At 43.0% G+C, this 71,874-nt stretch overlaps 1 protein-coding gene and 2 pseudogenes across 2 annotated transcripts; all 3 read left to right on the top strand.

Annotated features, from left to right (window-relative positions):
* Positions 1–4,303: 4,303 nt before the first annotated feature.
* Positions 4,304–5,023, top strand: LOC123462972 (annotated as a pseudogene).
* Positions 5,024–12,962: 7,939 nt separating this feature from the next.
* Positions 12,963–13,959, top strand: LOC123462828 (annotated as a pseudogene).
* A 45,086-nt stretch (positions 13,960–59,045) lies between these two features.
* Positions 59,046–66,718, top strand: Ptp4a1 (protein tyrosine phosphatase 4A1). Of its 2 annotated transcripts, none has more exons than XM_045156335.1 (6): positions 59,046–59,188; positions 62,766–63,375; positions 64,932–65,024; positions 65,295–65,425; positions 66,017–66,091; positions 66,465–66,718. In XM_045156335.1, the coding sequence occupies exons 2-6, from the start codon at positions 63,271–63,273 to the stop codon at positions 66,580–66,582; spliced, it is 522 nt and encodes a 173-aa protein (XP_045012270.1). In that variant the 5' UTR covers positions 59,046–59,188; positions 62,766–63,270; the 3' UTR covers positions 66,583–66,718. The 2 variants fall into 2 exon arrangements, with proteins under 2 accessions (XP_045012270.1, XP_045012272.1); XM_045156337.1 differs by having other exon boundaries at positions 59,056–59,188; positions 62,769–63,375.
* The last annotated feature ends 5,156 nt before the right edge of the window (positions 66,719–71,874 follow it).

The raw sequence follows: 71,874 nt of genomic DNA, 5'->3' as shown, positions 1-71,874 counted from the left end.
TTCTTTCTCTCTCCCTCTATCTGTCTTTCTCTCTGTCTCTGTTGCTCTCAAATAAATAAATAAAATATTTTTAAAAAAAGAGCTTCCTTAGCCAGGCATGGTGGTACATGCCTTTAATCCCAGCACTTGGGAGGCAGAGGTTGTAGGATTGCCGGGTGTTTAAGGCCACCCTGAACTCCAGGTTAGCCTGGGCTAGAGCAAGACCCTACCTCAAAAAACAACAACAACAAAGGAGGAGGAGGAGAAGGAGACAGAGAGAAGAGAGAGCAGAGCAGAGCAGAGCAGAGCTTCCTTTAGTCCCAGCACTCACTCTGGAAGCAAAGCTAAGAGGATAACTGTGAGTTCCAGATTAGTCTGGGCTTCAGTAGAGCCTACCTCAAAAACAAACAAACAAAATAGCCAGCATGCTGACAATGAAAAGAAAGAGGAGCAATTCCAGGTAACACTACAGGGGCTGGATTACATCTCTAAGTATCTATGTGATAATATTAATGCCCCTATTGTTTAAGACACTGTGTCCTGGTACTCCTTGCTGAAAAACACTCCTGATACAGATAGATTACAACCCTACTGCTCAGCAATGTCACCTTAGTTCTAAAAATAATGTCCTAACCTGTAATAAGCAGTCAAAGTATATTTACTGAAAGAAAACAGTGAGTGGTTTTTAAGGCAAATACTAAATATCATACCTGGATTTGTAGGTAATAAACATTGTTTTGTATTTAATGTTTGTTCAGAATATAATTTCTCTGGGGTAAAATTATAAAATTAAAGCTTTATAAAAACAAAATAGGGCTTGGCGTAGTGGCACACACCTTTAATCCCAGCACGCAGGAGGCAGAAGTAGGAGGATTGCCATGAGTTCAAGGCCACCCTAAAACTGCATAGTGAATTCCAGGTCAGCCCAAGCTACAGTGAGACCCTACCTTGAAAAACCAAAAAGCATGTACCTTAAACTGTTTTTTCCTTGATTAAAAAAAAATTTAGAGTTATTATTTAAGGGAAAATAGAAACTCCCCAGTCCCCAAAATGTTCAGTCTGAATTGATATAAGCCAATAATTGTCATACAAATTCCTTTGCAAAATGATTTGTGTCAAGGCAAGAGAAGCAACTGTGGCCAGTGGAATGAATCTGATGGGGACCTTGGTACAGGTGTGATCAAGGAAGTGGTGCAGAGAAAAGCACAGTCTTCTCTCCAGTTCTTTCATGTGATATTGGGATACATAGCAGCTGATGCAGGTGAAAGATGAGGCCTGTGCATGGAGCCACTGCATTAAGCCTGGGACGTGAAAACCTTCCATTATGAATGAGCCAATCTCAGAACAGAGCCACCTACATCCTTCTGCCCACATGACAAAATAGGTCTATGTACTGAGTTACTTTTTTATTTTATTTTATTTTATTATTTTTTTTTTATGTAGGATCTCACTCTAGGTCAGGCTGACCTGGAACTCACTTTGAACTCTCAGCAATCTTCCTACATCTGGCTCCTGAATGCTGGGATTATAGGCATGCACCAGCAAGCCAGGCTGGTTTACCATATTTAATGGCGCTTTTTTAAAAATTATGCAGCCAAGAATATCCTAAGTCATAGGTGGGCTTAAGCTCTTTTTAAATGTGTACACACAAAAAGTAAAAAAATCCCAATGTAGCATTGTGCACACACTTTTAATCCCAGCACTCAGGAGGCAAAGATAGGATTGCCATGAGTTGGAAGCCACCCTGAGATTAACTGGTGAATTCCAGGTCAACCTGGGCAGGAGTGAGGCCTAACCTTGAAAAACCAAATGGAAAAAAAAGGTCCTGATGTGCTTATTCTTCCATCTGTAAGCACAGAAAATAATATCTGTTAAAAAGCATAAGAAAAATCATAACGAGGCCTGGTGGGAAAGCCTGTAATCCTGTCTAATCAGGTGGCAGGAGGATCCTAAATTCAAGGCCCACCTGCACAATAGAAAAAATGATATATTAAAATCAAAATATTTCCTGGGGCTTGAGAGATGGCTCAGCAGTTACGGTGCTTGCCTGCAAAGCCTAAGAACCTGGGTTTGATTCCCCAGTACCCACCTAATGCAGGTGCACAAAGTGGCTGTGCATGTGGGATTTGTTTACAGTAGCTAGAAGCCCTGGCATGTCCATTCTCTCTGTGTCTCTTTTCTCTCTTTCTCTCTCTTTCTTGGCTTGCAAATAAATTTTTTTTAAAAAATGTAGAGAGCTGGAGAGATGACTCAGTGGTTAAGGCACTTGCATGCAAAACCTAATGACCTGGGTTTGAGTCACCCAACACCCATGTCCTTTTTTTAAAAATGTGATTCAAGTGTCCCCCATAAATTTATGTGTTCTGAATGCTAGGTCCCCAGCTGGTGGCAATATGGAAATTGGAGCCTCCTGGAGGTGATGTATTGTTGGGGCAGGCTTATGGGTGTTATATCCAGCTTCCCCTTGCCAGTGGTTGGCACACTCTCCTGCTGTTGTTCACCTGATGTTGGCCAGTAGGTGATGTTCACTCTTCTCATGCCATCATTTTCCCCTGCTATCACGGAGCTTCCCCTGAAGCCTGGAAGCCAAATCAACCTTTTCATCCCACAAGCTGCTCTAGGTCAGGTGTTTTCGGCCAGCAACGTGAAGCTGACTGCAACACCACATAAGCCAGATACAAAAGTGGCACATGCATCTTAAGTTTGTTTGCACTGGGTAGAGGCTCTGGCATGCCTATACTGTATATCTCTCACTGTCTGCATCGCTCTGCTTGCAAAAAAAAATAAAAATACATTTTAAAATATTTTCAATTTTGTTTCTCAAGGATAAAATCAAAACCATGGGATAACTGTTTCAGACAAGTTCTGAAATACTATATTAAAGGTTTATAATCTGACATCTAAGTAGTAAGGTGAAAACTAGCAAAAAAAAAAAAACCCAGATAATGATTTAAAATTCTCAAAGATACTCTATGAGAATTTTAGAAACTAATCATTAGGGCTGGGGAAATGGATCAGTGGTTCAGGCATTTGCCTACAGGGCCTAATAACCCAGGGTTCAGTTCCCTGGTACCCACGTGAAGCCAGATGCACAAGTTGGCACATGCATTTGGAGTTTTTTTGCAGTAGCTAGAGGACCTGGTGTACCCATTCTCCGCCCCCCCCCACTCCTCTCTCTCTTTACCTCTCTCTCTATCCTTGCAAATTAATAAATAAAAAAGAAAGAAACTAATCATTAATATCTATTATGAACAGAGCATTGTGCTGAGAAAGAGGGAGAGAATGGGTATCCCAGGGCCTCCAGCCCCTACAAATGAACTCCAGATGCATGTGCCACTTTGTGCCATCTGGCTTAACATAGATACTGGGCATCATTCTCTGGTTCTTAGGCTTTGCATGCAAGTGCCTTAACTGCTAAGCCATCTCTCCAGCCCAAAACCTTTATATATTTTTTTTTAATGGGCAGGGTCTCACTCTAGCCCTGACTGACCTGGAACTCACAATGTAGCCCAGGCTGACCTGGAACTCATGACACTCCTCCTATGGCAGCCTTCTTCTTGCTGGGATTCCAGGTGTGAGTCACCACACCCAGCTAGCATTTACGCTCGCGTGTTACATCACATTTGCTTCCTCAGTGCTGGAAAGGTATGTGAAAGACACTCAAGAACAAAGAAACCTGACAACAGGGAAGTTGAGGAAAAGAATAACAAAAATAGGTGGGTCTGGCTGCTTGAGAAGAGGCAGGAGGACTGTAAATTCAAGATCTGCCTGAGCTACAAAGTTAGTTCAAACCCCTTAGTGAAGACTTATCTCAAACACGTGAAAAAGTGGCTGCGGATCTAGCTCAGTGGTAGAGAATGTGTGAAGCACTAGATTCACTCCCTAAAATTAAAATTAATAACAAGGGCAGGAGAGATGGCTTAGCAGATAAGGCACTTGCCTGCAAAGCCAATAGACCCAGGTTTGATTCCCAGGACCCACTTAAAGCCGGATGCAAAAGGTGGCACATGCACCTGGAGTTTGTTTACAGCTGCTAGAGGCCCTGGCATGCCCATTCTCACACCCTCTCTCTCTTTCAAATAAATAAATAATAAAATATTTTTAAAAAATAATAAAAACCCTGGTGTGGTGGTGCACACCTTTAATCCCAGCACTAGGGAGACAGAGGTAGGAGGATCATAGCCACCCTGAGACTACATGGTGAATTCCAGGTTGGCCTGGCTAAAGCAAGACCCTACCTCAAAAAAGTTAAAAATAAGCTTTGAGCCCCGTCCCGCTGCTTTTCGGGCCCGTGCCGCGCCGTTCCTCCCGCCCCTCCGCGACCATGTTCATCCCCTGCACCGACTCGGCCCCGACCTGACGGGCTTTACCCTCCTCATGCCAGCTGTATCCGTTGGAAATGTTGGCCAGTTTGCAATGGATCTAATCATTTCTACACTGAATATTAAGATTGGTTATTTCTATACTGACTGCCTTGTGCCAATGGTTGGAAATAATCCCTATGCAACTGCAGAAGAGAATTCAGCAGAACTCAGCACAAATACTGAAGTGCTCCTTTCCGGTACCTACTTACACCTTCCACGCAGAAGAGTGTTCAAAGCAAAATGAAGAACCTTAACTGGCAAGAAATGGAAAAAAGTCCCTGTATTCCTGAAATGAAAGATTCTGAACTTTGTATCCGTATTCCTGGAGGTGGTATCACAAAAACACTGTATGATGAAAGCTGTTCAAAAGGAATCCAGATGGCAGTCCTGCTGAAATTCGCTTCAGAAGGGGTCAATATTCCAGATCCAGTAGGTCTTGTCCAGTATCTGAATGAGTGGCTTCAGATAACCAAGCCCTGTAGTGACTCCAAACCCTCTACTCTGCCATGGAAGTTCCCAAGTTCTTGGAGGCTGCTCTTTGGTAGTGGGCTTCCCCCTGCACTGTTCTGATCTGCTTTCAGTCTTATGCCGCATATCCCAAGACAGTTATTACCAACACAGCTGGTAAATATGCTACCAAATGTGTGTTATTCCAGAAAACCTCAAAGCACCGGAGTTAACAAAAAAAAAAAAAAGTTGCTGTCTGTCATCCTGTATAATAAATATAAATTTTTTATAATAAAAAAAAATAAATAAGCTTTGAGGGAGGGAAGAAAAGAGGAAAAAGGAAGGAAGGGAAGGAGGAAGAGGGAGGGAAGGAGAGGAGGGAAGGAAAGTCTAGTTTATAATGTGTTACACAATTTGGACTTGAATCAAGAAAGATACCCCCTAGCATTGTGGCGCATGCCTTTAATTCCAGCACTGGGGAGGCAGAGGCAGGAGGATCACCATGAGTTTGAGGTCACCCTGAGACTACAAGTGGATTCCAGGTCAGCCTGAGCTAAAGTGAGACCCTACCACAAAAAAGAGAGAGAGTTTCCTTAGATTGTCTACAGCCATACCCAATCTCATCTGATTTTCTTTAGATAATTTTTTTCTACTTACTCTGGTTGGTACTAATGAAAACTTTGGTATGTTATGATCATATATAACATCTAAACCAGGGCTGAGGAAATGGCTTAGCAGTTAAGGTGTTTGCCTGTGAAGTCTAAGGATCCTGGTTCGATTCCCCAGGACCCATGTACGCCAGATGCACAAGGGGACACATACATCTGGAGTTCGTTTGCAGTGGCTAGAGGCCCTGGTGTGACCATTCTTTCTTTCTGCCTATTTATCTCTCCCTCCCTCCCTCCCTCTCTCTCTCTCTCTCTCTTTCTCTCTCTCTCTCTCTCAAAAATAAATAAATAAAATTAAAAAAAAAAAAAAACTAAACCACCCAGAGGCCAGCAGCACATATTTTAATGAAGTTTACACCTACTGCAACCCTGAACACATAGAAGACTGAAAACAAGGCTTTAATCTGTCTACCAGCCAGTTTCCTAAACCTGTCACTAAATTCTATGAACCCACTATCCAAAACGTTGGCAAAGTGAAGGCTTTGTTGCACAAGTGATACCCACACTGCATCCACTGCCATGACCACTGGGTAAAATAAAGAGTTCCATTGTTTCAGTTGGTTGACCTAGCAACTTAGTGAGAAAGGTTTTCTTTCTAATAATTTAGTAGATGAGATGAGAAGAAAATAAAATGAGGATGTTAAAGTAGAAGTACTTCAAAGTAGAGCTTAAGCACTCTGCAGTTTGGCTGGCCTGGCTTTGAACCCTGGCTCTGGGCACTTAGTAAATCAATTTAACCTCAAACAACTCAATTTCCCCACTTAGAAGAAAACGGTAATAATAGCATTCAAACTTCGCAAGCTGCTACTTGACCCTCAGTATACATTCTTCTCTAGGATGTGTTTTTTTTGTTGTTGTTTTTTTGTTTTTTTCCAAGATAGGGTCTCACTCTAGCCCAGGCTGACCTGGAATTCACTATGTAGTCTCAGGGTGGCCTTGGACTCACAGTGATGCTCCTACCTCTGCCTCCCGAGTGCTAGGATTAAAGGCGTGCACCACCATGCCCAGCTTCTCTAAGATTTTTAACTGGACACATGAATGACTGGTATAAAAAAAAATCCACAACTAGCCCATGCCATGTAAGTCTAGGCGAGGCATAAAAATGACACCACTGGGAAGTGGCTTCCTCCTTCTCCCTCCTTCCCCATCTAGAACATGTACATGATGGCAGGAGACCAACGGCTTTCTTTATGAGATAATCCTGGGGAAAAGACACTGAATCTGCTTTCCTTTCCTATCAACCCAGGCTGACTTCTGTACTGTGTAAAAAGGAAAAAAGAATAAATTATCTGAGTGAGGTGTGCTGCCCCACACCTTTAATCTCAACCCTGGGGACGCTGAAGGTTGCCATGAGTTCAAAGCCATCCTAGGCTACAGAGTGAGCTCAAGGTCAGCCTAGGTGAGAGTGAGATTCCTCTTCACAAAGGAAGAGGAGGGGGCTGGAGGGATGGCTTACTGGTTAAGGCATTTGCCTGCAAAGTCAAAGGACCCAGGTTCAATTCCCCAGTACCCACATTAGCCAGATGCATAAGGGGGCACACGTGACTGGAGTCCATTTGCAATGGCTGGTGGCCCTGGCACACCCATTCCCCCCCCCCCCGTCTTGCTCTGTCAAATAAATAAAAATAAATTTTTTAAAAAAAGGAAGAGGAGGGTTGGAGTGATGGCTCAGTGGTTAAAGTTGCTTGCTTGCAAAGCCTCATGGCCCAGGTTTGATTCCCCCGTACCCATGTAAAGCCAGAGTTTGCAGTGGCAAGCATCCCTGGCATGTTCCATTCATATTCTCTCTGTGTCTCTTTTGCTCTTTCTTTCTGCTTGTAAACAACTTTTTAAAAAAATTTTAAAAGAAGGGTTGTAGAGATTGCACAGTGGAGTGGTTAAGGTGCTTGCCTACAAAGCCTAATGACATGGGTTTGACTCCCCCAGTACCTACACATCCAGATACATAAAATGGCTCATGCATCTGGAGTTTGCAGCAGCTAGAGGCCCTGGAGTTTTCTCCCTCCACCCCTCTCTCCTTGCAAATCAATACATAAATTATGTTTTAAAAAGAAGCAGAAGCCAGGCGTGGTAGCACGTGCCTTTATCCCAGCACTTGTGAGGCAGAGGTAGGACTGCTGTGAGTTTGAGGCCACCCTGAAACTACATAGGGAATTCCAGGTCAGCCTGGGCTAGAGTGAGACCCTACCTCGAAAAACAAAAAGAGAGAGACACAGGGAGAGAGAAGGAGAGGAAGAGAAAGAAACAGATAACAAACCTAATCCTAATTGATTATACTATTATATATCATGCACCAACCCTAATTTCCATTGTTAGTTAAGAAAAATATTATAGGGTAAATATTCAGAAATATAAAATACATCTGGACTATCTGACGTTTCATGCCAGTGACATTAAATAATTTTAAAGATACCTACCATGGGACAGAATACATTATCTCCAGTAAAGAGGTCACATAGACCTGGAATAGTTCCTAATCCCCATGGTAACCACACACTTTCTTACACCAAGTGTTGTCTAGTGTTCTCAGTCTGAAGGACTCTGAATTTTAATGAGAAATTTAAAGTGGAAAATAAAGGTATGTATATGTGTGTGTGTGTGTGTGTGTGTGTGTGTGTGTGTGTGTGTGTATAATATCACATATATATGATAACTTGTAAATCAAAATCCTTTGATTTATGATAACCTCAATAAGAATAGTACTAGGGACAAATTAAACAGAAATAAACCCTAAAAGCTCTGAACAAAGACTATTATTTTATATGTGTGGTTGTGTGTGTGTTGGTGAATACGGATGCACATGTGCCACAGTGCGTGTGTGGAGACCTGAGGACAGTCTCAAAGGTTGGTCCTCACCTTGCGCCTCAGGCAGGGTCTCTCTGGCATTCATGGCTGCACATAGCAGGCTAGCTGGCTCACACTTCCAGATTCTCCTGACCCTCCCTTCCTTCTCTCCCCAGGTTTAAGGTGGCGAGACACTGGTGCTATGCGCACCCGGCTCTATGTGGACTCTGGAGATCCAAACTCGGGTCATTAGGCTTATACATCAATCACTTTGCCCACAGAGTCACCTCTCCAGCCCTGCACATGAGTTCTATCCTTGTGTAATTTTTCACCAGATGTTGACATCTCTTAAAAGTGATAATTCTGGGGACAACTCAGAAGGTATCATGGTGCTGGAAAGAAGTGACTGGAGTGCTCCATACTGTAATATCTCTATCACACCTTCCAAGGCTCGGGGTCTAATGCAGAAGAGGTGGCAGAAAGAAAGGAAGGGTAGGACTCCTTACAACATGCTCCCCCCCCCACACACACACACACAAAATGGCCTGGATATCCATGACCTCACAGTGCCTGACACTACCTACGCAAGACCATCATAAGAGGAGGAAAAGATCATAAGATCAAAATAAAAGAGAGACTGATTGAAATAGGGAGGGGATATGATGTAGAATGGAGTTTCAAATGGGAAAGTGAGGGGGGAGAGGGTATTACCATGGGATATTGTTTATAGTCATGGAAGTTGTTAATAAGAATTTGAAAAGAAAAAGTGATAATTCTGGCCAGGCGTGGTGGTGCATGTCTTTAATCCTAGCACTCAAGAGGCAAAGGTAGGAGGATCACCATGAGTTCAAGAATAGTCTGGGACTACATAGTGAATTCCAGGTCAGCCTAGGCTAGAGTGAGACCCTACCTCAAAAAAAAAAAAAAAATGATAATTGGGGTCTGGAGAGATGGCTCAGCAGTTAAAGTGCTTACCTGCAGAACCTAATGACTAGTGTTGGATTCCCCAGGATCCTCATAAAGCCAGATGCACAAGGTGGCACATGCATCTGGAGTTCATTTGCAGTGGCTACAGGCCCTGGCATGCCCATTCTCTCTCTCTCTCTTCTCTCTCTATCTTGCTCTCTCTGTCTCACTCTGCTTGCAAATAAATAAATAATATTTTTAATTTGCTAGCTCCATTATCAAACACCAGGGCTTCTATGGTGACCCTTGTGAATATTTACATCAAAAGAGATGAGTAGTGGCTAGAGAAGTGGTTCAGAGGTTAAGTGCTTGCCTGCAAAGCCTAGCAACTCTGGTTCTATTCCCTAGTACCCACATAAAGCCAGATGTACAAAGTGGCACATACATCTAGAGGTTTTTTTATTTTTTTTTAATTAATTATTTATTTATTTATTTATTTATTTATTTATTTGAGAGTGACAGACACAGAGAGAAAGACAGATAGAGGGAGAGAGAGAGAGAACGGGCGCGCCAGGGCTTCCAGCCTCTGCAAACGAACTCCAGACACGTGCATCTGGCTAGCGTGGGACCTGGGGAACCGAGCCTCGAACCGGGGTCCTTAGGCTTCATAGGCAAGCGCTTAACCACGAAGCCATCTCTCCAGCCCGAGGTTTTTTTATTTTTTGAAACCCTGGCAGGCCCATTCTCATTATCTAATCTCTCCTTATAAATAAATAAATAATAATATAAATAAATAAATAATTTTAAAAATTAACAGGGATAAATAGAGACGATAAAAGTCACATGTCAGTTGCCGGGTGTGGTGGCACACGCCGATAGCCCCAGCACTCGGGAGCCAGGGGAGGAGGATCATAGTGAGTTTGAGGCCACCCTGGGACTACACAGTGAGCTCCAAGTCAGCCTGGATGAGAGTGAAACCCTACCTCGAAAAACTAAAAAAAATAAATAAATAAAATAAAAAGTCACCTGTCAGTTCACTACAGTTTGCACTGCTAATAAGTGCATGTCAGGTTAGGTTTAGAATTTAGAAAATACTTCCTCTCTTCCCAGCTGAATTTCACAACAGCAGGTAAGGGCTGTCATTTCTCACCAGACGAGGGAAACGCTAATAGTAAGCTGACTGGCTGAATGGCTGACTTACTGGAACTCACTTTCTACTAACAGGGTAAAGGCGTTGGACATTCCAAGTGTGGCCCATACACTTGGCACAAGGTTGTTTCCTGCTACGTAGTTCAATTACAGTCCAATGTATGACTCAATTGAATTAAAAATTTAGGCCATGACAATGAAATACAGGTCAGTCTACTAAATTCTAAGTAAGCTATTAAATAATTCATGTTCTGAATCAATGCTGAAACCATAGTTAATGTACAACTGTTACACTTAATTTGGAAAACAATAAATGAGAAAATTAGAAAACTATAGATATAGTTCCTGAAATCAAACATTAATTTATCATTAAGGTACAACCTGTTTAGATTTAAGATTATTATCAATTGTTTTTGTTTTTATTTTTATTTTTTATTTTGTTTTGTTTTTGTTTTTGTTTTTTATTTTTGTTTTTCAAGGTAGGGTCTTGCTCTAGCCTAGGCTGACCTGGAATTCACTATATAGTCTCAGGCTGGCCTCGAACTCACAGCAATCCTCTTACCTCTGCCTCCCAAGTGCTGGGATTAAAGCTGTGTACTGCCATGCCTAACCCTTACATTAAGATATCTGTGAGCACATTTTGCTATGAGGACTTGAAATGGACTTGAAATAAGCACTCCACATACTGTAACTCAAGAGACCATCATTTCTACATTCCAGCTACATAAACCTGTGGAATGACATAATATGCCTTCCACCTGTAATCTATTGAGGGGGCCTCAACATCTGAATCCAACGAACCTTAAACCAACAGATAGTAGAGCTGGTAGCGCACATCTTTAATCCCAGCACTCGGGAGGCAGAGGTAGGAGGATAGCTGAGTGTTCAAGGTCACCCTGAGACTACATAGTAAATTCCAGATCAGCCTGAGCTAGAGTGAGACTCTACCGCAACAAAACAAAACAAGAAAAGAAATATAAATCCAGCTGGGCGTGGTGGTGCACACCTTTAATACCAGCACTCGGGAGGCAGAGGTAGGAGGATCGTCATGAACTTGAGGCCACCCTGAGACTTCATAGTGAATTCCAGGTCAACCTGGGCTAGAGTAAGACTCTACCTCAAAAAAAAAAAAAAAAAATACACACACACACACACACACACACACACACGTAGCTTTATAGTTGTTAAACAAAAACTAACCACAACCACAGGTCTCTCACTAGGATTTTGCACTCATACTTTTCTGTTTCCTTCTAGATGCATTCTCTCTCTCGTTCTCTCTCTTTTTAAATTTTGTTTTGTTTTGTTTTTACAGTAGTGTCTTGCTCTAACCCAGGCAGACCTGGAATTCACCATGTAGTTTCAGGGTGGCCTTGAACTCATGGCAATCCTACTACCTCTGCCTCCTAAAACCTGGGATTAAAGGCATGTGCCCTACCCTCCCCCGCCCACACACACATGTGCCTAGCACCCTCCAGATTTTTTGTTTTTGTTTTTTTTTAATTTGCAAGAAGAGAGATGCAGACAGAGAATGGGTTTGCCAGGGCCTCCAGCCACTACAAACAGACACCAAATGCATACACCTCTTTGTGCATCTGGCTTTATGTGGATACTGGGGAATTGAACTTGGGTTGTTAGGCTTTGCAGGCAAGGACTTTAACCACTAAGCCACTTCTCCAGTCCTGCATTCTTTTTTTTAATCTTTAGTTTTCCACAATCTTTTTATGTGAGAGTAAAACATCCCATTAATTTTTATTTGTCCATTCTCAGACATGTTGACCTCTGCTTTCAGAAGACTAATATTACTAATAACTAGGAAAAAATAGCAAAACTCTAAAAGTGAAAATAGACATCTGAAAAGTATCTTGGTACATTAATAAACCTGTGGCCCATGCTCGTTATATCATTGTCAATGGGGCCTGGGACAAGGTTACTGTTCTTTTTGAGTATATCCAGGGGGCAAAGAGACCATTTAATTTGATTATATGTCACAGAAGTGCACTACGTGGAACATTTTTTTTAACACACCAAGGATAATTCTAAGTATGATATGGATACATATGTGTGACCTGTCTCAAGAAAGAAATGGTGAGGCAACTCAAAATAAAAGTAGGGGCCTGGGCTGGAGAGATGGCTTAGCGGTTAAGTGCTTGCCTGTGAAGCCTAAGGACCCCGGTTCAAGGCTCGGTTCCCCAGGTCCCACGTTAGCCAGATGCACAAGGGGCGCACGCGTCTGGAGTTCTTTGCAGTGGCTGGAAGCCCTGGCGCGCCCATTCTATCTCTCTCCCTCTATCTGTCTTTCTCCCTGTGTCTGTCGCTCTCAAATAAATAAATAAATAATGAACAAAAAAAAAAAAGTAGAGGCCTGGAGAGATGGCTCAGTGGGTAAGATGCTTGCCTGCAAAGCCTAAGGACCCAAGTTTGTCTCCCTAATACCCAAGTAAAGCCAGATGCACAAGGTGCCACATGCATCTGGAGTTTGTTTGCAGTGGCTAGAGGTCCTGGCACACCTATTCTCTCTTTCTCTCTCTCTCAAATAAATAAAATATTTTTGAAAAAAGGAAAAGGTTCAAACTAAAGGCTTGAGCCGGGTGTGGTGGCGCATGCCTTTAATCCCAGCACTCAGGAGGCAGAGGTAAAAGCATCACCATGGGGGCGGGGCAGCTGTCGCCCGGGAGCCGAGGTTTGGTGCTGGGAGTCATGGCGGCGCGCCGAGCTCTGCACTTCGTGTTCAAAGTGGGAAACCGCTTCCAGACGGCGCATTTCTTCCGGGATGTCCTGGGGATGAAGGCCTTATGATGGGAAATGGAGTAAGACAATGGTGGGATTTGGGCCTGAGGACGATCATTTTGTTGCAGAGCTGACATATAATTATGGCATTGGAGACTATAAGCTTGGCAATGACTTTATGGGAATCACTCTCGCCTCCACCCAGGCTGTCAGCAATGCCCGGAAGCTGGAGTGGCCACTCCGCGAAGTTGCAGAAGGAGTTTTTGAAACTGAGGCCCCAGGAGGATATAAGTTCTATTTGCAGGATCGCAATCTGCCCCAGTCAGATCCGGTAGTAAAAGTAACTCTGGCAGTGTCTGACCTTCAGAAGTCCTTGAACTACTGGTCTAATCTACTGGGAATGAAAATTTATGAACAAGATGAGGAGAAGCAAACAGCTTTGCTGGGCTATGCAGATAACCAGTGTAAACTGGAGCTACACGGCATCAAGGGTGCAGTGGATCATGCAGCAGCTTTTGGAAGAATTGCCTTTTCATGTCCTCAGAAAGAGTTGCCACACTTAGAAGACTTGATGAAAAGGGAGAAACAGACCATCCTAACTCCCCTGGTGAGTCTGGATACTCCAGGGAAGGCCACAGTGCAAGTGGTCATCCTGGCTGACCCTGATGGACATGAAATTTGCTTTGTTGGGGAAGAAGCCTTCTGAGAACTTTCTAAGATGGACCCAAAAGGAAGCAAATTACTGGATGATGCAATGGCAGCAGATAAAAGTGATGAATGGTTTGCTACAAGAAATAAACCAAAAGCTTCAGGTTAATGGGAGATATCATGTAAACAAGCCTTGATGATTCCTGTCAAGCGTCTATGAGGCCTGATGTGGCTGTTGACAAAAAAAAAAAAAAAAAAAATGCTCGTACATGGGCCTGAGAAATGGCTTAGCAGTTAAGGCACTTGCCTTCAAAGCCAAAGGACCTTAGTTCAGTTCCCCAGGGCCCACATAAGCCAGATGCACAAGGTGGCACATTCATCTGAGGTTCGTTTGCAGTGGCTGGAGGCCCTGGTGCGCCCGTTCTCTCTCCCTCTCCCCATCGCTCACTCCCCTCTCTCTCTCCCTCTCATACACACACACACACACACACACACACACACACACACACACACACACTGCCTCTTTCTCTTTCTCAAATAAATAAAGAAAAAATTTTAAAATGCAAAAAAAAAAAAAAAGCATCACCATGATTTCAAGATCACCCTGAGATTACATAGTGAATTCCAGGTGTATGCCTTTAATTCCCAGCACTTGGAAGGCAGAGGTAGGAAGATTGTGAGTTTGAGGCAATCCTGAGACTACATATTGTATTCCAGATCAGCCTGTGCCTAGAGCAAGACCCTACCTCAAAACAAACAAACAAACAAGGAAAAAAAAAACAACTAAACATTTTCACTAAAATAAAAAATGAAATTTTGGGGGCTGGAGAGAGTACTCAGTGGTTAGGGTGTTTGCCTACAAAGCCTAATGACCTGAGTTTGATTTCCACAGTGCCCATGTAAACCAGATGCACAAGGTGGTGCATGTGTCTGGAGTTTGTTCTCAGCAGCTGAAGGCCCTGGTGTGCCTATTTCTCTATCTCTGTCTTTCCTCTCTCTCTCTCTCTCTCTCTCTCTCTCTCTCTCTCTGCTTACAAATAAATAAATAAAAACATTTTAATAACTGGCCAGGTGTGGTGGTGCAGTTTTAATCTCAGCATTGAGGAGGCAAAGGTAGGAGGATCACTCTGAGTTCAAAACCGGCCTGAGACTACATAGTGAATAACAGGTCAGCCTGAGCTAGGGTGAAACCCTATTTCAAAAGAAGAAAAATTTTTTAATTAAAATTGCAGGTTTTTTTTTTTTCTTATGTCAGTTGTTAGCATACAAAGTACAAGTCTCGCATGTCATCTGCTGAGGCTGTTCGGGCCCACAGACATGGAATCCTCCTCAGAGCTCTAGGGTCCAGCCACCCACGCTGCTCCTCGTGCTCCCCGTGGTAGTGGCAGCTGCCTGCAGCTCTCTGTTGGCTCCCTTTCCAGTCTCTGGTACCTATGTAACAATTCCCTACGAAAATCCTGTCTTGAAGGAATTGGTGTGGCTTCCCTGCCCAAATAAGACCCAATAGAGATTAACTAGCCTGTGTATGTTATGATCGCTTGGAGTTAAAGATTAAGGACAGAACATTTCGCTTACTTTGAGTTGTCAGTTGTTCGAACTCCTCTTCTGGTACCAGAAAATAAGACTGATTCTCTTTTTTTTAAGTTGGTTTTTTTTTTTTTTTTTTTGGTTCATTTTTGTTTATTTATTTGAGAGTGACAGAGAGAGAGAGGCAGATAGAGACAGAGAGAGAATGGGCACACCAGGGCTTCCAGTCACCGTAAACAAACTCCAGACTCATGCGCCCTTGTGCATCTGGCTAACGTGGGTCCTGGAGAATCGAGCCTTGAACTGGAGTCCTCAGGCTTCACAGGCAAGCGCTTAACTGCTAAGCCATCTCTCCAGCCCAAGACTGATATTCTTAACTTCAACTCCTAACTTTTATTGCCTGAGAAATTTCCAGAGGCTTTCTGTTACAAATTGCTAATTACAAAGTTAAAATTCATGAGGCTGGGGAGCTGGCTCAAAACTTAGAGGTGATTGCTTGCAAAGCCAGACAGCCTAGGTTTGATACCCCAGTACCCATGTAAAGCCAGATGCACAAGTTGGCCCATGCATCTGGAGTTTGTTTGCAATGGCAAGAGACCCTGGTGTACCCAGTGTCTCTCTCCCTTTCTTTCTTCCTCTCTCCCACTGCAAAAACTACTTAAAAATATATTTTAAAGATGGGTGTGGTGTCGCATGCCTTTAATCCCAGTACTCAGAAGGAAGAGGTGGGAGGATCACCGCAAGTTCAAGGCTACCCTGAGACTACAGAGTGAATTACAGGTCAGCCTGAGCTACAGTGACCAAATATATATATATATATATATATATATATATATATATATATATATATATATATATATATATATATATATATATATATATATAAAAGAAAAAGAAAAAAACAAAGTTGGGGCTGGAGAGATTGCTTAGTGGTTAAGGCACATGCCTGTAAAACCTAAGGACCTATGTTCAATTCTCCAGGTCCCACGTAAGCCAGATGCACATGGTGGCACAGGCATCTGGAGTTTGTTTGCAGTGGCTAGAGACCCTGGTGTGCCCATTCTCTCTCTCTCTCTCTCTCTCTCTCTCTCATAAATAAATAAATAGAATTAAAATCTTTTTTAAAAATTTATGGGCTGGAGAGATGGCTTAGCCATTAAGGCACTTGTCTTTAAAGCCTAAGGATCCAGGTTCAATTCCCCATATGCCATGTAAAGCCAGATGAACAAGTTGGCATGTGAGTCTGGAGTCCATTTGCAGTGGCTAGAGGCACTGACATGCCCATTCTCTTTCCCTCTCTCTCTCACCCTCTCTAAAAGAAATAAATAAACATATATATATATATATATATATATATATATTTTATTCTATATATATATATATATATATATATATAAATGTTCACATTCTTTTCTTGCCAGGCATCATGGTTCACATCTGTAATCCCAGCACTAGGAAGGCAGAGGTGGGAAGATCACTGGGAGACTACATAGTGATTTCCAGATCAGCCTGTGCTATAGTGAGACCCTGCCTCAAAAAAACAAAACACAAAAAATTCTTTTCTTGTTTTGTTTTGTTTTTCGAGGTAGGATCTCACTCTGGCCAAGGCTGACCTGGAATTCACTATGTCGTCTCAGGGTGGCCTTGAACTCACTGCCATCCTCCTACCTCTGCCTCCCAAATGCTGGGATTAAAGGCATACGCCACCACACCTGGCAAAATTCTTTTCTTAAAAATGAGTGAGCCACAGGGTCTATTGCAGAAGAGGTGGCAGAAAGATTGTAAGAGCCAAAGGAAGTGTTGGACTCCTTACAATGTGCTCTCCCCACACACAAAATGGCCTGGATATCCATGACCTCACAGTGCCTGACACATAAGAGGAGGAAAGATGATGACATCAAAATAAAAGAGGGTCTGATTGAGATGGGGAGGGGATATGATGGAGAATGGAGTTTCAAAAGGGGAAGAGAGGGAGGGAGGGTATTACCATGGGAATTTTTTTATAAATAAATATTTTATTTTTGTTTTTTTCTTTTCAAAATTTTTTTTCTCAATTTTTATTAACATTTTCCATGATTATAAAAAGTATCCCATGGTAATAACCTCCCTCCCTCCCTTGGGAATTTTTTATAATCATGGAAGTTGTTAATAAAAATTTGAAAAAAAAAAATGAGTGAGCCAGCCAGGCATGGTGGTGTACACTTTAATCCCAGCACTTGGGAGGCAGAGGTAGGAGGATCGCCATGAGTTGGAGGTCACCCTGAGACTACATAGTGAATTCCAGGTCATTCTGGGCTAGAGTGAGACCCTACCTCTGAGAAAAAAAAAAAAAGAGTTTGCCGGGCATGGTGGTGCACGCCTTTAATCCCAGCACTCAGGAGGCAAAAGTAGGATCACTGAGAGTTCAAGGCCACCCTGAGACTATACAGTGAATTCCAGGTCAGCCTGGGGTACAGCGATACCCTACCTCAAAAAAAAAAAAAAAAAAAGAATGAAAGAGAGCCAAAGGATGATGGTTGAGCAGTTAAAGGCACTTGTTTATAAAGCCTGACTGTGCCAGTTCAATTCCCAAATACCTTCATAAGGCCAGACACACACAGACACACGAAGTCGCACATATGCCTGGAGTTTTTGCTATGGCAGGAGGCCCTAGTGTACCCATTCTCTCTTTCTTCTTCTCTCTCTCTCTCTCTCTCTCTCTCTCTCTCTCTCTCTCTCTCTCTCTCTCTCTCCCTCTCCCTCTCTCTCTCTCCCCCCCACTCTCTCTTATAAATAAATAAATAATATACTTTAAAATGAATGAAATATTGAGGTCAGGGGAAGAGATTGAGTAAAGGAAAGGTGGAGGGAGGGCTAATCAAAATCTAAGAGGATATAAAGAAATCATATGGAAACCTGCTTCTTTGGACAATGGAACACTCAGGAGCCGTAGATTCTTGCTAGAAAATTTTCAGTACCAGGGATGGGATACCTTCCAGTAAGTTGTTGGCCACGGAGGTCCCTGATGCCCCCAAAACGTTATAGGCCATTGCCAAGGCACTTGGTTTCACACCAGGAAGAGATGGTAAGATCCTGTTGCTGAAGACTCCACATACTTGGGCTGCAAGGCCACTGAGAAATCCTGCTGGAACTGAGCTGATAACCTCCTCCATGTAGACCAGCTGATAGAAAGCTGGAAGAAGCCATTCTTCATGGCAGTTCAATGGGAAAAAGAGAAATAACCAGTGAAGATACTCAACAGCAGATACTACAAGCCTTAAATTTGGCCAGCCAGGCGATGAGCCAATGGGTACAATAGTGGCACATCTGTTATGGGGGAAACCAACCAACCACTCTCTAATTAGACTGGAGGCCCGCTCCATGGGAGGGAATACATCCCTAATACAACAAAGGTAGTCATGAGCCGTAGGGGTGTAACGTCTGCTGCTGCCTGGCTAAATGTATATACTATGTTCATCAAACTGCCCAGTAAGTACTTCTCTTATATTAATGCTACTCTCACTTTTGGTAGAGAATCTTCTCTTTTCAGATAGCAGTGACCTTGGGATGACACATAAAACACCATGGTGCTGAGAAGAAGTGACAGAGGAGTGCTCAGTACTGCAATAACTCTATCACACCTTCCAAGGCTCAAGGTCCATTGTGGAAGAGGTGGCAGAAAGAATGTAAGAGCCAAAGGAAGAGTAAGACTCTTTACAACGTGATTCCCCCAAACACAAAATGGCCTGGATATCCATGACCTCACAGTGTCTAACACTAACTATACAAGACCATCATAATATGAGGAAAAGATCATGACATCAAAATAAAAGAGAGGACTCAGGAAGTAGACATAGGAGAATCACCATGAGTTCAAGGCCATCCTGAGACTTCATAGCAAATTCCAGGTCAACCTGGACTAGAGTGAGACTCTATCTGGAAATAAAAAAGAAGAAGAAGAGGAGGAGAAAGAGGAGGAGGAGAAGAAGAAGGGAAGGATGGAATAAATGAAGGAAGGAAGGAAGGAATAAATTAAGCCACCAGTGGACTGAATGGGACAAGATGCCTCTAGTTCCTACTGCCCTGCCTTCTCCTGCCATCATGGACTGCAACCTGAAACTATAAAATGAAATAAGCAATTCATCCCTTAAACAGATTTTTGTAAGGTATTTTATCTCATCAACAAGTAGCTGTCTAATACAGAAAACTGATACCAAGAAATTGAGCTACTGCAGCAAAAATTCTGACTATATAGTACTTTTAAACTTGATGGGGAGGAATGTGTAAGGATTTGGCACTTTTGAGGTGAAAAGTCTTAAAATATTTATCAGCTCTAACAGTTTTCTGGTATAGTCTTTAAGGTCCTTTATAGATAGAATCATATCATCTGCAAATAATGAAAATTGATCTCTTCCTTTCCAATTTGTATCCCTTTTATGTGTGTCTCTTGCTTTATTACTATGGCTCAGAATTTCAATACTATAGAAAATTAAAGTGCGGACAGTGGACGCCCTTGTTTTGTTCCTGAAAAAAAAAAAGAGAGAGACTGATTGAGATGGGGAAGGGATATGATGGAGAGTGGAGTTTCAAAGGGGAAAGTGGAGAGGAGGGAGGGAATTACCATGTGATATTGTTTACAATTATGGAAGTTGTCAATAGAAAAATAATTAATTTTTAGAAATTGGGCTGGAGAAATGGCTTAGCTTTTAAGGTTCTTCAGCCTAAGGATCCAGATTCAATTCCCCAGAACCCATGTAAGCCAGATACAATGGAGCTGCGCATGTCTGGAGTTCATTTGCTGTGGCTGGAGGCCCTGGCATACCCATCCCCTCTCTCTCACCCTCCCCTTTCCCTCTCTCAAATAAATAAATAAAAATAAAATATATTTATTTTTTACTCTGACAGGTGCCACTCTCCAGGAAGCTAGTGATACTGACAATGATAAGCAGTGACAGACGGATTTTTCCTCTGCAGAGACTCACTTCCACTCCAGGAAGAACGTGAAGGAGGTGTCTCCCAGCTCCACAGCAGTGCCCGCCCCTGTGCTGAGACTCTGACACACCAGGTCACACCAGGGACTCAGGGTTCCTACCATATGGCTTGTTGATAGTGCTGTGCCTCTTGTGGGATTCCTCTCTAGCCTTTGTCCTCTGCTAGGAGCTAAACTATGAGAGGAGGAAGGAGGCAACCCAGAAGTAAGTGTTGCTTCCTCCCTTCCCCCTTCTTCCCATCAAAACAACACAAGGGAGGTTCTGGGTCTTGTACATTGGTTTACAAAGCCTAGCAAGCCAGTGAAATTTTGAATAGCCCACAAAATTTTAAACACAGAGGACCATAATGCAGACACAATGAGGATAATTAATGTATATCTTCTCCCACTGAACTGTTGAAAAAGGGGATTAATACATACTTTTGCCAGGCATGGTAATATATCTGTGTGTATATGTGCATATGGATGTGAGGATAATAAATGTATTTCTTGGGCTGAAGAGATGGCTTAGCGGTTAAGCGCTTGCCAGTGAAGCCTGTGGACCCCAGTTCTGGGCTCAATTCCCCAGGATCCACGTTAGCCAGATGCACAAGGGGGCACACGCGTCTGGAGTTCGTTTGTAGTGGCTGGAAGCCCTGGCGTGCCCATTCTCTCTCTCTCTCTGCCTGCCTGCCTTTCTCTCTCTCTCTCTCTCCCAAATAAATAAATAAAAATAAACAAAAAAAAATTTTTTTAATGTATTTCTTCTCCCACTGAACTGTTTGAAAAAGACGATTAATACATACTTTTGCTAGGCATGGTAAAATATGTCTGCGTGTATTTGTGTATAGGGATGTGCCAGGGTGTCTTGCTGCTGCAAATGAACATCAGATTCATGGGCTGCTTTGCAACCAGCTATACATGAGGTCTGGGGAATTGAACTCAAGTCAACAGGCTTTGCAAACAACCACCTTTAACCACTGAGCCCTCTCCCCAGATCCTGCATTCATATCCAGCTTCTCCAGAGTTTCAAAGCTGATGCTATCAAGCCAGGCCTAGTAGTGTAGGACTGTAATCCTAAATGCAGCAGGCTGAGGCAGAGAATCTCAAATTCAGGGCCAGCTTGGGCAACTTAGTGAGACCCTATCTTAAAAGTAAAAATGGGGCGGGGGGTCTAGAGAGATGGTTTAGTGGTTCAAGGCCCTTGCTTGCAAAGTCTGATGGCCCAGATTTGATTCCCTAGTTCCTACCTACAGCCAGATACACAAAGTAATGCATACATATAAAGTTCATTCAGGAGACCCTGGCATGCCTATATTCTCTCTCTCTCTCTGTTGCTGTCTGTCTCTCTCTCTCTCTCTCTCTCTCTCAAGTTAATTAATTAAAAAGTCAAAGAGGAGTTCTGGGATGGGGCTAGAGCATTGGCTCAGTGGGCAAAGTGCTTGCTGCACAAGCATGAGAGCGGAAGTTCGCATCCTCACACATGAAGAGCCAGCTCTGCCAGGTGTGCCTCTAATCCCAGCATTCGCATCTAAATCACCATTTCTTCTGTAGCATCCTGGGCCCTGGGTAGATGTGATAGAGATGACTCATCTTGTGTGAAGCCGTCAGTTATCTTTTCTTGTTGTATTGATGGATCTTGGTTATGCCTGGTATTCACTGCCATCTGTTAAAAAATACATATAAACTGGGCGTGGTGGCACATGCCTTTAATCCCAGCACTCAGGAGGGAGAGGTAGAAGGATTGCCATGAGTTCAAGGCCACCCTGAGATGACAGAGTTAATTCCAAGTCAGCCTGGACCAGAGTGAGACCCTACCTCGAAAAAAAAAAAAAAAAACATATAAAATAAAAATAAAAGCAAGCCGGGCATGGTAGCTCATGCTTTTAACCCCAGCACTTGGGAGGCAGAGGTAGAAGGATTGCTGTGAGCTCAAGGTCAGCCAGAGACTACTTAGTGACATAATGAATTCCAGGTTGGTCTGAGCTACAGCAAGAGCTGGGTGTGGTGGTACACACCTTTAATCCCAGCACTTCGGAGGTAGAGATAGAAGAACTACCATAAATTTGAGTAAATTCCAGGTCAGTCTGGGCTAGAGCAAGACCCTACCTCAAAAAAAAAAGAAGCCCTAGGGGCCTGCAACCTCAGCACTGGGGGCCATAGGCAAGAGGATTCCTAGGGCTTACTGGCAGTTAGTCTGGCTGAATTGGTGAGCTCCAGTTTCCTTGAGAAATTCTGTCTCAAAAGTAAGGTGCTTACCTAGTACCCACATAAATCTGATTCATAACGTAGCACATACCTCTGGAGTTCATTTGCAGTGGCTAGAGGCCGTGGTTCACCCATTCTTTCTTTTTCTCTCTCTCTCAAATAAATAAATATTTTTTTAAAAAGAGTTCAGGGGGCTAGAAAGATGGATAATCAGGTTAGGTGTTTGCTCATAAAATTTGGCAATCTATGTTCTATTCCCCATAAATCCCAATGCACAAAGTGGCACATGTGTCTGGAATTCATTTGCAATGGCAAGAGGCCCTGGAGTACCTCTTCTCATTCATTCTTTCTCATCTTTTACGTGTGTGTGTGTGTGTGTGTGTGTGTGTGTGGCGTGTCTGTCTGTCTCCTTACAAATATATATACATACATACACATATACACATATACATATATGTATGTGTATATGTGTATGCATGGTTTTTGTTTTGTTTTGGTTTTTGTTTTTTCAAGGTAGGGTCTCACTCTATTTCAGGCTGACCTGGAAGTCACTGTGTAGTCTCAGGGTGGCCTCGAACTCACTGTAATCCACCTACCTCTGCCTCCCGAATGCTGGAATTAAAGGCGTGTGTGGTGGTTTGATTCAGGTGTCCCCCATAAACTTTAGGTGTTGTGAATGCTAGGTTCCCAGCTGATGGAGATTTGGGAATTAATGCCTCCTGGAGGGAGTGTATTGTTGGAAGCGGGCTTATGGGCTTTATAGCCAGTTTCCCCATGCCAGTGTTTGGCACACCCTCCTGTTGTTGTAGTCCACCTTATGTTGGCCAGGCGGTGATGTCCACCCTCTGCTCATGCCATCGTTTTCCCCTGCCATCATGGAGCTTCCCCTCAAGCCTGTAAGCCAAAATAAATCTCTTTTTCCCAGGGGAAAAAAAAAAAAAAAGTAAGGTGCTGAGCAATTGCGGAAAGCACCAGACATAGATCTTTGACTAACAGTACTTCAGGCTGCATGTTGGACAAGTACTGATGGAGAGATGTTTGTGCAAGTGCAAATTCCTGTGTTGAAGGAACAATTAAATGTAGTCTTGTGGGGAATTCATAGATTGCAGCTCCTATAGTATTTTCTTATATCTGTCCCAGCTACATCTCACAGACCACTAATTTCTGCCCAGTGCTAGGAGACAGAAGTCCCAGGTTAGAATTAGATCCTACTGGTGGCTCTAAGGGAGAACTTGCTCCAGGTCTATCTAACTCTGGAGACATTGGCAGTTGCCAATGTTCCTCAGGCTATAGCTGCCCCATGCCAGGTTCTGCCCCTGCCTGGCCATGGTGGTCTCTGGGCCTTCACACAGACGGCTCGGGACCGGGAAGTGCAGGAGCGTGCTCCACCTGCGTGCTGAACTACCAGCGCTCTCCTGGCGCCGCCACCAACCCACCACGTTTCCTCAACCAACTCACAGCTTTGTAGACAATTTACTCACCCTCCCCACCAAATGCCTGCCTCACCTTCCTCACTCACCAGGAACAACTTGCTTATGTTACTGAGATGCAAAAGCAAGAAAGAACTTCCTCTTGCCACTGACCTCGCAGGCACTGACACACTTGCTCTCACAGACGGTCTTGACTCCCGTCACTACGAAGCTTCCCACGCAGGCTCGTCTTTCTCCGCGCTCTGGCACCAGCGTGCGCCTGGCCCGGGTCCACAGCTCTCCTCTCTGCTCCTCTTGAGTTTTACTCCCATTGACTGCCACCTTTTACCTGACATGCTAATAGTCCACCTTAAACAAACCAAAACGAAAGCTCTTTGATCGTCTTTCATCCCTGTCTCACCCCGTCTGTCCGTCGCACGTCTTGGCCCCACGGAGATCGCAGCCTCTCTGGAGAGTCCGCTGCGCTCCGCTGCCGCTGCCTCGCTCCTGGTCTCTGACAACACCCGGGATTTCCTGCAGGCGTGGCACAGAAGCATCCGCGGTGCCACCTCCGGTAACTGCTTGAGACTGTGATTCCCATCAGCAGCATTTGCCTGGCCTGATCTCATCTTCCTCTGAGGCTTCGCTTGAATTTCAGCAGGCACGCTCTCCACGTTGTCTCTTCCTATACTGCCTGCTCCAGTGCCTTCCTGCTTCCTGACTGACTGTTGCTGCTCTTTAAACCGGTGGGCTGAGTACGCCCCCAGCTTATGGATCCCTTCGGGATCAGTCCCCTACCTGAGTGTGGGTCATTCCATGTAGTTATCCAAAGGCATGACCCAAATTTACTTTAAAAGCAATACTGGGGGCCAGGCTTTAATCCCAACACTCAGGAGGCAGAGGTAGGAGGGTCACCTTGAGTTCAAGGCCAACCTGAGACTACATAGTGAATTCCAGGTCAGCCTGGACTAGAGTGAAACCCTACCTCAAAACAAACAAACAAACAACAACAAAAAAAAAAGTAATACAGTTTGGCCAGGCATGGTGGTGCACGCCTTTAATCCCAGCATTTGGGAGGCAGAAATAGGATGATAACTGTTGAGTTTGAGGCAAGTCTGTACTAGACTCAATAATAATAACAACAACAACAATAATACTGTTTCTACCCTTTCACTCCTCCATACACTCAGGCCAGTTCTTCTAAAGTCACCAAATCACCAAATGTCAACTTATACCTATCAGTGGCTCTGGCCTAAGTGCTAGTGTGATTTTGTCTCTTGTCATTTCGTGGAGCCCAAGGAGATCCTTTGGCTCTACTTTCCAAAACACAGCATCATTACCACTTTCCTGGGTTATGGGTAATTACCAATGGTCTCCTTGTTGTTACTCTTGAAAAGGGAGGGAATTTTCCAAAATTCAGGTTGGTTGAAAAGCTCGCTCCCACTTCTCATCTGCTTACATGAAAATCTGAAGTCGTCACTACCACCTTCCAGGCCCTACATGATGAGAAGCAATGAAGCACGCACCTCACCCAAGCCCACCGCGCTGCGGTGGGGTGAGGAGGTCAAGCACATCCCAGCTCAGAGCAGTGGACTTCCTCCTCTACTGTCCTGCAAGCAGCTGCTCACAGCCTGTGGGACTCTGTTCCCATCTCCTTTTATCTCTCCCTGCAAATCCTTTCCTCTCCTTTCCCTGTCTTATGTCTCCATGCAAGACTTTTGGCTGAGTGACCTTCAGAAAGTCCCTTAAGCACTCACATTAAGTTAATACACCTGAGAACCAACATAAGAATAGAACTCTTGGGAGAATGGGAACGGCAAGGTGGGCCAATGGGATTTCCCAGGCCCTCCTTCCTCCCTCCCACCGACACCATGGTTCAATAAAATTGCACTGACCAATTCCCTTATGACAGTCTGAGGAACCAGTCAGGGGTCTCCTGCCGCCCAGTTGAATAGAAAACCAGGATATAAACCATAGGAATATTTGTGGCATTTCTTGGCCATAATCTCCATCTCCAGTCAGTGCTGACTGATTGGGTGGGACCTCTGGGGAGGGAAAGAGAAGTCACAGTAGCACCCAGTGTACAGACACTTGTGGGTCTCCCAAAGGACGGAGTTTTGTGTTGCCTTGATCAATGCACTGGCCATGTTTCAGGCTACTGAGAACAAGGGAAGCTTGGGTTAGCATGTAGTCACTGACCAAGGCTCCTTCTCCTGCCCAGTGTGGAATGACTGGGAGAAAACTCTAGACTCACATTTCTTCCTAGAAAAGGAAGTAGAGAGGGATGGGGTGGGGGAAGGAGTCAGGCGGTGGTCTCAGCTAGGAGAGCTAGGAGTGATGGTGCAAAACTTTAATCCTAGAATTCTGGAGGCAGAGGTAGGAAGATTGCTGTTAGTTTGAGGCCAGCCTGGGACTATAGAGTAAGTTCTAGGTCAGCCTGGGTTAGAGTGGGACCATACCTCAGAAAAACAATAGCAAAAGAAAAAAAAAAGAAAATTCTCAACCTGCTCTTCCTAGTACTCTAATTCCCAATAAAATGAATAAAGCAACATTAGATACAAGTATATTAAAAATAAGAACAAAGCCCTTGGTGGAGGCACATGCCTTTAATCCCAGCACACAGGGAGGCAGAGGGAGGATTGCTGTGAGTTCGAGACCACCCTGAGACTACATAGTGAATTCCAAGTAATCCAGCCTTGGGCTAGAGTGAGACTCTACCTCAAAAAATCAAAAGAGTAAACAAGAACAAAAGGTGGTGGTGTTGCTTAGCAGTTAAGGCATTTGCCTGTGGAGCCTAAGGACCCAGTTTCAATTCACCAGAACCAACCTAAGCCAGATGCACATGGTGGTGCATGCATCTGTAGTTCATTTTCAGTGGCATGCCCATTCGCTCCCTCTCCCTCCCTCCCTCCCTTCCCCTACCTCCCTCCCTCCCTCCCTCTCTCTCTCTCTCTCTCTCTCTCTCAAGTAAAAATTAAAAATAATAATCTTAACAAGCCAAGTGTCTTACTTAGTTAGGCTTTATGGTTTTACAATACAAATCGTAGCATTAAGAGGTCCAAAACCAGGCTGAGGTCTTAGCTACAGATGAGCTTCAACTTGACCCACCAGAAAACAGGGTAGGACTAGAAAGGACAGCAGATATTAAGATGAGAAAATCCAACTAGAGTAAAGTGAACCCTCAATCCACAATGTTAAAAGTGGTAGCGTGTTAGCCGAACAAGCATGAAGCTATAGGTTCAAACCCAGGTAGAAGAGTCAGGAAAGGAGGAGAGGAGACTAAAACTGGTTGGGTAAAGAAAATAGAGTTGTTGGATTTGAAAAAGGAAGGCGCTTATATCACTGCAGCACCTCCAAGCTCAGAATGAAACAAAACACAATGGTTCCCTTCTTAGTGAGTGCAAAGCCAGAAAACCTAGGCCTAGAGTAGAAGAGTTTTAACATTGCCTCCAGGTAGGAGAGCATAATTCTCAGAACGGTATAAGAAAGGAGAGGAATGTGTGCAGCTTGCACACATTCATATCCGGTGGGCAGCTCTGGAGTTCAAGATATGTACTATTCAGCATATTCAATAGACGTCATAGCTCAAAAAGAATACATGGTGGGAGCTGGGAAAATGGCTCGGGCATGCTGCGCAAGCCTGACAACTACAAACTGGCTCCCACAAGTAGCCCACATATCTGCAATCCCAAACACCTACAGCATTGGGAGACAGAGGGAAAAGAATCACCCTGCTCATGGACCAGCCAGTGTGATGTTCCAGATGGCAGACAAAAGATACCCTATCTCAAACAACATAAATTGCAAGGACCACCACCCTGAGATTATCCTCTGGTCTCCACACTCAGGGGTGTGCACATGTCAGTACACACACATACACACACAAGAAAAAAGAAAATTTAAAATAAAAATCATTTTAAAAGAGAAAAGAATGTACTTTCTAACTATTTGTGGTTCTCACAATCTCTACCTAATTAAGATTCACTCTAAGGGCTGGAGAGGTAGCTTAGCGGTTAAGGAGCTTGCCTGCAAAGCCTAGGAACCCAGGTTTGAGTCCCCAGAACATACACAAGCCATAAGCCCATTGTGGCACATGCAGCTGGAATTTGTTTGCAGTGGCTAGAGGCCCTGGTGTGCCCATTCTCTCTCTCCCTCCCTCTTCCTCTCTCTCTCTCTCTAATAAATATAAATAAAAATAAAATCTATAAAAGATTCACTCTAAGATACAAGAATATAGTTTTCTTTTGTTAAAAACTACTTGTTGTCCATAAATATAGACAATATATCATGATCATAATCCTCTCTCACTACCCTTCCTTTCTCCTTCCCCATTCCCTTCACTAAATCCTTTCTTTCCAACTAGTCTCTCTTCTATGTTGATGCCATCTTTCTTTCCCTCCTGTTAGGCAGGTCTTGTGTAGGTAGCATCAGCCACTATGAGGTCATAAATATCAAGATCACTTTGTTTCTGGGTGACAGAATTGTAAGCAGTCCTTCCCTTCCTTTGGCTCTTACATTCTTTCCACCACCTCTTCTGAAATGGTCCTTGAGCTTTGAAGGGTGCCATAGGGATGTCTTATTTAATGCTGACCACTCCACTGTCACTTCTTTTCAGCACTATGGTTAGGTTTTTGTCACCCCATTAGCCATCATCATCTGTAAAGAGAAGCTTCTCTAACAGAAAATGAGAGTAGCAATAATATATGGGCATAAAACAAATATTTAGAGGACAGTTTGGTGGGCACAATATATGCATTTAGCCAGCCAACAGTAGTTGTTACTCCATTAGGGTTTATGACCTCCCCAACCACAGGCTTTTTCACTAGGTTTTCAGTACCAGACATGTATTCCCTCCTATGGAGCAGACCTCCAGTTCAAGTGGAGAGCAATTGTTTCCCCCATAACAGACACGCCACTATTGCTTCAGTTGGCACTTTTGACCTGGCTGGCCACATATAAAGCTCACAGGGTCCACTGCTGCTTAAGACCACTGATGACTTTTCTCTGCCAACAGGCTGCATAGGTCTTTCCAGCATCCTGACAGCTAGTCAACAGGGAGAAAGTTTCTAGCTCAGCTCTATCTTGATTTCTCAGTGACCCGGAGCCCAAGCCTGTGGTGTCTTCAGCAATAGGGTCTTATCATCTAGTTCTGGTGGACAACCAAGAGCCTTGGCAATGTCCTGTGATATTTTGGGGGCATCAGTGGCTTCCCTAGACAAAAAGTAGCTGGAGAGTATCCCACCCCTGGTACTGAAATTTTTCTAGTAACAATCTATGGCTTTTGGACTCACTATTATCCATGTCCATAGCATACTTCTGCCAAAACTCACTCTCTCTCTCTAGCATATATATTATTTGTAGGTTTCCAACTGGCTTATTCATAACATCTTAACTTTTGATTCATCATCCTCCCACCCTTCCTTTCCTCCACCCCTTTCCCTGATCCCACTTAGACCATTCCATCCCCAGAAATCTGCCCATAGAAAATAGTTTTGTTTACAGAGCTCTGTACCTAAAATATTTTCCAACAAATGGAAAGAATGACAGAGAAGCCAGCACTACACACACACACACACACACACACACACACACAGCCTTACAACTGAGGTTGGTCTAAGTCAATGCAACCAGTACTTATAACACATTTACACATAACATTGCACCAAGTGCATCGGGAACAAGACACACAGAGCACAGTCCCTGTGAACAAAGGAGAATTTGGAAATATTTTTTTGAAACCAATATCAATAATATGAATTTTCTTATTTTCTTATTAAATTAAATTAAAGGCTTCACTTATTCCATAATAAAAATTAGAGGCATTTTCAAAAAGAAAAAAGAAAAAAATTGGAGGCATTTTCAATTGTGTATGTGTCATTATTTCTTCAAAGGTGATATTATGAGGTAAATTGAACATTCATACGGACAAAAATAGAACTGTTTAGAAAAATATGATACCTAGAGCAGCGAAAATAAACATAAGAGCCTTGGGTGAATGAGTCACAAAGACTGTGCCCACACACAGCAAAGGTCAGAACTCTATCACTAGTGAAAAATCAATAGATATGTTTATATTGGGCATAGGTCATTGTATTAATTTTTTGCTGGTGTTTGAGAGCTGGTCACAAAGGTTTAAAGACATGTCATTAATTTCACAGAGTGAATTATATAAATACACTGAATTAAAACAATCTGACTAGAGCATGTCTGAAGGGCTGGAAATGTAGCTCAGATGGTACAGTGCTTGTCTGGCATGTACCAGGCCCTGGATTTCATCCTCAGCAACACATCAACATCATCCTGGGCTACATAGTGAGTTTGAGACCAGTTTGGAGTACATGAAACCCTAACTCCAATAGATAAATTAATAAATTTACCAAAACCGGGCATGGTACCCCAGCACTCAGGAGGCTGAGGTAGGAGGATTGCCGTGAGTTTGAGACCATACTGAGAATACAGAGTGAATTCCAGGTCAGCCTGAGCTAGAGAGAGACCTTCCCTTGAAAAACCAAACAAAATAAATAAAAAATTAAAAGGGGTGCTGGGGCTAGAGAGATGGCTTAGCGGTTAAGACACTTGCCTGCAAAGCCAAAGGACCCAGGTTCAATTCTCCGGGATCCACATAAGCCAGATGCACAAGGTGGTGCGTGCATCTGGAATTCATTTGCAGCACCTAGAGGCCCTGGCATGCCCATCCTTCTCTTTCTTTCTATCTGCCCCTCTCTCTATCTCTCAAATAAATAAATACTTTTTTAAAAAAAAAGAAAAAGTAAACAATAAATTAATTTACCAAGCAACAAAGGTGGGTTTTTTTTTTTTTTAGTCTTTTGTTGTTGTTGTTTTGTTTTGTTTTCTAAGGTAGGATCTCACTCTAGCTCAGGCTGACCTGGAATTTACTATGTAGTCTCAGAGTGGCCTCGAACTCACGGCGATCCTCCTACCTCTGCCTCCAGAGTGCTGGGATTAAAGGCATATGCCACCATGCCTGGACCAATTGTATTTCTATATACCCACAAAAGTTAAGAATTGGAAGAGGAGAGAATGAGAGTAGAGTAGAGATTGGGAATGAAGATCAAAAGTAAACAGTAAACAAGAGAAGAGGTTTTATGGGATACAGATAATGATAGAAGAGAATTAATTAGAATAATTCGCTCTTTCTCCAGGGTTTTGATGGCCAGGTGATGGAGATGGAAACGCAGCTCCCACTGTCATTTGCAGCAGACTGAAGAATACCCTTAATCTTTTAGGCACCTTGCCTCTCAGATAAAGCTAAAGCCTTGGATTTGATATAAAAAAGAATCCCAGAGCTAGCAGAATTGGAGTTAATTAAGAGGCATTTGTTTCTGGGTATCTTTGAGACTGGGTTTCATGTAGCCAAGGTTGGACTCAGTGTGTATCTGAGGGTGTCATAGGCAAGGTTGGACCCTGTGTAGCTGAGGGTGTCATAGCCAAGGTTGAACTCCATGTAGCTGGGATGATCTAGCGCTCCTGGCCCTTCCACATGCATTCCCTGACTGCTCAGATTACGGGAGTCACCAGCAGCGCACCTGGTTTACATGAAGTACTTGGGACAGAAGCCAGGGCTATGTGCCTGGAGGCAGACACTATGCCAACTGAGCTATAACACCCTGCCCTGAGAGACTTTTATTTTATTTTATTTTATTTTATTTTATTTTATTTTATTTTATTTTGTTTTGTTTTGTTTTGTTTTGTTTTGTTTGCAAGGGGAAAGGGAGAGAGAGAAAGAAAGAATGAATGGGCACAGCAGGGCCTCCAGCCACTGCAAATGAATTCAAGATGCATGCACCACTTTGTGCATCTGGCTTTATGTGGGTACTGGGGAATTGAACCTCGGTTGAGAGGCTTTGAAGGCAAGTACCTTAGCCACTGAACCATCTCTCTAGCCCAAGAGACTTCTTTAAAAAATATTTTTTATTTTCAAGCAGAGAGAGGGAGAGAGAGAGAGATAGAATGGGTTCACTAGCGCCTCCTGCCACTGCAAACAAACGCCAGATACACACACACATTTTGTGCCGCTAGGGCTTTACGTGAGTGCTGGGGAATCAAACTCAAACCATCAGACCTTGCAATCAAGTGCCTTTAACAGCTGAGCCATCTCTCCAGCCACCCCTCCCCCCCCACACCCAGAGACTTTTTAAATACAGTTTTAAGTGCATAAGAGTTAAGTGGAAGAAGGAGACACAGATGGGAGCTTCACTAAGAAAGAATCAGGTGGGCCTTGACCCCATTTCTGCCATCTCGTGGGCAGGAGCTCTGTACTCTCTGTCTCCTTTTGCTTTCTCTTAAGCACTTTAAGGTCTATCTATAGTTTAATAAAATCTCTGTAAACCTTAGAAAAGAAAGAAAGAATCGTGCTTAATCGTCTTTGCAATAAGTATGTGCTGGATTTTGGTGGAGTTTGAAGTTTTTATCTTTGAAGGGTTGCTAAGGGAACTTAAATGAACTCATAGGGTGGCTCCTGAGGTGAACTTGACCAGATTACGCTGATAAAACTCTAGATCACAGAAATAAAGAAAGGTAGGCTCTCTTTACTGTAAAGAAAATTAACCTCTTTCTTGAGATTCCTAGAAAATATTGAGGAAAAGGTGAGGTCCTACCCAAGGTCATATACATTTAGGCCTTAGGCCTGATTCATTGCTATTTTAACACAGACACACACACACAAGCACAAATGTTAGATAACAGAGATAATGTTATATATAAAGTAATATTATCTCGGTCAACAACCTTCACAGCAAATGTTGTTAATTGTGTTGTAAGGCTTGCTTCTTTACTTCCAAGAAGCTTCACCCAGACTCCAGGGTGAGGGCCATCTTTCTCTTTTCATGTCCTCATAAATTTCCATCATTTTAACCTGCCTCAGGACCCCAGGTGTGCATCACCAAACCTGGCTTATGTAGTGAGATGGGAGGAATTAAACCAAGGCTCCTGCATACCAGGCAAGAACTCTAAGCTGGGTATGGTGGCACACACCTTTAATCCCAGCACTTGGGAGGCAGAGGTAAGAAGATCATCATGAGATCATGAGAGTTCAAGGCCACTCTGAGAGTGCAGAGTGAATGCCAGGTTAGCCTGAGCTAGAGTGAGATCTTACCTCGAAAAAAAAAAAAAAAAACAAACAAACAAAAAGAACTCTACCATTTGAGCTACACAGTCCTCCTCCACCAAGCTTCTTTTATTTAAAAATATATTTTATTTATTTATTTGAGAGAGAGGGAGAGGAAGGGGCAGATAGAGACAATGGGCGTACCAGGGCCTCCAGCCACACAAACGAACTCTAGATATAGGTGCTATCTTGTGCATCTGGCTTATGTGGGTACTAGGGAATCAAACCTGAGTCCTTGGGCTTTGCAGGCAAGCATCTTAACCACTAAGTCATCTCTCCAGCCCTCCACCAATCTTCTTAATCATTCTGACAGGCAACTGTAGTTAAAGGGAATGGGTTGGGATTCTTGGGCCTGGCAAAAATTTATCTAACAGTGAAAAATTGAAAAATACTGTTAGATAAATTTTTGCCAGGCCCAAGACTACATGGTGAATCCCAGATCAGCCTGGACTAAAGCAAGACCCTACCTTGAAAAACCAAAAATAAATAAATAAAAATGTATAAAGTGTGTGAGTGTGTATATGTGTGTATATATATATATATATATTTTTTTTTTTTTTTTCAGGCTTCAAGTCATCCTGTTGGTTGGAGGGTGGGAATTGGTACATGCCTGCAATCCAAGTATTCAGAATACTGAGGCAGAAAGATCTTCAACTGAGACCAAGCTGTTTATAAAAAAGATTTTGGGGTTGGAGAGATGGCTCAGCTGCTGAGGCATTTGCCTGCAAAGCTGAAGGGCCCAAGTTCGACTCCCCAGTACCCAAATAAAGCCAGATGCATAAGGTGGCACATGCATCTGGAGTTCCTTGGCAAGGCTGGAGGCTCTGGCACATGCCCATTCTCTGTATCTCTCTGCTGGGCATAGCAGGGAGCACCTTTAATTCCAGCACTTGGCATGCAGAGATAGGAGGATCCCTATGAGTTTGAGGTCAGTCTGAGACTACCTAGTGAATTCCAGGCCAGTGGCATAGAGGGAGACCTTATCTCAAAAAATAGTGACCTCTGGCCAGTAGCCTCAATATCCCTTGAGACTGTGTTAACCATGCAAATTATCAGCAGATGTGGTAACAAGTGTGTAATCCTAACATTTGGAGGTTCATCACAAACTTGAGGCCATGGCAAGACCCCCATCTCAAAACTAAAATATAAGGGCTGGAGAGTTGGTTTTGCAGTTAAGGTACTTGCCTGCAAAGCCAAAGGACCTAGGTTCAATTTCACAGTACCCACTTAAAGCCATATGCACAAGGTGGTACATATGTCTAGAGTTCATTTACTGTGGCTAGAGGGCCTGGCATGCCCTTTCTCTCTTTCTCTCTCTCTCCCTCTTTCGCTCAAATAAATTAATTATATATTTAAAGAATACTAAAATTTTTAAAACGAAGGGAGGAGGGAAGGAAGAACAGCTGCCAGGCCTCAGAGCAGACCTCAGGAACTGGAGCCTGTCAGGTGAGGGTGGTCATCTTGGACCCAAGCCCTCCAGGGGATACTAATGAATGATAATAGTGATGACCACCTGAGACATTTAAACCCCCAAAGCCCAAACCCATACAATTAAATAAGAATCTGTGGGGAACAGGGCTTGGTATGGGGCTCTCAATTCTCCCTGGCATAATCTACAGCCTTACAAAGAAATGTTCCACCCCAGAGAAAGGAGCCTACTGGCTGAGCCCCTAAATTAATCCCCCTCCAACCAACAGGATGACTTGAAGCCTGAAAAAATATATATATATATAAACATACACACACACACACACACACACACACACACACACACACTTTATACATTTTTATTTATTTATTTTTGGTTTTTCAAGGTAGCGTCTTGCTTTAGTCCAGGCTGATCTGGGATTCACCATGTAGTCTCAGAGTGGCCTCAAACTCACGGCGATCCTCCTACCACAGCATCCCAAGTGCTGGGGTTAAAGGTATGTGGCCACCACACCTGGCTTATTTATTTATTTAAGAGAGAGGGTATAGGAAAACCAGGACCTCCTGCCACTGTAAACAAACTCCAAGGCTTAGCCAGGGATGGTGGCGCATGCCTTTAATCCCAGCACTCAGGAGGCAAAGATAAGAGGTTCTTCAAGAGTTCGAGGCTACCCTGAGACTAATGAATTCCAAATCAGCCTGGACTAGAGTGAGACCCTACCTCGGGGCGGGCGGGGGGGGGGGGGGGGTGGGAGAGCCCTCCACTGGGATCCAGGCAGGCCCAGGCAGGTTTTGAAAAATGTAGACAAAAGGACTGATGTCACAGACTAATATTACTCGCATTGGAACTAGCCTTGTTAAACCGAATGAAGATTAGTAAAACAGAAGCATAAATTATCTTTGGAATGGTTTTGCAAAGCAGTGGGGAAATTTAAAGTTGCTTACATTAAATATGCATGCAAATACGTAAGCCTATCTCAGCAAGGTGGTGCTGAGATCCGAAAGTTCCTTGGAGTATGAAGTAGGGTGCTTGTTAGTTGGGAGTGATCGCTGTTCAAAAGAAGGTGTTTCACAGGTGTCTTGACAGGAGCTGCCATCCCTGACAAAGCTTGGGCTGTTCTAGTAGTTTCTATTTGTTGTTGTTGGGTGGTTTGTGTATTTTATTGTTGTTGTTTTTGCTTGGTTGTTTTGGTTTCTTTTCTTTGGTTTTTCAAAGTAGGGTCTCACTCCAGCTCAGGATGACCTGGAATTCACTATGTAGTCTCAGGCTGGCCTCAATCAAACTCTCAGCAGTCCTTCTACCTCTGCCTCCCAAGTGCTAGGATTAAAGGCGTGTACCACCAGGCCTAGCTTGGGGTTTTATTTTTTTGTTGTTGCTTATTTTTTTTATACCACACTGACCTGGTACCCACGCTATAGTGCCAGGCTGACCTCAAACTCATAGCCATTTTTTTTAACCTTTGCCTCCCTTTTTTGTTTTTTTGGGTTTTTTTGTTTTTGTTTTTGTTTTTGTTTTTAGATAGGATTTCACTCCAGGCCAGGCTGACCTGGAATTCATTGTGTGGTCCCAGGTGGCCTTAAACTCACAATAATCCTCCTATCCCTGCTGGGATCAAAGGCATGTGCCACAAAGCCCAACTTGTTCTAGCAGTTTCTCTCGCACAAAGATTTCAAGAAATTGTATAATGTGGAGTCAGGGCAGGCAATGGGAAAGAGAAGGGTTAATTAAAATTAAAGATGTTATGGAAAAGCCATATGAAAATATACTTCTTTGTGGCAGGCCTGGTGGCACATGACTTTAATCCCAGCACTTGAGAAGCAGAGGTAATTTTGCCATTAGCTTAAGGCTACCCTGAGACTATGAGGTGAATTCCTGGTCAGCCAGAGCTACAGTGAGACCCTACCTCAAAAAAGCAAAATTTAAAAAAGAGAGAGAGAAAGAAAGAAAGAAAAAGAAAATATACTTATTTGTTAGCTAGATAATATATTTTAAAAAAGGGGGGGTGGCAGATTGGATAGATGTCTTAGCAGTTAAGGCACTTACCTGCGAAGCCTGAAGACCCAGGTTGGATTCTCCAGTACCCACATAAGCCAGATGCACAAGGTGGCACATGAATCTGGAGTTCCTTTGTAGTGGTTAGAGACCCTAGTGTGCCCATTCTCCTTCTCTCTATCTGAATCTTTGTCTCTCTCCAATAAATAAATAAAAATAATTTTTAAAAGTGGGGTTGGCAGGTGTGGTGGCACATTCCTTTAATCGCAGCACTCCAGAGGCAGAGATAGGATCCCTAGAGTTCAAGGCCAGCCTGAGAGGATAGGTTCCATATCAGCCTAGGCTAGAGTGAAACCCTACCTCAAAATATATGTACAGAGAGAGCATTTGGGCAGAAACACCCTGTAGGGGTGGATAATGCTGTGCTCAGAAACAAACCATAGATAGTTACAATAAAGTTTTAATGCCAGGGGTGAGATAGCTTCCACAGAATTATTGTTGGTCAGAGAAGCCCTTGATGCCACCAAAATATCATACACTATTGCCAAGGCTCTTGATTGCCCCCCAGAACTAGGCGGTAAGACCCTACTGCTGAGGACTCCACATGCTTAGACTGCAGCTCACTAAGAAATCAAGCTGGATCTGAACTGAAGTCTCCTCCCTGTGGAGAAGCTGTCAGTATGCTGGAAAGAGCTACGCCATCTCTTGAGGCAGAAAAGTCATCAACAGACTTAACTAGAAATTAACCCTACAAGGTTATGTTTGGCAAGCCATGCCAAATGTGCCAACTGGTACATGCGGTCATGCCTGCTATTGGGAAAACCAACTGCTCTCTGGATCTGAGGCCTGCTCCACTGGAGGGAAATCATGCCTGGTACTGAGAACCTAGTGAAAAACCTATGGCTGAGGAGATCATAAGTCCTAGGGAGAAACTACTAGTACTATTTTCTGGCTAAATTGACATTATTATGACCACCAAACTGCCCACTAATACTTCTGATGAAGCCCATATATTAAGCCTTCTCTCACTTCAGTTAGAGGAGCTTCTCTTTATAGTTGGTGTGACCACTAGAGAGACTCAAAACTCATCAAAATGCTGAGAAGAAGAGACAGTAGAGTGCTCAGCACTAAGTGAGACATCTCTATCACACCCTCCAAGGCTCAGGCATCACTGTGGAAGAGGTGGTGGAAAGAATGTAAGAACCACAGTACTGCAATATCTCTATCACACCTTCCAAGGCTCAGGGTCTATTGTGGAAGACGTGGCGGAAAGAATGTAAGAGCAAAAGGAAAGGTAGGACTCCTTACAACATGCTCCCCCCAGATACAAAATGGTCTAGATATCCATGACCGCACAATGCCTGACACTACCTACACAAGACCATCATAATAGGAGGTAAAGATCATGACATCAAAATAAAAGAGAGACTGACTGAGAGGGGGAGAATGGAGTTTCAAAGGGGAAAGTGGGGGGAGGGAGGGTATTACTATGGGATATTTTCTTATAATCATGGAAGTTGTTAATAAAAAAATATTTATTTTTTAAAAAAGAATATAAGAGCCAAAGGAAGGGAGGAGTGCTTACAATGCTGTCTTCCAAACAAAGTGGCATGGACTTCATAACCTCACAGTGGCTCATTCATCTGCATAACAGGAAGGAGGAAAATGATGACATCAAAGTAAAAGAGAGTTAGAAGGAAGAAGGGATTCAGCCAAGGGAGGACCCAGGAGAAAAGGGGAGGTTGGTCTGAGATGTTACAGGAAACTGAGTCACACAGCGATGGCACCAGAGATAAAGTGGAAAATCAAAAAATTTATTCATGTTAACATGAACTCAGGGGAATAAATTCCAAAGCGTGAGTACTGAGCTCTGATAGCTCAGGGGTTTTATAGACAAATACAACAGGCAGTTTGATATCATCTTGAATTCTTTACAGTATTAGTGGGTTATAAGTTTCTAAGGTTACATGATTTGGGGGCACAAACAGAAAATTCCTTAGCAAGCAGTCAGTGATAAGAAGGTACAAATGTAGAACAGAAAGTTGTTTGTTCAGGGGTGTTATTACCCATGGTTTGGTCTTGTAAAATATCTGATTGACCCAAGATGGGACTCGGCGACACAGTTGTGCTGGGTTTTGATAAGAATGGGACAAGGTTGTTTACACTCTTTACAGCTTAGAATCAGAGGTGTTTGCAAGACACTGCTCAGCACAGAAAAGGGGAGACGGGATTCACTTTGATTGAAATCTTTACCACAGAGGGAATTATGATCATGGTATATTGTGTATATGTATGGAGGCTGTCAAAAAATGTTAACAAAAAGAAACTGCACTAAAAACTCATTAAACACTGTTACAGGGATTTCTACTCTTCATTAAAAAAAAAAAAAATGACAGATAGGCTGGAGAAATGACTCGATGGCTAAGGCACTTGTCTGCAAAGCCTGATGACCCAGGTTTGATTGCCCAGTGCCTATGTAAAGCCAGATGCACAAAGTAGAGAATGTAGCTGGGGTTCTTTTGCAGTGGCTAGAAGCCCTGGGTGCACCCATTCTCTCTGTCTCTCCTGGTACTGGGAGTTACAAGTCAGTGCCCACTAAGAAAAGGAAGAAAAAGATAACTAATATAAAAGAGTTAGAGAATGGCACGTCTCTCATGGTGGAAACCAACTGCCCTCCAATTGGACTGGAGGCCCGCTCCATGGGGGGGAACACATCCCTGATACTGAAAACTTAAAACAGGGGTAGTCATGAGCCCTAGGGGTGTAACATCTGCTGGTGTCTGAATAAATGTATATACTACACTTATCAAACCGCCCAGTAAGCACTTCTCTTAATATTTATACCCTAATATTAATGCTAGTCTCACTTTGGGTAGAGAATCTTCTCTTTTCAGATGGCAGTGACCTTGGGATGACTCAGAAGGTATCATAGTGCTGGAAAGAAGTGACTGGAGTACTGACTAACATCTTGATCACACCTTCCAAGGCTCTAGGCCTAATGCAGAAGAGGTGGCAGAAAGAATGTAAGAGCCAAAGGAAGGGTAGGACTCCTTACAACGTGCTCCCTCCAGACATAAAATGGTCTGGATATCCATGACCCCATAGTGCCTGACACTACCTACATAAGACCATCATAAAAGGAGGAAAAGATCATGACATCAAAATAAAAGAGAGACTGATTGAGATGGGGAGGGATATGATGGAGAATGGAATTTCAAAGGGGAAAGTGGGGGGGGGGTATTACTATGGGATATTTTTTATAATCATGGAAAATGTTAATAAAAATTGAGGAAAAAAAAGAGTTAGAGAGAAGGGGGGGAGAAGCTGTAGAAGATTAAGGTCAGTTTTCATCATATCTCTCCTCTCTATCTCTACTTACAAAGAAATAAAAATATTTTTTTAAGGCAGGCACTTGGGAGGCAGAGGTAGGAGATGCACCATGAGTTCCAGGCTACCTGATGCTACAGAGTAAATTCCAGGTCAGCCTGGGCTTAATTGAGACCCTACCTCAAAAAAAAAAAAAAAATTATGAAATTTACAGGGAAATGGATGGACCTGGAAAGAATTATTCTTAGTGAGGTAACCCAAGCCCAGAAAGACAAGCATCACATGTTCTCTCTCAAATGTGGATCCTAGCTACAAATGTTTAGACATGTATATTTGTTAGAAAAAAACTCAATAGCAGAGGCCAATAAGCTACAGAGGGGCTATAAGGGAAGGAGGAGAAAGAAGGACTTAAGAGGATAGTGTGTGTTTGTAAGAACAGATTACTGGGAGTGAAAAGGCCTAAGTGAGGTCAAGGGAAGAGATTGAGTAAAGGAAGGGTCGGGGCAGCACTAATCAAAATCTAAGAGGGTATGAATAAGTCATATGGAAACCTAGTTGTTTGGACAATAGAGCACCGAGAAGCCATAGATTGTTACTAGAAAATTTTCAGTGCCAGGGATGGGATACTTTCCAATGAGCTGTTGGCCAGGGTTGTCCCTGATGCTCCCAAAACATCACAGGCCATTGCCAAGGCTCTTGGTTTCCCACCAGGAATAGATGGTAAGAGCCTATTGCAGAAGGCTCCACATGCTTGGGTTGCAAGGTCACTATGAAATCTTACTGGAGCTGAGCTGAAAACCTCCTCCCTGTAGACCAGCTAACAGAAAGCTGGAAAAAGCTACATTGCAAGCAGTTCCATGGGAGAGAGAGAAGTCATCAGTGGAGATAAACAACACTGGACACTGCAAGCCTTAAGTTGAGCCAACCAGACCAAATGAGCCAACGGGTGCAATAGTGCCATGTCTGTGATGGGAAAAACAACCACTCTCTAATTGGACTGGAGGTCTGCTCCACAGGAAGGAGTACATGCCTGATATTAAAAACCTATGACAAAAACCAGATGTGGTTGCGCACGCCTTTAATCCCAACACTTGGGAGACAGAGGTAGGAGGATTGCCATGAGTTTGAGGCCAGCCTGAGACTACATAGTGAATTCCAGGTCAGCCGGAGCTAGAGACCCTACCTCAGAAAACCAAAACCAAAATCAAAACAAACAAACACACAAACAAAAAAACCCTATGACAGTGGAAGTCATGGGCCCTAGGGGTATAACTGCTAGTGTGTGTGAAAATGAATATATTATGCTCACCGAACTGCCCTGTAAGCACTTTTCCTAATGTTCATACCCATATATTAATGCTACTCTCACTTTTGTTTAGAGAAGCTCCTATTTTCAAATGGCAATGACCTCTCAGAAGGTACCATAATGTTGAGAAGAAGTGACAGAGGATGCTCAGCACTGAAACATTGCTTCACTATCACACCTTCTAAGGCTCAGGGTCCATTGTGGAAGAAGTGGTGGGAAGACTGTAAGAGCCAAAGGAAGGATAGGACTCCTTACAATGCACTCTTCCAGACACAAAATAGCCTGGTTATACATGACCTCACAGTGCCTGGCACTACCTACACAAGACCTGGATAATAGGAGGAAAAAATGATGACACCAAAATAAAAGAGAAACTAATGGAGAGAGTGAGACAGAGAGTAGAGTTATGAAGGGAAAAGTGGGAGAAGGGAGGGAAATAACATGGTTTGTTGTCTCTAAGTATAGAAGTTGTCAATAATATGTATGAGAAACTGATTGAGAAGGAGAGCGGATATGATGGAGAGTGGAGTTGTGAAGGGGAAAGGGAGGGGAGAGGGAATTATCATGGATTATTACATGGAAGTTGTCAATAATTAAAAAATAAATGTTAGTGGCAGGTATACCTTAAAAAATTAAAATACATGGGCTGGAGAGATGGCTTAGCGGTTAAGCGCTTGCCTGTGAAGCCTAAGGACCCCGGTTCGAGGCTCGGTTCCCCAGGACCCACGTTAGCCAGATGCACAAGGGGGCGCATGCGTCTGGAGTTCGTTTGCAGAGGCTGGAAGCCCTGGCGCGCCCATTCTCTCTCTCTCCCTCTATCTGTCTTTCTCTCTGTGTCTATCACTCTCAAATAAATAAATAATTAATTAAAAAAAAAAATACAGGGCTGGAGAGATGGTTTAGCGGTTAAGCGCTGGCTTGTGAAGCCTAAGGACCCCGGTTCAAGGCTCGATTCCCCAGGACCCACGTTAGCCAGATGCACAAAAGGGGGCGCACACATCTGGAATTCATCTGCAGTGGCTGGAGGCCCTGGCGCGACCATTCTCTCTCTGCCTTTTTCTCTGTCTGTCACTCTCAAATAAATAAATAAAAATAAACCAAAAAAAAATTTTTAATTAAAATACATAACTGAGAGCAACACTAATATATGGGTGTAAACATAAGTACTTAGAGGGTATTTAGTGGGCATAATATATTCATTTACCAAACAATATAGTAGTAAATTTATCCCTAGGGATTATGACCTTCCCAGCCACAGGATTTTGACCAGGTTTTCAGTCCCAAACATGAATTTCCTCCCATGGGACAAGCCTCAACTGCAATCAGAGAACAGTTGGTTACCCCATAACAGACATGTTGCTGTTGCACTAGTGGGCACCTCTAACCTGGTTGCTAATCTTCCCTGTATTATTCCAATTATAGTATACTGCCAAAGTGAGCACTCCTTTGTTTCTCAACAATGCCTACTTCCTTAGACATCAATAATTTTTAGAAAAAAAAAACTCTTGATATTAATTAGGAATGCTCAAACTTCAGTCCAACACCCAAAAGGATCACTTTGGCCTGCTTATGTTCCAGATCTGTAGCTACTTTTCTCTGGCAGGGAAAAACCTGGTTCCATTATTCAATGTTACAAACTTGTTTAATTCAAGGACATGCAGAAAGTAGTTTCAGAGTACTAACCCATACTGCAGAGATTAAAAAAAAAAAAAAAACAAGCCGGGCGTGGTGGCGCACGCCTTTAATCCCAGCACTCGGGAGGCAGAGGTAGGAGGATCACCGAGAGTTCAAGGCCATCCTGAGACTACATAGTGAATTCCAGGTCAGCCTGAGCCAGAGTGAGACCCTACCTCGAAAGACCAAAAAAAAAAAAAAAAAAAAACTATTGTTCAGCTCAGCATAGAGGTGCATGCCTTTAATTCCAGCACTAGGGAGACAGGGATAGGAGGATCACCATGAGTTGGAGGTTAGCCTGAGCTAGAGTGAGACCCTACTTCGAAAAACCAAAAAAAAAAAAAAAAAAGGAAAGAAAAAACTATACTTCAATGCTTATATATTGTGTCTTTGGAAAGTATAATTGAGTGAGAAATGATAAATAAACATAAGTTTCCTAAACTGAGCATGGTGGTGCACACCTTTACTCCCAGCATTTAGGAGGCTGAGGTAGGAGAATCACTGCTCTCAAGGCCAGCGTGGGCTACAAAGAGAGTGTCAGGTCAGCCAAGGCTAGAGAGAGACCTTGCCTTGAAAAAAAAAAATAATAATAAAGGTAATAAGTTTCCTGGACCAGGAGCTATCCCATATAACTCTTTTCCTTGCTATCACAAGATTTCGGACTAAAAATCCTAGCTGGAACAATTAGACAAGGAAAAGAAAAAATTACCCAAATTGGACAGGAAGAATTACATTCTTTTTGGGTTTTTTGGGGGTTTTTGTTGTTGTTGTTGTTGTTGTTTTGTTTGTTTGTTTTGTTTTTCAAGGTAGGGTCTCACTCTAGCCCAGGCTGACCTGGAATTCACTATGGAGTCTCAGGGTGGCCTCGAACTCACGGCGATCCTCCTACCTCTGCCCCCCGAGTGCTGGGATTAAAGGCGTGCGCCACCACGCCCAGCTAATTTCATTCTTTTTAAATATCATGAACTTTTATAAAATCCTAAAATGCCATCAAAAATGATCAGAACTAAATAAATTCAGTAAAGTTTTAGGACATAAAATAAGCATACAAAATCAGTATCTTTCTGTACATTAACAACAAGGTGTCTGACAAAGAAATCAAGAAAAACCAGGCGTGGTAGTACATGCCTTTAATCCCAGTACTCAGGAGTTGGAGGTAGCTGTGAGTTTGAGGCCAGCCTGGGGCTACAGAATGAGTTCAAGGTCAACCTGGGCTAGTGCGACCCTAAGTCAAAAAACAAACAAAATAGCCGGGCGTGGTGGTGCACACCTTTAATCCCATCACTTGGGAGGCAGAGGTAGGAGGATCGCGGTGAATTCAAGGCCACCCTGAGACTCCATAGTGAATTCCAGGTCAGCCTGGGCCAGAGTGAGACCCTACCTCCAAAAACAAAAAAACAACAACAACATAAAAGTAGATACAACAGCATGTGAATGTACTCCCAGCTTCTCCTGAGGCTCTTTGAGACCAGCCTAGGGAACAGAAACAAAGCTCATCTTTTTTAATTTTTCTTTTATTATTATTACTATTATTATTGTTGGCTTTTCAAGCCCCAAGATGACCTGGAATTTAATAGGCACTCTAAGGGTAGCCTCTAACTCATGGCAGTCTTCCTACCACTGCCTCCCAAGCACTGAGATTAAAGGTGTGCACCACCATGCTTGGCAAGACCTCATCTTTTAAAAACAACAATCAGACTGGGGAGATTGCACAGTGGCTAAAGGGCCTTCCTTGCACAGACTGCTGGCCTGGGTTCAATTCCCAGTACCCTCATAAAGCCAAATGCACAAAATAAGTGGCACATGTGAATTTGTTTACAGTGTCAAGAGGCTTCAGTACACTCATATTCACTCTGTCTGCTTGTAAATAAATTAATAATAACAACAATGGAGAATTAAAGTCATGATGGTTATTTTCCATCCAAAAAATGATATTCTGGTCAGGTGTGGTGGCTCACACCTTTAATCTCAGCACTTGGGAGGCAGAGGTAAGAGAATCACTGTGAGTTAGAGGCCACCTTGAGACTACATAATGAATTCCAGGTCAGCCTGAGTGAGAGAAAGAGCGAGACCCCACCTCTAAAAGCAAAAAAAAAAAATTTTTTTCAAAAGCACTGCTCAGGCTTTGCCCTACTCAAACATTCTGAGTAAGCTCTGTGTTTATTTTTAATTTATTTACTTATTTACTTGCAAGCAGAGAGGTAGAGAGAGAATGGGCAACACTGCAAATGAATTCTAGATGCATCTGGCTTTACATGGGTCCTGGGTCCTTAGGCTTTGCAGGCAAAGTGCCTTAACTGCTAAGCCATCTCTCCAGACCCCCCCCCCTTTTTTTTTGAGGTAGTGTTTTTCTCTAGTCCAGGCTGACCTGGAACTTACTATGTAATCTCAGGCTGACCTCAAACTCACAGCCATCCTCCTACATCAGCCTTCCCAGTTCTGGAATTAAAGACATTCACCACTACACCCAGAATTTTTTTAGCACTTTATTGACAATTTTCCTACATGCATATAGTGGATTTTGATCATAATCCCCTCGCAATACCTTCTTTGGTCCTCCTCCTTCTTCCCCTGCCACCAAAGCCCTTATTCCAATTTATTTCTGTTTCTGTTCTGTTCTGCTCTGCTCTGTTCTGTTCTATCCTATCCCATCCCATCCCATCTTATTTGTTTTATTTTAGTTATTTATTTGTTTTATTTTGGCCAGCCCAGGCTGACCTGGAACTCACTATACAGTCTCAAGGTAGCTTCAACCTCAAAATGATCCTCCTACCTCTGCCTCCCAAATGCTGGGATTAAAGGTGTGCGCTACCATGCCTGGCTCATCCCATCTATTTCTTTAAAATTTTATTTTTTGTTAATTTTTATTTATTTATTTGAGAGTGACAGATAGACAAATGGGGGGGAGAGAGAGAGAATGGGTATGCCAGGGCCTCCAGCCACTGCAAACGAACCCCAGATGCATGCGCCATCTTGTGCATCTGGCTTACATGGGTCCTGGGGAATCGAGCCTCAAACCAAGGTTCTTAGGTTTCACAGGCAAGCACTTAACCACTAAGCCATCTCTCCAGCCCTAATTTTATTTTTTATTTTTTAATTTTTTGGGGTTTTTTTCAAGGTAGGGTTTCACTCTAGCCCAGGCTGACCTGGAATTCACTATATAGTCTCAGGGTGGCCTCAGATTTACCTCTGCCTCCCAAATGCTGGGATTAAAAATGTGCACCACAAAGCCTGGCTCCTCTTCTATTAAAAAAAAATATTTATTTATTTATTTGAGAGAGAGAAAGGATACACCAGGACCTCTAGCCACTGTTAATGAACTCCAGATGCATACACCATCTTCCAATCTTTAAATTATTTACATATTTGGCAGAGAGAGAGAGAGGGAGAGAATGGGCACGCTATGGCCTCTATAGCCACTGCAAACTCAAGGTGCATGTGCTACCTCATTTATCTGGCTTATGTGGGTACTGTGGAATCAAACCTTGGTCCTTGGGCTTCACAATCAAGCGCTTTAACTACTGAGCCATCTCTCTAGCCCTTCTTTACCCCTTTCTATTTCCCCTACTATGAAAGTTTTCTGTATTACTGTTAATTTTTCAACAACTATATGTAGGGGCTTGGAAAATGGCCCAGCCATTAAGGGCACTGGCTTGCAAATCCTACCTGTCTTTAATCCCAAAACAGCCACAGAAAGTGGCCTGAGAACCAGGCATGGTGGTACACACCTTTAATCCCAGCACTTGGGAGGCAGAGGTAGAAGGATTGTCCTGAGTTCAAGGCCAGCCTGAAATTGTAAAGTGAGTTCCAAGCTGCCTGGGCTAGAGTGCCTCAAAAACCAAGAAAAACAAACAAAATAAGTGGCCTGTGTGTGTCCTGAATTGGTTTGCAGCAAAAAGAGTTCCCCACACATACACACACCTACATATGTGCAAATAAAAATTAAATCTAAAAATCCCACAATTGTGCAAACAGCAGCTGAAAAGATGGAATCCTATCTGGGCATGGTGGTGCACTCATTTAATACCAGAACTAGAGAGGTAAAGGTAGGAGGATCATTATGAGTTTGAGGCAAGCCTAGGACAACAGAATGAATTCCAGGTCAGCCTGGGCTAGAGTGAGACCCTGCCTTGAAAAAAAAAGGAAAGGAAAAGAAAGAAACTTTAGCCAGGTGTGGCGGTGCACGCCTTTAATCCCAGCACTTGGGCAGGAGGCAGAGGTAGGTGGACCTATGTGAGTTTGAGGCTACCTTGAGACAACATAGTGAACCTTGACTAGAGCAAGACCCTACTTTGAACAGCAAAAGAAAAAGAAAGAAAAAGAAACTTTAAACTGATGACAGGCTTCACACTGGATAGCTCATAGTGTTTGTTGTCTGAATCTACATAGTAGATCCAACAGACAGACCTTTGTAGGCCAAGTTACTGAAGGTGTAAGAAGATAATTTAATCAATCAAGATAATGGAATCACCCAGGAAGGAAAGGCCACGCCCAGTCCCGGAGGAAGTATAAAAGGAGTTGACCCACTGGGAGGATTAAGGGCCTGGTTTACAGTACAGAGCTTTCTTCTTGCAAGAGAACACCTCTGGAGAGACAGAGTGAGTAATTATACCAACTAGTTTATGAAGTGGCCCAAAATTTCCTAGAGAGATCCTCAAGCCTTAGATACTGTAAAATGGTCTCCTCTAGGAGAAGGGTCTATAGTTGCGTGCCCACAGAGGGAAATGTTGTGCTTTGCTTTTGAGGTAGAGTCTCAATGTAGCTCAGGCTGGTCTTAAACTAATGGCCACCCTCCTCCCTGGGATTTCTAGGAGTGTAGTATCACACCCTGCTGGAGGCTTGTTCTGAAGTGTTTCCATAATGTTTGGCTTTTAAAAAGTGTGGGCTGCTTTTTCTATTTTATCTATCTATCTATCTATCTATCTATCTATCTATCTATCTATCTATCTATCTATCTATTTATTTATTTATTTGAGAGAGCGAGAAAGAGGCAGATAAAGAGAAAGCAAGAGGGGTCTGTCAGGGCCTCCAGCTGCTGCAAGCAAACTCGAGAAGCATGAGCCTCCTTGTGCACGTCTGGCTTACATAGGTGTGAGTCCTTGGGGATTGAACCTGGGTCCTTTGGCCATGCAGGCAAGCATCTTAACTGCTAAGCCATCATCTCTCCAGCCCTCTTTTTTTGTATTTCTTTTAAAGATATTTATTTTGAAATTGGGTCTTGGTATGTCACCCAGGGGTCCCGGAATTTTTGGGCCCAAGAGACCCACCTGTGCAGCATAATGTAGCCGGGACTATAAGCATGAGCTCTGCACCAAGATTTTTTGTTTTTGATTTTTGAGGTAGGATCTCACTGTAGTCCAGGCTGACCGGGTATTCACCATGTAGTTTCAGGCTGACCTCGAACTCTCAGAGTTTCTCCTACAACTGCCTCCCAAGTTCAGGGATTAAAGGAGTGTGCCACCATGCCCTGCAATCATTAGAATTTTTAAAATATATATATTTTATTTATTTGAGGGAGAAAGAGGAGAGAGAGAGACAATGACACTGGGTATCCCAGGTCCTCTAGCCACTGTAAATAAATTCTAGACACATGTGCCACCCCTTGTGTATCTGGCTTACATGCATAGGTACTGGGGAATCAAATCTTAGTCCTTAGGGTCCATAGGCAAGTGTCTTAGTCACTAAGCCAACTGTCCAGCCCAATCATTAGAAGTTTTTTGTTTGTTTGTTTGTTTGTTTTTTTAGGTAGGGTCTCACTGTAGCTCAGGCTGACCTGGAATTCACTATGAGACCTTGTAGTCTCAGGGTGGCCTCAAACTCACAATGATCCTCCTACCTTTAGCTACTGAGCCATCTTTCCAGCCCCCAGATTTTGTTGTTGTTGTTGTTGTTGTTTGTTTTTCGAGGTAGGGTCCACTCTGGTCCAGGCTGACCTGGAATTCACTATGTAGTCTCAGGGTGGCCTCAAACTCACAGCGATCCTCCTACCTCTCCCTCCTGAGTGCTGGGATTAAAGGCGTGTGCCACCATGCCCGGCTTCCAGATTTTTTTTAATTGTTGGTAAGATTTTTTTTCTCATTTATGAAAATAATATCACTCATTATGAATGTTTTGAAGACAGCACAATAGGAGTTGGGGAAATGCAATAAAACAGAAAGTGACATGTAGCCCATAGTAATTTAAAAATAGCCAATTTAGAGTGTGTGTGTGTGCAGTTTGTTTTTGTTTTTGTTTTTTAATTTTTTTTGTTCATTTTTTTTTAATTTATTTATTTGAGAGCAACAGACACAGAGAGAAAGACAGATAGAGGGAGAGAGAGAATGGGTGCGCCAGGGCTTCCAGCCTCTGCAAACGAACTCGACACGTGCACCCCCTTGTGCATCTGGCTAACGTGGGACCTGGGGAACCGAGCCTCGAACCGGGGTCCTTAGGCTTCACAGGCAAGCGCTTAACCGCTAAGCCATCTCTCCAGCCCTTGTTTTTGTTTTTTGAGGTAGGCTTTCACTCTAGCCCAGGCTGACCTGGAATTCACTATGTGTTCTCAAGGTGCTCTCAAACCCATGGCGATCCTCCTACCTCTCTGCCTCTCAAGTGCTGGGACTAAATGTGTGCACCACTACACCAGGTTATTTTAGTATATTGTTTCAGGCCGTTTTCTAGTTAACTACATTGTTTCAAATCTAGGGTTGTGGCATATGAAGTGCATTATCCTCGATATTACTTCATGAGTATGGTTCCCTTTAAGTCACTGTTCTTGGGGCCTGTGATGTTAATGGTGGCATAGGAATCTTTACAAGGCTGTGACCAAATTATATATAACTGGTAGCAAACTACTTGGGAAAAGGCATATCTGTATATATTGATTAATTTCAAACCTTTTCCTCCATTATAGTCGACTTCACAATACTTATTCTGCTTGACTAACCAAGTATGTTCCCAGGAATTGTACAATGCCACTTTTAATGATGCAATTTTATTTTATTTCTTTATTTTGGTTTTTCAAAGTAGGGTCTTGCTCTATGTAGTCTCATGGTGGCCTTGAACTCACAGCGATCCTCCTACCTCTGTCTCCCAAGTGTGTGCAATCACACCTGACTCTAATGATACAATCTTGATGTCAAAGCTCTATTTGTTTCTTGGGGGGAGAAGGGGGAAGGTTTGAGGCAGGGTCTCACTTTAGCCCAGGCTTACCTGAAACTCACCGTATACTTCCAGGCAGGCCTCAAACTCATAGTGATCCTCCTACCTATGCCTCTGGGTGAAAGGTGTGAGCCACCATGCCCAGCTTCCAAGCTCTCTACTGAGGGCTAAAATTTTGCTCTCAAAACAAGTACTTTGAGGTTATAAAATAGCAGGACACTAGCTGGGTGTGGTGGCACATGCCAGTTTTTAATCCCAGCACTTGGGAGGCAGAGGTAGGAGGATTGCTGTGAGTTCGAGGCCACCCTGAGCCTACATAGTGAAATCCTGGTCAGCCTGGGCTAGAGGGAGATCCTACCTTGAAAAACAAAAATAAACAAATACATAAAAATAACAGGACACTGTTGATGGCTCAGGTTTCCTAAAATATTTTGTGCTAATTGAACAGTTTCTGTGTATAGTCTTGGTCTCCATGGGTCTGAGTTCAATAGTGAGAGCCTAAAGTCAGTGTGCCTTTTCCTTCTAACCATTCCCATGGCTGGCAGAAAATAAGGAGTTTTGTCAACCAAGATAGGATAATGAAAGCTGGCTTGGAATTCTGTCACACAATCTATTTTAGAGCTTGATCTGACAAACTTCACGGAAAGGCGGCATTCTAGATCTTGAGGCCTTGAGTAAGGCATGACTGCTGAGATCGTTTATTGCTAGGCCACTGATTCAGGAGGAAACTGGAACTCAGTATACTTGTATATGTGGGCAGGGATGGTAAATGGTGATGAAACTGCATTAGTGGACTGTAAGAGGGAAAAGGAAGAAGAAACTGGTGGGAGAAAAACTGAACTATTGCCCAACCTGGACTACAGTTGTCATGGAGTAGGGCTGGCTTGTTTGGCTTAGGTCACTGGAAAGGGAGTTACTGTAATTGTTGAAAGCACAGAATATACTATCAGAGCATCAGAACTAGTGGCCATATTTTAATAACCCTTGAGGCACAGGTAGAAATTACATTACCAAACTTGAAACTTAATACTTCTGTCTCTTTTTTAATAAAATATTGATTTATTTGCAAACACAGAGAGAAAGATAGAGAGGGAGAGAAAGAGTGGATACAGTAGCACCCCTAGCCACTGCAAATGACATCCAGACATCTGCGCCACTTTGTGCATCGGGCTTTACATGGGTACAGGGAAATCGAACCCTGGCCATCAGGCATTGCAAGCAAGTGCCTTAACCTCTGGGTCATCTCTCCAGCCCACTTCTCTCCTTTTATTAAAATTTAGTGCTGTCAATTTTTTCTTAAAATGAAGAAAACTGAAAGTACAAATATTCAAATTAACAGATGGCAGACTGCTGTCAGCCAAAGCAATAAAAAGACTTCATAATTGTCACCATGAATGTATTTAGTTACAGTTCAGTTTTGCAGTCTTAAAATACACTTCATTGTGGAAGAATGTTTTTTCTATTTTTCTCAAGATTCTGATCCCTCTTAAAATCTCAAAGCACATGAAAAGAATTTTATTCTTTTCATTCCATCACCATAATGCTGGGATTGTCTGCTTCAGGGATGGAGACATTTTTATAGTTCCTTCTGGACGCCAGCCCTTCTCTTCCCGTCCCGGCTCCCCAGGCAAAATTATGACCTCTCTTCAGATCACAAATAATATCCAGTGAAACAGTTTATATATTTGTTATACATCTTACAAACAGTATTTTATTTACATACGGTTTGCAGTTGGGGCCAGTCTCATTCATTGACTATCCAGCTCTTACATTGTAGCAAGGCATAATGCATGTTCAGGAATCTTTTGAGAACCGTTTATGGAGAAGGTCATTATTAGAACGCAGTCATTCTAAAGCGCGTGGTAGAATTTCTGCTTAAGATATTCCTATGTGCTTGACAGAAGAAGAAAGTCAGGATGTGCTCCATGTTTTCCTAAAAATTCATGTCCTCATCTTTTCATCTTTCTGCTCCCAGAACAATGGCTGCTCATTTCTAGCAACAGGGGAATAGGGCTACCTCTTCTTCAAAGAGATCAAGCTGGTCTCAACAAAGAAAATATTCTCATTTGATCCTTGGGGACTGTTGGGCGCAGGTCAGATCTCAGGGAATGTCTCCATAATTAAAAGTCATGAGCGGAGAAGGTAGCTCAGTGGTTATAGACGCATGCTTACAATGCCTGCCGTCAGCGTTCAGTTCCCTGATAACCACATAGAGCTAGATGCAAAATGTGTTGTTCCTTTGAAGTGGCAAGAAACACTGGAACCTGGCTCCCAACACACATACACAAATAAGTTTTGTGTTTTTTTTTTTTTAACATCTGGGGAAATGGGTCAGAGGTTAAAGTACTTGCTTGAAAGCTTGCCAGTATGTGTTGAATACCCCAGCACCCATGAAAAACCAGACCCATGCATTTCGTTTCATATGTAGCAGCAATAGGCCCTGGCTTTGCAAGCACATGCCTTTACCCACTGAGACATCTCCCCAGCCCTTGGGGAATCTGAAAGGGCTTGGGACCTCCTCCTCAAAAGAGATCTGAGTGTTTATTTTACAGACCTATCTCAGTTTTATGAAAGGAAAATGAGACAAGGAAGGCATTTTCAACTTGACTGGCTAATTTATCAGGTGTATTCCTGTTTCTCCTTATGTGAATTGGGATAACCAGTTCTCCTTCTAAGTCCTGTTGATGGGAGAAATGCAATCAGATAGCAGAAATCATTTGAGGAGTTAAGTTACATGGAAAAGCAAAGGACCTTCTTAATGTAGACTTCCTCTTGGCTCTGAGAAGAATCTGCTTTCTGTGACCTGTTGGATGGGACTTGTCACTTACCTTCCAGAGTTCTGGCAGTGAGTGTGTGCACAGAGAGTGGGGTCATTTTCTTCCGTGGAGTGGACACTAGTAGACTGCCTATGTAAACAACCTCTCTCTACCCATGCGCATGCAAAGTCACCCTAGATTGAACTCTTGATCCAAAAAGAAAAAAAAAAAAAAAAAAGGAGACGGTCATGGCGGTGCATGCCTTTAATCCCAGCAGAGGCAGAGATTGGAGGATTGCTACCCTGAGACTACATAGCAGTGTAAGACCCTACGAAAAACAAAACAAAAAAATTATATATAGATAGATAGAGGGAGGGGCTGGAGAGATGGCTTAGTCAAAGGTCCCAGGTTCACTTCCCCAGTACCCACATAAGGCAGATGCGCAATGTGGCACATGCATCAGGAGTTTGTTTGCAATGGCAAGAGGCCCTGATATGTTCATTCTCTTTCTCTCAAATAAATAAATAAAATATTTTTTTTAAAAAAACATGAAAGTAGGAAGGGGATTTTTGGGTGCAGAAGGCGTTCTGTGGGAGTGAGACAGGGATAAGCCAGGGTAATGGGTGAATATGATCAAAATATATTATAAAATTGTCAAAACAAAAATTTTAATTTTTTTAACATTCTTATGGACTTGGAGCTCTAACTCTAGCTGGCCTCCCAAATTCTGGGATTAAAGGAGTGTGCCCCACACCCGGTTGAGAATGTTAATGGATGAACATCCTGTACTTTGATCATATTCCCACCCTATTACCCTCTTATCCCTCTCTGCCTTCACCCCCTGTTCCACTGAACACCCTCCGTTTTCCAAGGAGTCCTTCTCTTTAGATGTCTCATTCTTTTTGTCCTCAAAATGGTGTTGGGCTCAGAATGAGCAGATCTTGTGGGAGTAATGATCATAACCATGATAAGGTTATGAATGCACTGGTCAGTTCATGCCCTTAGGACAGTGCCTGAAGTGCTTCTTCCCACCAAGTAAGCTCTCACATTCTTTCTACTCAGTCTTCCACAATGTTCCCGGAGCCTTGGAGGGCATGCTAGAGATGTCTTGTTTAGTGTTGAGCCCTCAACAGCCTCTTATTTTCAACTTTGATGAGTTTTGAGTTTCCTTAGTGTCTAACACCATCTCCATAGAGAAGCTTCTCTGGCTAGCACTGGAAAAAAAACACTAATATTCTTTCCTCCACCTCCTCTGTAATGTCACCTGAACCGTGGCAGGTTTGATGGACATGTCTCATCCAGTGCTAGGTACAAGGCTCTCTCTTCTCATTACCTTGATGATTTTTGGGTCTCCCCAACTGGAAAAAGCTTCTATAGCCAAAAGTGAGAACAGCTTTAATCACTGGGCATAAGCATGCATTTAGAAGGCAATTTTATGGGTTCAGTGTATGCATTCAGCCAAAGAACAGCAATAGCCTCACTGTAGAACTTAGGTCCTTCTAAGCCATAGGCTTTTGGCTTGGTTCTCGGTACATGGCTTGAGAGTTGATACTTCAGGACATAGAGCATCTTCCACTCTTCAGAGTCTACTGATATAGTCATCAGTGCTAATATTGCATAAGTACATACTATAAAGTGGCAGAAGTCAAGCTGGAGATGTGGCTTAGTTGATAGTGTTTGCCTAGCATGCACGAGAACCAGGTTTTGATCTCCAGAACTCCAGAGTACTTGATGCATCAGCACATACCTTTAATGCCAGCACTTGCTAGATTCAGGCAGGAGCGTCAGCCTACATAAGACCCTAGCTAAAATATATATATATATATACACACACACACACACATATTTAAATGATAGAAGTATGTTGAAGACCATTTCAGAAGTTGCTGGAAATTCTTTTTTTTTTATTTTTATTTATTTGAGAGTGACAGACATAGAGAGAAAGACAGATAGAGGGAGAGAGAGAGAATGGGCGCGCCAGGGCCTCCAGCCACCGCAAACGAACTCCAGACGCGTGCGCCCCCTTGTGCATCTGGCTAACCTGGGACCTGGGGAACTGAGCCTCGAACCGGGGTCCTTAGGCTTCACAGGCAAGCGCTTAACCGCTAAGCCATCTCTCCAGCCCTGGAAATTCTGTCCTAATTCTATGCCAAAATTCATTGATTTTTTTTTAATGAAACTCACTTATCAACTCAAACAGAAGTTTTCAAAATCAGTCTAATAAATATCACCCAAAGACATTAATTTGATGCATGCTGAGGAATGCCTGACAGTAGGAAAATATTTAATGTCTTTATTTTCCAAAATTAAGCCATTCTTTCTATAAGTGCAAAAATAATATTAAATAAAAGTAAAAACTGACAATGTCCATCAAAGGGACTGTTTTTTGTTTTTGTTTTTGTTTTTGGTTTCTAAGGTAGGGTCTCACTCTAGCCCAGGCTGACCTGAAATTCACTATGGAGTCTCAGGGTGGCCTTGAACTCATGGCGATCCTCCTGCCTCTACCTCCCAAGTGCTGGGATTAAAGATGTGCACCACCACACCCAGGAAAGGGACATTTTTAATGCTTTTCACACTATCATAAGTTGTGTGCATGGTTGCAGGATAAAATCTTAGTTTTTTTTTTCTTTTTAATATTGTATTTATTTGAGAGAGAGAGGGGAGAGAAAATGGGCACATCAGGGCCTTTAACTACTGCAAACAAACTCCAGACACATGTGCCACCTTACACATCTGGCTTATGTGGATACAAGGGAATCTAACTTAAGACCTTTGTTTTACAAGCAAGTGCCTTAACCACTAGGCCATCTCTCAGGGCCCTGAACTTACTTTTTGTTTTGTGCTTGTTTTTGGCGTTCAAGATAGGGTGCCACTGTAGCCCAAGCTGGGTTGGAACTCACTCTGAAGACCCAGCTGGCCTAGAGCTCACAGTGATCCTCCCCTACCTCTGTTTCCCAAGTGCTGGGATCAAAAGTATGCACCACCACACCTGGATAAAAAATCTTCCCCCCTCTTTAAAAAATGCTTTTATTTGCACATGTTGGGAAGGGTGCTCCAGGGTCTCTTACTACCATAAGTGAATGCCAGATGCTGTGCAACTTTTTTTTATTGTTGGTTTTTCGAGGTAGGGTCCCACTCTAGCCCAGGCTGGAATTCACTATGTAGTCTCAGGCTGCCTCAACCTCACAGTGATCCTCCTACCTCTGCCTCCCAAGTGCTGGGATTAAAGGCCACCATGCCTGGCTACATGGCAATTTTTTTTTAATTGAATGTGGTATTTGCAGGAAAATATTCAAGAAAACTTTTCCTTATGCCAGGCTTGCCCCCAGTGATGCTGTTTAGGTCAGTGTCTGTCTGGATTATCCACAGTCTAAATGCCAGCTCTGTAAACAAAAGCTGCCCAGTGACAGCTTGGCTGAGGCATGTGTAACCAACGTTTAGCATTAATTTATACTTCATTCCCTTTCTGTAGCCAGATTAAGTTCTCCTTTCCTAAGCTATTTTTGACTTCCTTCAGATTGTGGCATAATTCAACATGTTCTAAACAATACATAGAAAATGGCCTTAGCGATTCCCAATTTGCATTCAGGCTACAGAATTGCAAGAAGTTTCATCAAACTTTCTAAAAATAAGAATTTTCTAAACTAGATTTCTTCATACCCCAGAATATGAATCAGTCACTATAACATGCAATGAAAATGCTACAAATTATTATAGGTTCATAGTATGGTCTTTATGCAGTCCCAAGAAAATTATTCCTTCCATCAGAAACAATGAAAAATTTGGATTCTTCTAGCTAATGTCCTGTCACATGTTAGTATACATATTGAACTCCCAAAGAAGTAAGTATTTCACTGTGTTGTGGCAAAATTGATCGAATGAAAATATATTCTTGGCTTGTTTGAAGACTATCCAAGCAATTTTCAGATTTGTATTTAAGCTTATTAAAATTAAACATAGCCAAGCATGGTGGCACATGCCTTTAATCCTAGCACTTGGGAGGCAGAGATAGGAGGATCACCGTGAGTTTGAGGCCACCCTGAGACTCCATAGTGAATTCTAGGTCAGCCTAGGCTAGAGTGAGACCCTACCTAGACAAACCAAAAAGAAAAAGAAAAAAAAAAAAGAAAAAAGAAAAAAAATTAAACATAAAAAGTAAAAGGAAAGAAAATGATTATAATACATATTAAACAGAATTTTATTTTCCTTTTTTTTTTTTCAAGGTAGCCCAGGCTGACTGGAACTCACTCTAGTATACCAGGTTGGCCCCCTACCTCAGCCTCCCAAATGTGGGGATTAAAGGCATGGGCCAGGTAACACACCCACCATTTTTGGTTTTTTATTTTGAGCTGTGTTCTCATTAAGCTGTCCAGGTTGACCTTGAACTCGAGGGTAACTAGGTTTTCTGGCCTGTGCCACCAAGGCCAGACAATAAATGTTTTAAGAGAAAAAGTAACTTTCTGCCATAGGGCATGTTTTAGTTTTTAATACTGTTTTTAATTTTATTTATTTATTTTTGAGGTAGGGTTTTGCTCTAGCCCAGGCTGACCTGGAATACACTATGTAATTTCAGGCTGCCTCAAACTCACAGTGATCTACCTACCTCTGCCTAATATGCTGGGACGAAAGGCGTGGGCCACTATGTCCAGCTTCGTTTTATTATTTCAGAGAGACGGTATTGTGTGCTACTGGTAAGGAACTGCAGATGTATGTGCCGATTTGTGTGTCTAGCTTTATGTGGCTTCTAGGGAATGGACCTCTGGCTGGGATTAAAGGCGTGCACCACCATGCCTGGCTTTTTTTTTTTTTTTCAAAACTTTCATATCTTTATTCCTTTTACATTTGTGAAGGGATATACTTCCCTAGGCTTAAATGGATACCTGGGCAAGCAATTTTCTTTCTTTTTTAAAAAATTTTGGTGTAAACTTTCTTTTTAAATTTTATTTATTTATTTGAGAGCGATAGACAGGGAAAGAGAGAGAATGGGCGTGCCAGGGCCTCCAGCCACTGCAAACGACAAGCGTCTCCTTGTGCATCTGGCTAACGTGGGTCCTAGGGAATCGAGCCTCAAACCGGGGTGCTTAGCCTTCACAGGCAAGCGCTTAACAGCTAAGCCATCTCTCCTGCCCGCAATTTTCTATGAAGATGAGTTGGCTTTTGCTACTTTTTTCAAAAGCATTTACTGTTCTTACAGAGTACATGTTTATGAGATAGCTGAATAACTATGCAGGCAGTCCCTACGTAGAAGTTGTAATAAATCCTAAAATGCTGCGTGCGGTACCCTGAGGGAAGATACAACTTGATCCTAAGAGATTTCTCCACTCCACTGCGCAGGGAAAAAAAAAAAAAAAGCAAACAAAAGGCTTCAGTGTTAGCTGAAAGCCGAGAGCTTCCCAGCAGGTTCGGGTCCTGTTTACTCCTCCTCCTCGTCACCGACTGGGGAGGAAGGGTCAGGTGCTGATGAAAGTCGTCCTTGGGTCGAGCAGAACTGCGATTAGACTGAACTGCTTAGTTTAGGATCGTAGATGCAGAAGACGCTGCAATAGCAGCAATGAAGACCCAACAAAAGGAGAGCTTAGGTTCTGACGCAAAAGATTACATCAATCTCTGGTAAATCCCCAGTCTTAACAAGCAAACTTCTTTTTAGCAGTGGGTAAGCCCTTCATTATCTGTGACAACACTCCAAGTGAGCAGTCGCACAAAGGATGCATGTGATTTCGAAATGCCACTGCCTGGGCCGCAGTCTGGAGGCGTAACCAAAAAATCATAATAATAATAATTTAATTACATTAAAGTAAAGGGAGCCATAAGGCTGGGGATGTGCCCAGCAGGACAGACACATTTCCGGTGTCCTACAGATAAGATTATCCCACTGGGAAGCGCCCCGGGTGACGAGAATGCCTCGGCCCGAGCCCGGCATCCTCGCTGTTGAGTCACCGGGGACGGCGGTCATGCGACATGAATACGACTGGATGACGGGGCTGTAGGCGCGCAGGTGCCAAGGTAAACCGTTGGCGAGGAGGACTCGATCGTGACTAGAGGCGGAGCAGCCGAGCGGAGCCCGCGTGGCCCTTGCCAGCCGGGAGGAGCTGCCCGAGCTTCCTCCCGGCAAACTTCAAGTTCCTCGCCGCGTGACCGACGTGGGCGCCCTCCCCGGGAGGCGCGAGCTCGGGTCCCGAGGGCCGTCCCTTCCCGGCTCGCGTAGCCGGCGGGCTCCGACGTGTCCCAGCTCCGGGATGCTCCAGCTCGGCGCCGCGCCATTCATCAACCGGTTCACGCCGGCCGGCGGCCACGGCGAGTGACGTCCGCGGACAGGCTCCGCCCCCTGCCCCCCTTGCCGGCCCGTCCCCGCACCACGCTCGGCCCGGGCCCAGAGCCACGCGCTGTGATTGGCTGGCCGCGGGCCGCACGTCGCGCCGGCTATAAAGGGGAAGCGCTTGTGACGCAAAGGCGCCTCGGCGCGCGCATTGGCTCCTGTGGCTGCGGGCTCGTCGGCGACGCGCTCTTTCCCCCGCCGAGCCGCTCACTGCATGGTAGTCTGGTGCCCCCGCCGCCTGCACCGCCGCCGCCGCCTCGCCAGGACCACCGCCGCCTCCTGCCCTGCCGCCACCGCCGCCTCGGGACCGGCTGTATGATTAGGCCACAATCTTCAATGAGTAGACATATTCCTGTGAGTAGTCGCGCCGCCCCTCCGGAGAACGGCTGCCGCCCCTCGCCCGCCGTGGTCTTTTGTTCCGAGCCTGGCGGCCGCTCCGTTTCCCCCGCCGGCCAGGCTGCGGCTGGGTGGGGTTCCCTGGGCGCGCGGCCTCGTCTCCCCACCCACGAGGCCGCCGAGGCTCTCGACGTTGCGGGCCGGTGACGGCGTTGCGGCGGTGGGGTGGGTGGGTGGGGGTGTACAAATGCCACTTTGTGGTCGCGCGGGGTCCTCGGGATCGGTCCCCGGGCCTCGAGCTTGCCGGGCCTGGCCGTGCGGGCTGCGCGGCGTCCCCGGCCCTTTGTTCGCACGGAGACGTGGCGCCGGGGTGGCCGTGGGGGCGAAGCGGCACGGCGGCTAACGGTCCCTGCCCGGAGCCCGGGCTCTGATCCCCGTCGCGTTCCCGATCCCGGAGCGCCGCGGCCGGCGGCCGCCGAGCCTCGCACAAGATGGCCCCGACGCCCTCGCCCGCCCGCCCGCCCGCCCGCCCCGAGCCAGGCCCGCGCGAGCCCGTGATTGCGGAGCCGAGGGCGGGCCCGGGCGCGAGCAGCCTGCCCTGCCGCCCGCCGTCCCCACCCCGGCCGCGGGTGACGGGAACAAGTCGGGTCTTGTCCCTCCTCTCTCTTGGATTCGTGCCGGGGAAGTCAGGGCCCGGGACGAGACCGGTGCAAACCGGCGGGGCTGTTTAGTGACCGGCCCGAGGGGCGGGGGAGGACAGATCGCTTCCCGGGGTAACGTGCTCTGTGGCAACGGTGGCCAGCCTGAGCCCGAATGGTGAGCGGTGTGGAACCCTCCTCGACCATTCCAGGAGTATTAAGATGTCACTTCCAGTGTCGCTGGAACCGTCCATCGACGTCAGGTCCACATTCCGACCCGTTGCTTCTCGTCGTCCCTCTCTCTGTATGCGTGTTTTGTTTGATGCCAGCTCGTCGCTTGAAAGCTAGGAAGCTAGGTCGTTCGCAGAAAAGTAAGCCGCTTTTCACCCAGGCTGGATTAGGCGCATTCCCGGAAACCCGAGTCCATTTGGAATCGTTTGGCCACGCAGTTGGTTCTACGTTGATTGGCCCGATGCCGTCTTAACAAACCCAGCTGCGCGCGCGCGCACACCGTGTTCACTTTTGCTCTGTGTCACTGTGACCGTGTGTGTGTGTCGTTCCTCCGCAGTTCTGAGCCTGGGAAGGGCGGGGGTGGCTGCGGGGTGTCTTTCCCCAGCACCGAAACATGGTGTGGTCCCCTGTGCTTCAAGGGGAGGTGTCCCCCCAGCCACTGGGTGGCTCCACTTATTGAAAACGTTTTCAGAGACCCGGCGTGGTTGCGCACTGGGGAGGCAGAGGTAGGAGGATCACTGAGTTCAAGGCCAGCCTGGGACTACAGTGAATTCATAAAGTTTTGCAAATGTCTTAGCTGTATATTCTCCGAATGTGTCTCAAGCACTTAGTGTGTCGGGTAAGACCCTGTCTCAAAAAAAAAAAAAAAAAAAAAGAGGTATAATAAAATTATCTCGGATTACTGCAGTTTGCTCACTAATGTCTGTACTGGTCATTTAGATGTTAGCATTTTTGGCCTCACAGACATCTTCTGAAAACGTAATGAAAGTTGTTTTCGAGTCCTTTTTAGTAAATGGATCTTAATACTAAAATACTAATTCCTTTGTTTTACCTGAAACTAGACTGGGATTTGTTTGTTTATTATTGAGGTAGGGGTCTTGCTCTAGCCCAGGCTGACCTGGAGTTCACTAGTAGTCACAGCATTCCTCCTACCTCTGCCTCCCTAGTGCTGGGATTAGGCATAGACTGTGATTTTTATTTTGTTTTGTGATCTGGTTGATTACCATATGGAGTCGTCTCTGAGATCTTTAAGAATGCTGTAAAAATCATAAAGGAGTAAGTGAAAATGGAAACTAAAGGAATGTAGCTTTAGTGTAGCTAGAGGAATAAAATAAAATGGAAGCAGGTGCTTTGAATTAAGTTTTTGTTTAATTTTCAGTTGTGTATGAGTGCATTAGGGCCTCATATCGCAGCAAAGGAATGCTTCTCTGGCTTTTTGTGAATGGCTGGGTACTTTGGAACTGTGAGCCATCTCCCCGTCCTTAAATCTTTTTGTTTGTTTTTCGTTTTTAGAGGTAGAGTCTCACTCTAGCTCAAGCTGACCTGGAATTCACTATGTAGTCTTAGGGTGGCCTGGAACTCAAAGTGATCCTCCTACCTCTGCCTCCCAAGTGCTGGGATTAAAGGCATGCACCACCACGCCCAGTCTTAAATCTTGTTTAATGCAAGGGAGATCAATAGAACATTTTTGTTTCAAGATGGTTTAGCATCTTGTTCTCTCTGGGGCACACATTACATGTTTAGGACATTGGCTGTCATTTACTATGTTCTTAATAACCAATACATACATTACCGAGCCCCTTCTGTACGTCCAAGTACACACACACACACACACACAAAACTGATTAGATGTAGGTGGGCACTAACAAATGCCTGTTTATGTGTGTATACTTAAAATAGCTTGAAGAATTAAGTCACTTAATGGCATTTAATACTTTGTATTGACAAGTGATTTTAAAAGGGAAAACTAGAGAATGTATTTGTTTGTTTTTGGTTTTTTGAGGTAGGGTCTCTAGCCCAGGCTGACCTGGAATTCAATATAGTTTCAGGGTGGCCTCAAACTCAAGGTGATCCTCCTACCTCTGCCTCCTGAGTGCTGGGATTAAAGGTGTGCGCCACCACGCCCAGTTTATATTTGTATTTTTATTTCTTGGTAATAGTAGTATTTGGGCCAAAGGGAAAACTCTTAAACTGAAGTCCACTGTGTTTTCTATTCTTCTGAATTGGATTTTCAACTTGAATGTATTTCTGAAACTTGAAGAGATGATTGAAAATACAAAAGGAAATTTTGGGTATAGCTGCAAATTTGAATTTTGAGCAAGTAAAGCTTGCTGAACATTTAACTGTAAAAGAAGGAACTGGAAAGGAATTTTTTAACTTTAAGTGTCTCCATATGTATTTAATTGTGTAATAACTAGTAGCTTCAAAGTTTGAAACTAAATGAATTTTATAGTTAAAAAGTTCTGTTAGTTGGACAAACCCACATAGGAAATAGTGCTTATGGTTCAGAACATAAGAAACCACTAAAAGAAAATAATTAATGGAAGAATAATATGTGGGTGTGTGGGAATTTCACCAAATATAGCAATTACTTTCTTTGAGGATTCTTTATAATTGTTTATTATTTACACTTTAAACTGCCTTTAATTGTCCCTTTGAATTTTGGTACAAGTAACAAGTTGAAAAGATGTCTTTATTTCATCTGTTTAGAAGGTAGTTGTATACTTGGTAGGAAAATATAACATGTTCCACTGGGTGTGGTGGTACATGCCTTTAGTCCCAGCACTTGGGAGATAGGATTTTGCCATGAGTTCGAGACCACCCTGAGAATACATAGTGAATTACTGGTCAGCCTGAGCTAGAGTGAGACCCTACCTTGAAAACCAAAACATGTTCCTTTTGCAGTAGAAAATAACTTTTTTACTCTCTCTCCTTCTTTTAAACAGCAGTTCTGTGGTGTTCTTGGTCACACATTTATGGAGTTTCTGAAGGGCAGTGGAGATTACTGCCAGGCACAGCACGACCTCTATGCAGACAAGTGAACTGTAGAGATCCATTACTACTCCACCAAGAAGCCCCCATAAGAGTGGTTAGCCTGGACACAGCAGTGTTGAAGTGAGATCCACAGCTTTAACAAGAGCTCAAACTGGATGGGGTAAACCTCAGTGCACTTCTTTGTATTGCCTCAGTATTACTGGATTGAAGAGTTGCTGCTTCTTGTTAGGAGGTTCATTTCATTTCCCATTTCTCTCAGCTCCATACTCAAAAGCACTGAGAAGTTCAAGTGGAGTATATTGAAGTAGACTTCAGTTTGTTTTTTTTTTTTGTTTGTTTGTTTGTTTGGGTTTTTTTTTGCTCCATTTCTGTATTCAGTTTTTTGTTTTTTTTTTTTTAATTCTTTCATAACCCTATTGGGTGTTTTTCTGGTTTTGTTTTTTAAACTAAATTAACATGGCTCGAATGAACCGCCCTGCTCCTGTGGAAGTCACATACAAGAACATGAGATTCCTTATTACTCACAATCCAACCAATGCAACCTTAAATAAATTTATAGAGGTAAGATTTGGTACTTTTAAATGTTTTAAATTAATTGTAATTTAATGGTGAGGCTTGTATTTATCAGAGTAAACACTATTTTAAAAAATAAGATGTTGCCAGCAATAATGGTTCACACCTTTAATCCCAGTACTCAGAAGGTAGAGGTAGGAGGATCGCCATGAGGTCGAGGCCACCCTGAGACTACATAGTGAATTACAGGTCAGCCTGAGCTAGAGTGAGCTCCTACCTGGGGGGTGGGGGGGAGTGTTATATACTTGAGTTCCCAGAAATGAAATGTATGCATTAGGGTGGAGGTAGGTTTTACACTGTGAAGGACTATGTGTCTTTCATTTAATTTAATTAAGTCTATGTAAATTTACAGAGCAAAGACTACCATTTATAGATTTCTGTCATCTATATGCTTAGCGTGGTGTCATAAACTATAGCTACTGTATGTCTTTGACTATGTTTGATGTTTGGAATACAATTTTCTGCTTCTGGTGGCAGATATGTGGCTAACACTGTCTCACCACCTGTGTGTCTTCTTTTATTAGGGGTTGTTGGAATGAATGCGATGCTGAGTAATTTATCTGAACACATGTTTATTTGACAGGTGTTCATAAGGAAATTCTAGAATGACATTTTTTATTGAAGGGCTATGTATTTTTTTGTCAGTAAAGTTGAGTCATAACTAGTAGAAATGCATTCTAATGTAGTTTTAAAAGGTAGGTGGCTTTTAAAAACTATTTCTGGGGCTAGAGAGATGGCTTAGCGGTTAAGCGCTTGCCTATGAAGCCTAAGGAACCTGGTTCGAGGCTCGGTTCCCCAGGTCCCACGTTAGCCAGATGCACAAGGGGGCGCACGCGTCTGGAGTTCGTTTGCAGTGGCTGGAAGCCCTGGCGCGCCCATTCTCTCTCTCTCCCTCTATCTGTCTTTCTTTCTGTCTGTCACTCTCAAATAAATAAATAAAAAATGAACAAAAAATATTTAAAAAAACTATTTCTGTATTTTTAATTTCTACTGCAAACAAATAAAAGCATCAGATCTTATTATTTGATAACTAATTTTTGAACTGTATTTCCCTTTGTTTAGACTGCTTCTGCCCTTCTTGGCTGGTGTTGCATCCTGTTCCAGTGTTCTTTATGATCACTAGCCAATATAGGAATTTAAAAACTATGGATTGTTTTTTGTTTGTTTTTTCTTCCAAGGTAGTGTTTCACTCCAGCCCAGGCTGACCCTGGCAGTCACTATGGAGTCGCAGGCTGGCCGCCAACACAGTATTCCTCCAACTCCTGCCCCCCAGGTTCTAGGATTAAAGGCATGCCCTACCATACCCAGCCTGATTTTTTTTTTTTATTCTAACGTGCCCAATACATGTATTGAGATTTAGCGTTCTCTTTTCTAATTATACTTTGTATATTATTTTAAATCAATTTAAATAATTGCCTCCATGTTACATACATTGGAAATTGTCTCATTATTTCCATGATTACTTTCTGTTAACCATCATACAGTATTTGTAGTATTAATGTTCTTGTGAAGACCATGTCTTCTTCATGTGTATTTTTATCCAGGAACTTAAGAAGTATGGAGTGACCACAATAGTAAGAGTATGTGAAGCAACTTATGACACTGCTCTTGTGGAGAAAGAAGGCATTCGTGTTCTTGTAAGTGTTACTAGTGCCCATGAGTTAGTGCAGCACATTCATTCAAATAAGTCATAGCACAGAAAGTTCAACTTTGAAGTTGTGATAAAATTTACAATATTTAAACTTTAGCATGATTTAGACATTGTTTGTATTTTGAGCCAGGATCTAGTTATGAAGCACTGGCTGGCCTTATGCTTGCAGCATTTCTCCTGCCTTTGCCACCTTGAGTGCTAGGAGTATGCATGCACCTGGCCAAATTCATCGTCTAAAATGTGTTCTTTCATTTAGGATTGGCCTTTTGATGATGGTGCACCACCTTCCAACCAGATTGTTGATGACTGGTTAAGTCTTGTAAAAATCAAGTTTCGTGAAGAACCTGGTTGTTGTATTGCTGTGCATTGTGTTGCAGGACTTGGGAGGTAAGAAAATTCTCTTTAGTATTTTTATTTTATTTATTTGGGCGAGTATGAGTGGGTACAACCAGGGCCTCTTGCCACTGTAAACAAACTAACTCCAGACAAAAATGCCACTGACTGCTGAGCCATCTCCCCAGCCCCAGGATATTTCTTAATTTGAGTTGTTCTAGATGAAGATTTGAGTTGATAGTTTGGGATTGAACATAGACCCTACTAAATGCTAGTTAAGTTCTCTACAGTAACCAGCCCTGTTTAATTTTTACTTTGAGAAAGGGTCTTATTTTGTTTGGTTGGGTTTGCAAGGTAGGGTCTCACTCTAGCCCAGGCTGACCTAGAATTCACTATGTAATCTCAGGGTGGCCTCAAGCTCATGGCGATCTGCCTACCTCTGCCTCCCAGGTGCTGGGATTAAAGGCGTATACCAACACACCTAGCTCCAAATACTTTTAATATATAATAAGGTTAACATTGAACTGTAGGTATTACTTACGTTGAATGATTAATAATAGCTATATGTTTTAGATTTAAAAATATAATTAGTTTTATAACATAGGATTTTGAGAAAATAATTTATCACAATTCTTACTTTATCAGAGCTCCAGTGCTTGTTGCCCTAGCATTAATTGAAGGTGGTATGAAATATGAAGATGCAGTACAATTCATAAGACAGTAAGTAATGCCTTCTGATTTGAAGCTCTCTTACATTTCTTTGTTTGCATATATGTATTACAAATCTCCCCTATCATTTTAAAGAATGGTATATAAGGCCAGGAAATGAACTACCCGACTCTTTGGCAGTCCAGGCAGATAATTAATGTGTTTTGCTTCAAATTATTCAGATTCAGTACTTGTTAATTTACACTTTTAGGCCGAGTATAGCTAATATATAGAAAAAATATATACATCTTAAAGGAAAATGAGTTGGACAGTAGAAATTCAAAAAACTAGACCCATTGTATAGAATTTTGCATGCTCTAAGACATGCTCCTGTAACTTTTGTAGGATCCTGTTTAGTGACCACAGCAACTTCTTTTCCTTCCAGAAAGCGGCGTGGTGCTTTCAACAGCAAGCAACTTTTGTATTTGGAGAAGTATCGTCCTAAAATGCGGCTGCGCTTCAAAGACTCCAATGGTCATAGAAACAACTGTTGTATCCAATAAAACTGGGGTGCCTGATGCTATTGCCTTGGATGTGGAACTTCAGACAAGACCTGTTTTGTCATACATAATTAGCCAACATTTTGGCTTGGTGAATAATTCTAATGAAGTCCATAGGAGTGTTTTCCCAGGCTATACGCTTGACAGAATTGCAACCTCTAAGTTTGGGTTATGATCAACTTATTTGGACACTTAGCAAAAGATTCTTGCTGGTTAGCATTTAAAATGTGATTATTATTTGTACCAATTGACCTTTCCTAAAATCATGTGCCCATGGGTGTCTTTAACTGTTCCCTGCGGCAGAATCTTGTCAGTACATAAGACATGTAGGACAATTAGTTGCCAAAGCGTTCAGCACAACATTGTACATTTTTAGTTTCACACAGAACCAACGTTCAGGAGCTAAGGACACTAGACCCTGGGTGGTTCATTCCTTCAGTCATTTCAAATGTAGGGTCTATATAGATAGTTTTCTGCTCACTTTATGTTTACATTTCCCACACATCAGATTTGCTCAAGTGTTGATTTTTTTTTTAACCAACTCTTTTGGTGATTATTTAATGTCATTCTGTCTTTTATGCTGTTATGGAAAAACCTCCATTTTGAAAATCTGCAATGTTGAAGAAGCACATGTCTTTAATGTCTCCAGACAAACAAAAAGCCTTATAGTTAATTTAATGTTTGCACTCTGAGGTGCACACGAACAGGGAGGGCCTGAAGAAAGAATGGGAGAGAGGCTGTTCAATATCTCAGTCAGATGTTGCCTTTGTCTTGTATAGCAGAGAATGTGCTCTTTAATTTAGTAAATGTTTATAAAGGTAGAGATGCTTTGTTGTAAGCAATTCTTAATCAAAATTTCTGAAATGCTTAATTTTTTCCATATTTAACAAAAGTTCTTTACCAGCTTTTTTTTTTGTTTGAATTATGATTTTCCTCTTTCCAAACTTGCAAAAAAGTGGGGTCTGCTAACGAACTGAGCAGACATCTAATATTTTATATGCCTTTTGAGCTATGTAACTTAATAATTGGATACTTGATAATTTGTTTTATTATGTAATTGATTAAATGGTGACGTGTTTTAATGTGAGTTCAACCATATATTTATACTGTCTAGGAATGTGTGGTTGTAGTTCTGTGGGAGAAATAATTTGTCAGTGTTCACCAGCTTGTAAAAACTTAGTGCAAGAGCTTAAACATCTAAATAAATAATGAAATGCATTTATCATTACTGAGATTGTACTTCAGTTAATGCCATTTGATCTGTATAAAGTCATTTTAGAGATAATTTAATGTAGAGTGTAGCAAGTAGCAAAGGCAGCACTCCTGCTTAGCAGGCATTGAAGAGAGGTGTGGGAGGATCTCATTGTGGACTTACATCTAGAGATGATTTGGAACCAATTTAATGTGTACTGAGGAAAAACACTATAACAGAGGAAGGCCTTGATTTTTAAAGCTTAATTCCCCTAATTAGTACTCTTGTGCAATTTCACAGTTTTAATTATATACCTTTATATATTTTGAAATAAAAAGTTTTTTGGTTGTTTTGTTTGAGTTTTTAATGAGGCAGGGTCTCTAACTCACACTGACCTAGAACTGTGTAGCTCCATGCTGGCCTCAGACTCACGGCCATCTTCCTACCTTAGCCTCTGGAATGCTGGGACTAAAGGTGTGCACCACTACCCCTGGCTTGCAATTAATTTGAACATGAGTATTTGGCACATTGTTTTTGTTTATTTTAGAGGGACAGACATCCTTGTTTAGGTAATATTTTACCCTGTGTCTAAAGAATTCACTTTCCCCATATCACCTTAGCATTTACTATATTCTATCCTGTATAGCCAGGACAAGAAGTACAGACCTGAAGGCCTTGTTTATGATTGGGGCAAGTTATTTGACTTGAGCCTTTTTTCTGCTTTAACAAATTTCAGCCTGGTCTTGAGGAAGTCATTACTTAATCATGTACTGTTACCACACAGATCATAAAAAAACAGCATCTGTGGCTAACAAAAATAGAATGTTTGAAAAAATTGAATTGTATTTGCTGTGTTGATTGTATATATGGTGCTAAACACATTATACACTTTTGTCTGTAAAATATACGTTACTAGATTGCTTTTTATCCAAATATTTTGTATCTTGTAAATATGGTAATTACAGGAATACCTGTGACACCACCCCCCCTTAAGATTCCTCATGTCTGATAACACTTTAAAGAATTATGAGTTGATTTCTAAAAGAAGGTACTACATGATGTTCCAAAAATTGGTTACTTGAGGCCTGGGAATGTCGTTTAGTTGGTATAGTGTTCGCTGCTTAGCATTGCACAAAGCCCTGGGTTCCACATCAAAACCACGTGTCCTCCACACCTGGAATTCAGCATATGGGAGGTGGAATCTGAAGGATCAGAAGTTTAAGGTCATCTTCAACTGCAAGTTCCAGACCAACCTTTGTTACGTAAGACCATGTGTCTAAAACCAAAATAAGAAAATTGGATTCCTTCAGTGGATATTGTGACTAGTAACCTCTACTTCTCAGTATTAACTGACATCACTGAAATGACATGTGTATGCAGTGTTTGCTTAGTGGAAGGAAAACCCTGGGAATGGGTGTCAATCACTCATTTTGCAGTGCCCCTCAACCTTTTCTCATTCCTACAGCCCAGTCCCACAATACAGCTCCCCACACAGAAGCAGCCTGCCAAGGCATTCCCCCAACTCGGCTGTAGAGTTTAACTTGTTTGGATCTAGTTCTCGATGCTCATGTGACAGCTACTGTCTGCAGGCATTTAAGCATATTGGAGAGGACGTCACCAGGTCTGCTCTCCAGTTAGTACCTTGCCCTGTGACATTTTTGAGACAATGCTTTCTATTCAGGAAATGTAATGTGAGCATACATCAAATGGAAGTAGAATTACCTAAGATTATTTTTTAACGTGTAAGCATTCTAAAGTGAGTTTTTTTTAAACCTGAAATAGCTGCCATTTTTGTTAATTCTACACATTCTTGCTTTCCTTGAATTAATGTGTGTGTAGGTGCCTCTTTAATCCTGAACTGAAATTAAAGATCGATTTCAAAGTGATGGTGTTTCTGCATTAACTTTTGGTTGAAAACTTTGCTTTCAATAGCTTAAACCAGTTTATGGGCAGTAAGAAAAGAATTTGGGCTGGGAGATGGGTTGTAAAGCTGCAGGCCCCTAAGGTTCATCTGTGATCTAAACGCCCACTTGCCTATGAGGAAAATCTAGCTTATAGGCCACCTCGTCTGTTCTTTTATGTACATGAAGTTGACTCTAATTTGGTGTAGATTGTCAGACCAACAAGTTATACATGTACACATGTTATTTACTGTCTATTGAAAACAAAGTAGGGTTTTGCTGTCTAAGCCAGGCCTAGAACTGGCCTTGAACTTGCAGTGATGCACCTACCTCTGCCTCCCAAATGCCAGGATTAAAGGTGTGCACCACCACACCCAGCTAGTAACTAGTTTTCTCTAGTGAGTCCTGAAGCAGTCACTTAACACAGCTTAGTAACCAAGGACAGCACTTGGCACAGTGAACACCTACATAAGTCCCACTGAATATATGCAGTGGAGAACCGCCTCCCTTAGTGACTATTTGAAGCTTTTGATCCCATGGGCAAAGCCATCCAGCAAAGTTACACACTGGAATCAATAGATGTCACCCCAGGTTGTATGAGAAACACCTGCAGTAACTACACAAACACTTAAAAGATGAGAGGATGGAGTTTCCCAGCAGCCAAAACACGTCAGGAAGTTCAGTAACCTAATGGTTGTGCTTACTGGAGAGTCATGATGTAAGCTTGTTTGAGGAATTTTATCTGGCTTTGGTGATTCAGTGTTGTGCCAGGCTAGTTGTAAAAGATACTGAGCACCAGAAGGACACATGGTAAACAGATACACTTGTATCTCAGCTTGGTGCTGAGAAACTTAATTGTAAAAGCAGAGGATGGGCTGTTTAGCACTCCAACTAATAGCCTCAGGCTTAGTCCCCTTCGAAGAATTTAAGGATGTCAGTGTCAAGTTAGAAAGATTGCTCATGCTTGGCAAGAATATAAACTAAACTAGCCAAGTGTGGCTCACATGGGTAATCCCAACATTTGGGAGGTTGGTCTAAGGATCAACATGAATTTCAGGGCAGCCTAGTCTACAGAATGAGTCCCTGTGTCAATAAAAAAGTTAATGAGGGCTGGAGAGATGGTTTAGTGGTTAAGATGCTTGCCTGTGAAACCTAGGTTTGATTCCCCAGGACCCATGTAAACCAGATGCACAAGGTGGTGCAAGCACCTGACATTCATTTGCAGTGGCTGGAGGCCCTGGTGTGCCCATTCTCTACCTCTTTCCCTCTGTCTCAATAAAATATTTTATTTAAAAAAACTGTATGAGTGTGTGTGATGAAATTTGGTGACAAGAAAATATTCAATGTTTTCAAGGGATGTTCTCATATACATTAGAAAAATGGCACAAATAAGCTTGGCAGTGACTTGAACTTAGATACTATTAACAGTCCAGAGCATGCCAATACGAATTTTATTTTATTTATTTAGAGACAGAATTAGTGTGCCAGGGCCTTAGCCATTGAAATTGAAATCCAGACACTTGTGCCACCTAGTGGGCATGTGTGACTTTGCGCTTACCTCACCTTTGTGCATCTGGCTTACATGGGATCTGGAGAGTCAAACGTGGGTCCTAAGGCTTTGCAGGCAAGCACCTTAATTGCTAAGCCATCTCTCCAGCCCCCAAGAAGAATTTTTAATCTCCCCAAAAGGGCAATGTAGTATTTGGCCATTATAGAAATTAGCATCCTAAAAGGAAACTTGGTAAAATGAGTGGGGATTGAGGCGCACTTAAAAGGAAGGCAACAAGAGATGTTATGGTATCTTTGTCAGCTCCCAGTCTGAAAGCAAGGGGGTTGAATTAGTTCCTAAGACTGCAGAATAGCATTGATGGTAGAAGCTGTGTCTTTGAATGGCAGCCAGTTTAGCCCTCCAGTAGGAGAGACAAGGAAGTACCTAGCTTCCTTCTCCCAGTCCTCCCCATGTGCTCCCTGAGCCAAGCCCAATAGGAAGGCAGAAGTCAAAGGATCCTGCACCACATAGACATCAGCCTTTTGGGCCCAGTGCAGAGTGGAGAACAGAGGGGGAAATAAGGGAATCCTGTCCCACTATAAGATTCTTACCTCTTGTGCCGACACACAACTGAGATTAATGTTCTACAGACCACACTGGGAAAGTTAACATCTGGTTATGAAAATATTGAACCCGAACCAGGCGTGGTGGCA

The sequence above is a fragment of the Jaculus jaculus genome, chromosome 8 (genome assembly GCF_020740685.1).
Source record: "Jaculus jaculus isolate mJacJac1 chromosome 8, mJacJac1.mat.Y.cur, whole genome shotgun sequence".
NCBI classification, from domain to species: Eukaryota; Metazoa; Chordata; class Mammalia; order Rodentia; family Dipodidae; genus Jaculus; species Jaculus jaculus.
This window is presented reverse-complemented; position numbering and strand designations above follow the sequence as displayed.

Excerpts from the sequence above, each read along its gene's own strand:
- Ptp4a1 (XM_045156335.1), top strand. The coding sequence starts at position 63,271 with ATGGCTCGAATGAACCGCCCTGCTCCTGTGGAAGTCACATACAAGAAC. Across the intron at positions 63,376-64,931 it reads CCTTAAATAAATTTATAGAG|GAACTTAAGAAGTATGGAGT; the intron begins GTAAGATTTGGT and ends ATTTTTATCCAG. Across the intron at positions 66,092-66,464 it reads GCAGTACAATTCATAAGACA|AAAGCGGCGTGGTGCTTTCA; the intron begins GTAAGTAATGCC and ends TTTTCCTTCCAG.